The sequence below is a fragment of the Vidua chalybeata genome, chromosome 3, assembly GCF_026979565.1.
Source record: "Vidua chalybeata isolate OUT-0048 chromosome 3, bVidCha1 merged haplotype, whole genome shotgun sequence".
NCBI classification, from domain to species: domain Eukaryota; kingdom Metazoa; phylum Chordata; class Aves; order Passeriformes; family Viduidae; genus Vidua; species Vidua chalybeata.
In genome coordinates this window covers 89,454,461-89,526,549 of record NC_071532.1, presented here as the reverse complement: position 1 = coordinate 89,526,549, position 72,089 = coordinate 89,454,461, and the positions used below count along the sequence as shown (strand labels likewise).

At 37.3% G+C, this 72,089-nt stretch overlaps 1 protein-coding gene across 1 annotated transcript; it reads left to right on the top strand.

The window, feature by feature from the left end:
- The first annotated feature begins 22,118 nt into the window (after positions 1-22,118).
- FAM83B (family with sequence similarity 83 member B) lies at positions 22,119-71,432 on the top strand. The gene is made up of 5 exons (XM_053939785.1): positions 22,119-22,207; positions 26,814-27,317; positions 57,412-57,576; positions 65,961-66,085; positions 68,129-71,432. The coding sequence occupies exons 2-5, from the start codon at positions 26,868-26,870 to the stop codon at positions 70,482-70,484; spliced, it is 3,096 nt and encodes a 1,031-aa protein (XP_053795760.1). The 5' UTR covers positions 22,119-22,207; positions 26,814-26,867; the 3' UTR covers positions 70,485-71,432.
- The last annotated feature ends 657 nt before the right edge of the window (positions 71,433-72,089 follow it).

Here is a 72,089-nt window from a genome sequence, read left to right as displayed (position 1 = left end):
TACACTGTTGGAAGGTGACAAGAAGAGCAGGTAATTTATCACCATTGCATATTCTTTTTACTAATTTGGGCTACTTCAAACAAATTTTAGGCATCAACAAAATCTTTTGCTCATTCTGAGACTGCAAATAAGAACAGAACTTATCAACCTGAGCCTCTGAAGACTCATTTGCTGATATGGAGAAGGTATTTCTTTCTGAAATCTACAATGGCTGCTAAGAATTGGTAGCTTACATCACTACATGAAAACCAGATATTTATAACAAAAAAAAAAAAAAAAAAAAAAAAAAAAAAAAAAAAAGGTTACTACTGTTGCCAAACATGTAGGAAATTCAGCTGCATGTGTATTTCCATATCCTGTTTGAACTGGACCCATATCAGGCTTCAAGAATCAGGTAAAAAGTGGTAAAGGGATTGAAAGTAATAACTTTGACTGTCCTTATGTTCCACTGTCTTTACATGACTTCTTATCCTTAAGGACACGGTACAAGTGACAAGTGTAATCTTCCCTAATAAAGCTCAGTCTGCTACAAATGGCTGCTTGGAAGGGCAGGATAGAGGTTTATGAATCAGACAGACTCAGAATCAGACAACCTCAGATGAATGGCCAAGAGCAGCCAGAACAAATGAACCACTCCTCAGTTCTCATGTTTAGCAAAATTCTGCTCTTTCAGCAGCAGCTACTGGCTGGTGGCAAATAAATCTGTTTGTGTCATGCAGATTCTTCACAATTGTTTTCCTTTCTCTGAAATAGAGCTAATTTCACATTCATCCTAGGTATTCTAAGAAAACAGCAGTATTTACATTAAATTGTTTTAAATGAATATAGTAATATTGTATAAATAGCTCAAGTGCAAGGTGAATTCTCAATAAAGTACTAGAGCCTGCCCAAAGTTTTGTGGCAGCCTACATTAGAACACATGGCAAGTTGAAACATTTTTTCCTCCTGCTTGGTTTGTTCTGCATTTGCATTCCTACCTCAAATACACCAAGTGCCTAGGGCTTTCCTCTATTGATGAGGACTCTTCAGCCATTTTAAGGATTTCTGTGGTCTCTGGAGACTTCCTACTTGAGGCTAGAAGTGAGAAAGCAGATATGAATTCCTCATTCAAACCTGAGGGTTGAGAGGTAGCTAAACTATGGTGCAATTTCCTACTGTGTGAGTAAGAGAGGCTGGGCAGAATATTCAAACCCAGCCTGTGGCTGCTGCTGTAGTGTAAAGCTTACATAGGCTTAGTGCAACTGCAGTCTTCCCCAGAAATGACATATCACCTGTCAAAGAGATCATCTATTAGAAAGTAGGTCAATTTGGCTTTATTTTCACATTGGCACAGAAGACAAGGAAGTTTCATTTTCCACCTGAGTCTGATGACAGAGAGATGTCTGTTCAGGAAAAAAAAATCAAGATCGGATAGAGCTGATAGCAATTATATCCAAAGCTATTGTCGTCTGCCTGTGTAATAATATTATTTTCTTGACATTCTTCCTTTTTGTTATTTCTGTTCACCACAGTGAAGTAGAAATAATAATTTTTAAAGACTTTTTTTAAAATAGGAAAAAATTGGAAAGACATCATTGTTGGAAATTGTTTCAAGAATTTGCTTCTGCTGAAATATTAAAGTCCCAGTTGTGAAGGGAAGGGCAGGTGAGAGAAGTCAGATTTCAGCTGCCGAGATCTGAAAACATTTTCATGTTCTGAGTAAAACATGAAAATACTGACATTCAGGCAGGTTTGTTTTTTTTTTTTAACTATTGTCAAAATTCAACAAGTCTTTCAAACAGGCCTACAGTAAATATCAGGATTTTATTTTAATTTATTTTCTGGAAGAAGAGAGTTATTATTGATCATAGCTTGTAATATCTCCATGTATAAAGCATTTTGCATGTTCTCCATATAAGTAAATATTTAGACTACTGGAGGAGTTTTGTAACTTCTTATTTCTCCTCTATTTCTAAACTGAGATGGACATAAAGCATCTAAGTTAACAAGGTCAAGCATACATGTTCCAAAAAATGATTGCAGTTTTCATTAGTAGTCAGAATATTAGTTGCAGTAATTTCTGACTATTATTCAACTTGATAGGTGTAACCTGTCTGAAATTTTGCTAAAATAGGCCAACTGGTTTTCTTGTCAAGTACTGAGCATATAAAAAAGATTTACAAAGTAAAAGTAATTCTGGATGTTCATTTCTTATAACATTTTAAAGATGATTATATCACAGAGGCTGACAAACCAACATGAAGAAAAGTTTATAGTTTTCCAACCATCTGCTTTGTGTTACCCTTCCATACAAAGCACACTAACCACAAAAGTCTGGATAAACTGTCTCTGATTACTTCCCACAGGTGAGACTTATACACTCTGTGTGTGATAGGCACACCCATTTTTTTTCTCTATGAGCAGTGTCTTTAGGAGATAATTTCAGGAAAAAGCAAGTTCATAATTATTTTTAACAGAAATACAGTATTTTTGTCAGAAATGAATGAGCTGTCTTCCTTACCCACTAACATCTGAGTAGTTTCTTGAGGAATAGTTGGTTTTAAAAATAATTATATGAGTTCAGGGTATATGATCTTAAGAAACAGAGCAGACAAGTACAGGATTAAAATAAAACAAAATAAAACAAAACAAAACACCAATGTGCAGAATCAATTTGCACTTTGTTGCAGTTTTTCCAAAGTATTTGTAGTGAACTGGGAGCAGTACTGCACTAACATGTAACATGTTTTCTTTGCTTCAAAGAAGTCTTAATGTAGCATGTCAAAACACAGGATTAAAGGCCAAACTAAGTAAAGGTGTGAGACTAGTACTGTGGATTATAAAGGGAATTAGCTTGGAGATATGTGTTTGGGGACAGCAGGGACAGAGAGAGAAGAGGACCTAATAGATGAAAGCAGAAAAGATGTCTAGCAGGATAGAAGGAAGGAAGCAAAGAAGATAAAAGAAGCAGGAAAATTAAAGGATTGGGAAGAACAAAAAAAAACCAAGAGAAGAAAGATAAAAGCAGGGGCGAGGTGATGAGATACGCAAAATTCTACTCAGACACTTATAAAATTAAAAACACACCCTGATGTGTACAAAACTTACCCACACCTTCTTTTCACACACAGATCACTTACACTACCTGATAGTCCCAGAGATATGCACTCCATTTCACTAATATAAAGGCATATAAAATCCACATCCAATTAACTTTGAGTCTAAATCAGATACAACCCTCAGCTGAGCAGCAATTTATATACACACTGAACTTATTAACATGAAACATCAATTGATTATTAGCAAGGCTTTACACTGTCCTGAAGCTTGGTATGTAAATAACTACAGGTTGAAACCTCTAGTGTATGTGCTTCCCACTTTATTTCCAGTCTAGTGGTGTTACTAAGAACCTAGCTGTCATAAAAAAAAAAAAAAAAAACCAAAAAGAGTGCAGTGCTGGTACACAGCACAACACAGCACATGTAAGTGTCATCGTGTGAGATCTTTGGGTAGTTAGAGAAGTGCTCTGATAAAGTCACAGAGTGGTGTTTGGGAGGCACTGCTTTCATGTATACTCAAGGCTGCAGATATTAATGTTCAGGTTAGAGTTTTCTTTTTTGGTTGAATAGTCAAACCCATCTTGCTCTGAGGGTCAAGTGGTGGCAGGATACCAACAGGACAGAAATCACAACAGTGGACTTGGGGACTGTGGAGACACCTCACAGCATTTGCTTTCTGCATTGGGTGGATGCCTGAGAGGAGGCTGTGACGCTGTGGGAAGCCCGTGGAGAGAGGAGCTTATGCTGGAGCAGCCTGTCCTTGAAGGACTGCACCCCATGGGAGGGACCCATGCTGAAACAGTTTGAGGGGTACCAGAGCCTGTGGGATGGACTCACGTTGGAGAGTTTATCACCTGTGAGAGGGACCCCACACTGGAGTGGGTGAAGGATGCCTCTCCCTGAGCAGCCCCAGACACAACATGTGATGAACTGACCATAACCCCATTCACTGTCTCCCTGCACTGCTGGGGGAGGAGGTCACGCTGGGAAGAAAGGAGGGGTGGGGGAAGGTGTTTAAGGTCTTATTTTACTTCTTATTATCCTGCTCTGATTTTGTTAGTAATGTCTCTAATTTGAGCCTGTTTTGGCCACAATAGTATTTGGTGAGTGATGTCTCCTTATCTCAAATCATGAGCCCTTCATGATATTTTCTCTCCCCTGTCCAATTGCACAGGAGAGTGACAGAGAGGCTTTGGTGTCCAGCCAGGGTCAACCCATATACTTCCTCATGAGGGGAGACAGAAGGGCAGGCACTGAGCTCTTCTCTCTGGTAACTAGTGACAGGATCCAATTTTGGGGGAAGTCAACTACTAGAAGAAGCAGCCTTGAGCAAGAATTCACCATTCTGGCTGCATGGATGTGCAGTAAAATAGGAAAAATTGAAAGCTGATATAAATGTGTGTGGTCAATGTTGACACAAGCACATATTCATGTGGATGTACACAGTCATCTATGGAGAGAGACATACACATAGATATAATGGTTGAAAGGGGGAGTGGTAGCTGCAACTAAGCACCTAAACATTTTAATCCTAGGAGCATTTAATCAGATGCTTACAGCTCCAAGACCTCCATTTGCACCAATAGTGCATGTATGGCTTGCAGCAGGGTGATCTCACACTGCAAACATTTTTCCTGATCTATCGTATTTGTGCAATTCAATAGAGAATGAGATTGCATGAAAAGGTAATATCTCTCCCAAAAGATTTCTGCCTCATTCAAAATACCTATTTCGTGGCTCCCAGAATAAGGAAAATAAAGTGTTAATAGAGATAGTCAGCTTCTCACACTTTGATATATTTCATGGGTCTTGATCAATATGTACAGTGTATAAGTAATCTGATAAATCCTGTCACACTTGCCCTGGGTTTGCACTTCTCCCCAAGACATACACATACAGCAGTATCCTTAATGTCACTCACTACCAAATAAAATTTGGCTGACTCACTACCAAATAAAATTATCCTGCTGGATGAGTCTGCACAGGTGAGGTGAGGGTAGATGGTTAGTTGTTCCAGCCTTATGGACCCTTGGCTCATTTCCAGACATTGTGCTACAGGGAGGGCTTAAAATGGGGTCAGTCTGGTTTATGTCTTTCATGCACTGAAAACAAGTGTGTTAAAGGTGTCAGTGCTCCATACTGTTGCTATGTCTTCCCCAGCTTTAGAACTTTCTATCAATTGCAGGGGGGGTGTCTATCACATTGATTAAAAGTACTGTCAAGCTGCTACTTCCCTTCATGATGTGCATCCACTCAGTTACCACTCAGTCACACCAGTGGCAAGGGAGATAACATCACATCCTTGTTCTCTCTCCTATCCCAGATTTTTACAAGCCATTTGGCAGGCTTAGAAGTGACAGTGACTAAGTTCTGTTTAACTGGCCAGAATAAGAATTGTGGCAGTAGACACTGGGAGGAACTACTCCAGGAGCAAAAGGGCTCTTAATTTAACCATGGTCATATTCTGGTTCCATTGGACAGCCTCATTGCTTATTTGGAAGGTTTGATTATAACCATAATGTCTATTTGGAGATCAAGAAAAAATACGTGGCAGATAAGTCATCTCCAAGAAAGTACAAGATGCAGAACCATGAGATGTCTGTTTCAGAAACTGCAAAATTGGTCTAATGACTGAACACAGTGAAGAGTTTGGTTCTAGAAGGCAGAAAGGGAGTGATTTCATTCTAACATTTCTAAAAATTGCCTTAATAAAAGTTCAAAAGTGAGTTAGGACAATTTCAGACTCAGACAGCTGCTCCTCTTTGAGGAAATAATTTCTTGAAGGCTTTGTGTTACCTTTTTAGTGAATGGTTGCAGTACTAAAAAGACAAATATATCTAAAAACCATTGGCACTGTAGCCTGCACTGTCATCCTGCACGTTCAACAGGCTTCATGTAAATGCCTGACAACAGAGATTTATAGGTTTAAGTAGTGTTTTACCATCTCTCATTACCAATCTCTTCTCTGTGCTCTGTCAGAAGATTTGACTAGCATTGCATCATCTTGCTCAAGTAGTATCATGTCATTGGGTTAGTATCTGGAATAGCATGTGCATTAAAAGCTGCATAAAAGGCTAATAAATAAAATTATGCTGTCCATAGCAAAACAATGTTCACTTTAGCATGCTGTTAAAATGTTCCTGATTATGTGCCAACATTATAAGATCTGTGATTTCAGTAGAGGTCATCTACTGCTGGAATTCAGTATTTTTTTACTTTTTTTTGTAGCCTTGTTTTTGAACCAAAAGTTCAATTAGGTTTGCTAGTATCACACAGCCTAGGTATATTTTAGCTACTGTTGAGTTCTGCAATTCTCAAGTTTATTTTTAGTTGAACTTTATGGCTTTTAGATTTTAAGGGCAGTTATAGGTATATTAAGCAGACGTATATAATAAAATTGGCAGGGGGAATATTGTGATATAGAGGATTTAAAATAAAAGAACCTGACCAATAACATTTGTTTACCTGCTATATGCAATTTCTATCTAGAGTTCTATTTACCCAGGTTCTACTTTAATAACATAAGAGAATTTCATGTTTCCTCTTTCAAGTACAGATCAATTGTTATTAATGTAGATATTTGCCAATTTACTTTTGGAAAAACTAATAAAATAGGTGAAATTATATCTCAGTCAAAAGACTATAATTTCAATTTAGTAATTTTCAGCTTAAATTTATTATCAGTGTATTTAACTTTACTGAAAAATTTTGGTATTTTTTAAAATGAAGAATTCTTTGGAGGCAGCAATGTCTTCAACACATCAGTGAAGGCATTTTAAATCTTTATTACAGTCTATGTTTGACTATAAGGCTGCTCTAAAATGTTCTGTTTCTATGTAAGTCGAATTTCTTTTCCTGATTGGAGTGACTTATACAATGTCTCATAAAAAGTGTAATATGTCCTGGAAGTCCTTGTTCACAACTATATAATTGTTAGTATTTAATTAATGTTACTGAAGTTAAACTTCCTGTTGTTTGTACATGAATTATTACCCTGTTGTCTACCTGGCATTAGTGGCTGCAAGACAGAATTTCAGGTTAGGAATATATTTACACTGCTGGTTTTTCTGTGACTACAAATGTTGCTGAGCAAGGCTGAAAATCCACCAGGGAAGATGAACAAATAGTTTAGAAGTCAACAAAGACACACTACGTCACTCTGCTGCCCTGCACTGTGAGGAGCTGAGTGCCAATACCCATCTCAAACATTTCAAACTGGCTTAGGTAGGGCTTTTGAGTCTGCAGCCAGCCTCCAGAGGGTGCGTGTCAGGTCTACCCTTGGAGGACATACAAGTGATTCAGGAACTAACCCACACGTGAGCTTGGTGAAGTGACAAATGACCCCAGTGCAACAGCGACAGGCGCCCCTGAGACCACAGCTTCTCAAACAGCAGTTACGGGAGTTCAGGGTCACCAAAAGAAAAGAAGCAGAGGAAGCATTAGGCCATTTCACAGAAATTGTAAATACCTGCATACTGAAAACCAAATCAAACCAGTTATTTATATTATATGACCTAACTGCAATGAGATCAATCTGACATTGATGCTCAGATTATTAATGTTCAATTGATCTCAGCTAGTATTCCAAATAATTTATTACTTTAGTTTAATCAGTGGACTAAATGAAACAATTCCAAATAAACATATTCCATTTACATTGCCAATCTTTTGCAATCATAGTTTATAGGGACCTTATTAGAGGCAGCCGTCTCCGTAACTTTGATGAGCATCTACCTTCCTCCTTGACAGGTAATATTAAAAATTATGGATTTGTGGGGAATTACATTCTTTTTCTAAAAATATTTAATAGAGATTTTTCTTCTGGCTTATTTCATACTACTGAAAGCACAAAACTTAGAAAGCATTGATGGTCATTTAAGAGCCCAAGGAAAATGGTAGCTAGCTGTTTTCTGATTTCAGAGAAAAGCTATGCCAAGTGTTGTCTGTGCCAACTTTATATAATTCCATCAAACAGCAATGTCAACTGGGAATCACTGTCTGCCAGAAGTATTCTTTCCCTGTTCTTTACTTCATACAAATTTCACTTGTAAATTAAACCTATTTCTTAATGGATTAGAAACATCCAAACACAATTTTTAGCCTAATGCAAGAAGTGAAGGCCAAGTGCATTACTGACAATTTAAAACTGAAACAAAGTCTTTTAGCCTCACACTGTCATTGATGCATTTACTGATTTACCTTTGTAGATATATGAAATCTCACTCATTTATTATATCTAAAACAAAATGTCTTTTCACATCCCATCCAAGTGTCAGCAAAGAGAGCACTTCTTATCACTTTTATCACCATTTATAAATATGGTTCTAAACTCCCAAAGACATCTAACAGCCTTTGGACAATTTGTCCTTCAAATACTTTAGGCTTTGATTAATATCCTTAAGCTTAAACAGGCTGCCAATTTAGAGGTGTTTCTTCCATCTTAAATTGAGCTTATTTCTTGGTTTGCAGAGTTGGGCAAAATGGAATTTAAGGCTACCCAGTATTTACACAGGAGAGCACAAGCTGGGGAACAAGTGAGGCTTTGATTTCACCATTCCTAATACCAGCCATGCACAACCACATCCCTGAACAAGACAGACTCGTCCTGGGTCACACAGGGGTGCACAATCAGACTGCAGAGGATGAATGGGCAGGAAGGCACAAGACACTGTGCACCAATTTGATGCCAGCTACAGGGAGACAGATGATAACTTTGGGTGAATTAAATTCCATACATCATGGGATCTGTTTATCAAATACTAGTGTCTTTTCATTTCTATATCATCATGGTCAACTAAAGCAAAGTTTCATAAATCTCTGCTCTTAAGAACAGCCCATATTTGCATTGACTTAATTTTAAGTTAATGGGAATGTTCACCTTTCTTAGGCAGGTAATGTTTTTATATCCTTGTGACCTTGTAAGAATTGAGGAAGCAAAATAATATCAATTTTTTTTATTTTCAAAATAACAAATAGCAGCACTTCAGCACTGCAAAATCATCACAAACAAAATTTTGAATAAGTGTAGAACATTTGTGTAATATTTGAAATTCCTTTTATTTGCAGCCCTCTTTCAGTTTTTACCAGTACTGGTGTAAATCGAAGTATCTGCCCAAAGTGGGATAAAAAATAAGTTTTTTTTTAATGTGCACTGAGATTTTGAAGCATTTTCCAAAACTCCTGAATTCCCAAAGAGTTCATTTCACAATAGGAAAAGGCTATATGGATAATGGGCAAAGGCAGTGACTGAATATAGTACCAGCTGGTTATCTGCTGACACTTACACAGGCTCAGAGTTTACCCATTGGTGGAGATCATCAATTGCTGTTAATGAATTAATTTATTATTTAGTTATAAGTTAAGCAGCCAAGCAGAAAGCTTGATACTGGTGCTGAATGACCAAACCTGCTGGCAATACAAAATGCTTCAACAAGCCTGTGCTTGGCAGCTGGTGAGCTAAGCTTTCTGTCAACACATTAAGAATGTAATGGTATTGTACAGCTACAGATCTGTACAGTCTTATTTTAACTACAAAAACCTGTGCCATAGTATATCTCAGAAACCAGACACAAGTGCAGAAATTTAAAGCAGCTGACAAAGAAAGGGAAGCATTCACACAGAAGTGAAATCTTTATCATTTTACTAATGCTCACTCAAAAGGCTTGGATTGCAATAATCAGCTCAGATCTGCAGGACTGAGAACAATCGATTGCACAGCAGTGGCTCCAGTGTCTCTAAATATTTTTCCAAGTTTTATCTTGTTTACAAATTAATTTTCTTTGGCAACATGATTAAGAATAGGTCAATATTAAGTTCCAACAGTCTAATATTCCAGAAATGAACTCCAAGTTCCAGCATGTCCTATATGTCAAAAACCAGGACACAATTAGTGTTTCTGACCCTGGCAAGGCATCAAGGTAGCTCTGATGGTTGCAAAAGATTCAACAGGGAACAGTCACCAATCACACCAAATTATTCTGGTATTTTAAACAAGGTACAAGAAATAGATGTGTCATTATGTGTCTAATATATAGTATGACATTCCCTTCTATTAAAAAGACCATCTTTGAAAGAAAAGAAGGCAGCAAAGTCCTTCATCCTCCTTTTGCTGAGGTGGTATGCTGTCCTGGTAAACTGTCAAAAGCATCATGTAGTCAAGAGTATTTGGAGAAGGAACAAATAAAACTGGGATTATTTAACATAGGGACACAATGTTATTTTACGAAGATAGAAAGAAAAAGAAATTGTAAGAAAGTTTTAAGTCATTGGTAGACATGCTACATATCTACAAAATTTAATGGAAAGTGAGAGTGAAATAAAAATATGGAAAAAAGTCACAAAACACAAGTTTATCCATCCAAAAGACCTGTAAAGATGTAAAATAAACATATGGAATGGCCAGATGTAAGAATGACACACACAGATTTAATATGGCTACCAGCACAGAAATCTAAGAAAAAGAAATGTAAGGGAAATAAAGGAAAGCAAAACTGGTTAACACATGAAAGTGATAAACCATTTTTAAAGTACCACAGTAAGAAGATGCAGGGCTTCTTACTGCTTATCTTGAAAGGAAATAAAGAAGCTAATAACTGAATGAAAATAATTTAACTTAGGCTTGCATTCAGTTCCTGAATTCATGAGATAATTTTTTTATTGGTGTTTTCAGTTGCAAGGGTGTGTTGCTATCACTTTTCCTTGTAACAAAATCTTTTCTGTGAACAGATCTGCCATAGAGAAGACTGCTTCCAGGCGAATTATAAAAGCTGCAAAAAGGTATCAGTGTCCTATAGTAGGTTCTGTAGGTGTTTACATCTGAAAATAATTGAGTCTGTTCATGTGCTAACATAATTAAGGATGTCTGTCTCAAGTTTAGACTAGTTGGACAATAGTTATCAACAGATCATCTTCTTTCAGATCAGTTACTTTGTTTTCCATTAAAGGTCCCAAAACATTAAAATATAGGCATACTAATTAATTCAGAAAGGATTCTCCATTTCCTTAGCAGGAATATACTGCTTCAATTATTAAAAAAAAAAAGTTCGCTTGTTTCCACCTTTCATTGGTAGATTTCCCATTCTTTTCTGTGACTACACTTTACTACTGAGCACTTAAAATGTGCCAACAAGTATCTTATCTACCTACAGATCCTAGATTTTGGGCAGACCTTAAGAAAGTAGATGAGATTATTGCATAAGTTGGAGCCATACATAAGACATATGTAAGGAGCTTGACCTGGGACACATATTTACTAAATAAAAAACCATTGCAAGAAAACTCTCTTCAAGAGTCATTCATAAGGAATAAGAGACCTTGTTTTTGATTCCTAGAAATAAATGGATTTTCAATTATCAGAGAGTTACTTTCTAGAATGCCGGAGACCTTTTTGTATCTATCCTATGCACAGGTTCTGGTCTCGCTACTGATATGCTCAACACCAAAAATAAAGGACCTAAGTCCTACTGAGAGAAGATAACCTTGACAGGACTCTGACCAGCTGTAATAGTAGAAAGGGCCATGATTTCTGGGATTGATGGAAGACTGGGAGGCAGGAATACAGATTCTTTGTTGTGAAAAAATGGGGTAAACAGTGGCATCAGTCATGATTAGGGTAAGCAGGCACATATATTTCTGTGAGCAGCCTGCCCTGTTTGCAGAGTTAGACAAGTGAGATGGCTCCCAAACAAGGTAACTATTGCCATTAAGTTGCTGTGTGTGAGCTAATTCATCCCTCTGAAAATTGGGGCTTGTTAGTAGAGGTGTGTCACCATGCCGATATAAAGACACCACTTACCTGCCAGCACAGGAACTGTGCTTGCATTTCCTGATAGGCACAGCATCATGTGGACATTTCAGCTCGAGTGGCACTCCCTTAGTACCTCTAAAACCCACTCCACACAAATGTGTGCCCTAAAGTATCAGAGCACGATCCCCTCCAAAGCCTACAACAGACGTGAAGCATCATTTTCCTCTTCTGGCAAGGCCCATTTGCAACTCTCAGTGTACCCCACCTTTAGATACAGAGCTAATAAATCCATTTGCTGAACACCCAATCACAGTCTCCCCAGGCAGAGACACAGCTACAATACTGTTCTTCAAGTTGATCAAGGTGATGAACGCTGTGCTTTGAAGATAAAAAGGGTGATAAAACATATATTGTGCTTTGAAAAATGAAGCATGACACATCTCATGTTCAGCATCCAAAATTAGGGAATGTTTTTGACAATTCTGACCTTAATCTTTACGTGTCTCAATTTCTCAGTTATAAAATGTGTGTAATAGTGGCACTTAATTTTGTAGGAAACCATAGATTAATGAATTTTATTAAGCACTTACATGCTATGGCAAGAGCACAGCACAATCATCCATGAAGATATTAGATAATTTTTAATTTGATGCAGGATCTGCCTGTTGGATGTTGAGTAAGATCTGATATCAAATACTGGAGGAAGAAGAAATAAGGAATAACTACCCCTTTACTGAATAAGGCAGGATTTCCAAATGTGAAGAAACAATGCTGATACAATCATGTAATTAAAAGTTATCTGATAACGTGTGTACATAAGAAGGCCAGATTGAAATTTGCACAGGAAGTTTTTTTTTTTACATTCCTCACATTTAAAGCACCTCACTTTCCAATCACTGTTTTGATATGGTTTATCCCTGTAGGCATCTTTAATTATATGAAGAGTTTATTGCATAAAATAATGCAAAAGATTGAACGTTCTGATTTTCACACAGTGTTTTTATTTTTCATGTGTATTTTCTGATTTTGTAAGCATTTTTCTATCATTATAAAATAATTTACTACTTTCATTATTGTTGCTGAAATCTTGTCAGGAAGTTCAGTAGTTCATTATATAATGCATGAAGAGGTAGAATCAATTAAATCAATGGAAAAATAGAATTCTGACATTATTGAAAAAACACCTTTCATTCAAAAAAGATTCAGCTGATATCAAAAAGCTGTAAATGTGATTCTTTGTTCAATACAATACTCTTATGAATCTATGTGTACAGCAGTCCAGCTTTCTGCCTAAGAGTAAAGTGAGTCTCCAAGAGAAGGAATTTTTTGTAGGTCATTCCAGGAAGTGTGAAATTATTTTTGAGAGAAAATAATAACCATCGTGTGTTAAGCAGTTTGCATTTCAGATGCAATTCATATTTCTTCAGTCTTAAATTTTCCTGTTAAGACATACCAGGTATTTGTCTGTTAGCCTTATTTGTTTGCTTGTTTTTTAAATCCCCAACTCTTCCTGCAGAATCCTACAAAAACAAGCAGTATAAAATGTAAACAACTTTCCTTCTGCAGAAAAAGGAACAGATGGAATTGTACCTGCTGTTTCATGAACCACTGGCAAGGCTTAGCAAAACTTTGTGGGGTGATGGAGGAAATGATGAAGGATAAGATATTAGATCTGTATTGATTGTAACATGCTTTTTGTTTAAGAGTGTTAAATGCAAACTGTAATACATATGAATTCAGACTTAAATAAGTTTACCAGCACTAAAAGTCATTTAACATCAGACATTCCAACACAATCAGGGTACAATATCTGAAATATAAAGTTGTCCAATGTAAATACACAATAAATGTTCAAATAAAGAAAAATACTGATCTTAATTCATGACAATTTTTCTTGCATTAACATCTTTATTTCTTCTCTTAATAACTAATCTGAATTTGAACAAGAGCTATATTCCAAGTATGAGCACCACCATATTTTGGACAAATGTATTTAGTTCTATGCATAAATTACTTACTTTTTCTTACTAAATAAAATATCGCTTCCATCTAAATTTCTTTTTAATCCTTAATTTTCAATAAATATGCTACGTACCTCATTTTTGTGTTACATTTGCTGCCTGGATATTTTACGCTCCATGTGGAGTGTTTGTATTTTCATCTGTATTTCCATTTATTGTGATGCCAGAAATTCATTGGAGTAATCTGCTCAGTTCCACTGTGATAGCTGTTCTCAAAGTTGCCAGCATTTCTCAGCATCCTGGTTAATACATGAATTACTATCAAAAATGAATGCACTATCAAAACAGTTTCCAGTTGCCGTTATGATTAATAACACTGAACTAGAACTTTAATTTTACACTACACAGAATTAAATGTTGTGCAAATCTCCTTTCTCCCTATCTTCATATTTCCATTCTCAAAGCCAGGATCACCCTTACTGCCAGGCATTTTCAGAAATCTCTCAAGGTTTCTTCTATGAACAGTGTGACTCCTATGTGTTTGCTGACAACATGATCATCTCCATGGTGCTATTTTCTACCTGGCAATGTAGTAAGAACAATTCAGTCAAGCTCATAATCACTCAGGCACTTTTTACCACAAATATTCTTGATTATTATACATTAGTTGTTGTATCTGGCTTTCTGTGATGCCCAATATGAAATTAAATCAAATAAAACTTACAGACATTCTACAGAGCTACTTTTGCACTTTATTAGGCTATGGAGGAACATTTTGCAATAGTAACAAACTCACAGAAAAAAGGAGAATTATTTTTTTTTTCAGGAATAGCATGGTCTATTGGGAAACTACAGGATGACAAGGAAACAAGCAAAGCTCTGACAGTGAAAACTACATTGCTGAGAAGGTATATTAAAACAGTATGTATGTACACATTCAGTAAGTGAGACAACAGAGGATGCTATTAATTTGCCACTGAACTAACCCATAAGGAATACTTCTATTCTTATCATATCTCAATTACTTGTATTAGTATTTCTCACTAATCCTTTTGTGTCTCTGTGTTACTTCTGATATGGGCAGTAGTTTCCCAAAGAGACCATGAGTCCTTATAACCCTTCTTCACAAAAAAACTACTTCTACTATGAATAATAAGCAATTAATGCCTAATGTAACTGCCAATTTAGAGGTTATTGATCAAGATCTAAGTGATCAAGATCTAAGATCTTGTTTACTTGTCTTCTAGCTCCACTGTTCTTTTATTGCTTCCTACTACTAGGATATGCATAATAACAACTGGACATGACCTTGCATTTGTTGCTCTTCCTGTGGGTGTGGATATGTTGCATTCTGGTTCGTGCTGTAGGTCACCAGCCCCTGACACTTCTGAGGTCACCGGAAGCCTTCCTTACTCACTGCACTCTGTGCACCAGCCTCCTCTGCTGAGAGCTCTGCTCTCGACTCTGTTGACATTTGTGCTGTTTATTAAGAGCCTGAACCAAAGCTGACTTCATGAAGCAAGTTGAATTGGGAGCATTTTCTATGATTTCACTGCAAATCACAGTAAATAAAAACTGAAATGTCTGAAATGTAGTTGAGAGGATCAGAGCGAACCTGAGAACCTTTTGATCTGATTGTGTGGGATGTGAGAGGAGGAATTCAAAGCTTCCAGGAGTTGATCACACTTAGAGTTAGATGTGAAGGTGCAGTTAAGGGCCAAGATTTTTGTATACACAAGCACAGAGCAACAGGCACACTAGAATTTAAGAAGATTCTCTGGAGCAAGTTTAAATAACAGTTACAAGTTTGTTTGATGAGCAATTTTCAAGACAGGATTCTGAAATCCGGTGTTAGTCTTTAAAGGCCCTTGTAATAGTTGAGATCATATTGGCTACTTCATTCAGGAATTCCTTAGGCTTTGATACAAAAATGGAAGGATAGTATTTACTTCATTTGGAAAAGATTTTATGGTGGCTAACATTTTTATGATAGTCTGCCTCATTCTAGCTTGCCATACGTTTATAGTTCAGCACGACTGAACTTAAGATATTTTCTATCTTTCTTTTTGTCTGTATAAATGACTCAATATTAAAACTAATTCAATTCTTGGCGAGGGCAACTGCTAATTTCCATGTTCATAACCCAGCCCTTTTTACTCAATTACTCCTTAGTCTATGTATTTTTTGCCCTTAGTTGAACTACCTTTATTCATTTACTAACTCACTACAAGTCAGATTAAGATTACCACTTAAATGTTAATGTATTTGTTTAACCTAAATGAATTGCTAGCACATGACATCTCATAATTGGTAAACATACGATGACAACTCAAACCCACCTCTAGGCCTTCATCACACAGGTTTTCCATTTCAGGAAGCTGAAGGGAATGGAAAGAATCCATAAACATTTGAATTTATGAGTATGCTTTGTCCAAGATACTATTCAAGGACCTGATAATTTCAGATTAACAATCACATATCATAGACAACTCAAAGCATAGTTCTAAACACTGAAACACAATCTCTTGCAGCCATATCAATGTTATTGATAAAGTACAAAAACTTTTCATCTTATTTGTTCATAAACATTTGACATAGAGCTTCTCTCTGATGTCAGATAGTTCACCAATTACCAGTAAAATCTGACAGTATTTGTTTTGCTTGAAGTTTTGTAAGTGGTATCTGTGTATACTGCTATAAGGAACACACATAGCCATGACACAATTGTGGTTCCAGACCTAAGGTGGTGTTTAGAAATATTATGTATTATATCAGTTTCAGGATTTCAAGATAGACCTTAAGGACATTAACAGCTAGCTGAAGACTCACGTGTTAGGAGTGAACAGTCTCCATTGATCTTGATGTTTTAATTCCAAGGCCAATTTAAGTATCAGAGAAGTTAGCCATTCCATTACTGATAAAATCTCTAGACACAATCAGATAATACCATTATTTCATAACCTCAAGCTATTACTTCTCACTGTTTCTCAGTTGATTCTCACATGAATTGATTGGCAAACCTCCTCAGTTTACTAGAAGCAACTTCTGCAGTGCTCTTAAGTGTTTTGAATGTAAAACTGTTAAACTTTTAAACCCAAAACTTTTAGTATCATCAGGTAATATCAGTTAAAGACTGGGGATTATAATATAACACACAATAGAGATGCATAAAGAAATATTACATTTCAAAAAACTCTTTTAAGATTTTTACCATTCTAAGGATGGAATAACCTCTGTCAGAATGACAGCTGTTACAGGTAGGAAAATAAGGACAGAATCACAGTATGACAAACAATTAGGCTGGAAAGGGTTTCTGGATGTTATCTAGTTCAACCTCCTGCTTCAAGTCAGTTTAACTGAAAAATTAAATGAGAATGTTCAAGGACTTGTTCAGTCATGTTTTGAAAATCTCCACAGAGGTGGATCCCAAATGCTGTCCGGGAAGCACATCCCAGTGCTTAACCACCCCCACAGTGAAGAATTTTCCGGTGCCCAATTAGAATTTCTCTTGCTGCAACCTGTGATTCTTGCATCTTGGTGTCTCATTGTCACAGACAGCACTGCCTAAGTGCCACTACAATGTATCCCTTCCTCCCTCAACATCACAGCAAGAAACAGATTGAAACAAGAGTCTCTGTATTTTATCTGCCTGGGAATTCAGATATGTTTGGGTTTTCAGCATGCTTTGGGGATGACAATGATGGGGATCCATCATCCCCAACTCTTATATGCCTCTGAAAGAACTAAGAGATGAAGATGGAAGACCACAAACTTAACCCAATACTCTGTTTGAACCAGTTCCTGTCAAGACATGATGTTGAATTAGATGGATCTAGTATAGATACTCCGGTACTTGTATGTTGTTTCTCTTCTGTAGTTGAAACATCTCCAGTTTAACCCAGAGCAGTTGTTCACAATTTATACTTGTATTTGAAGTTTACTGTGTCTATTCCAGGTTTGGAGAAGTGTCAGTGACCATAAGCTTGTGTGCTTTCCACAACAGCATTAGATAATTTGATGAAAGATTTAAGTATTCTTAAAAATCTGAATCATAGATATTCTTAGTTTATGATGGTCACCACTACACTACTATGTTAATTCTGAGGACACCTTCATAAATGCAGAATAAATTACATTTGTTTCATTAATTGTACATGTAAATTAACAATTTCACACTGATTATAAAGCACCAGATTAATGGGAAAACATTTTCTGAGTTCATAGTGCTCATAAGTGAACTCCAGCATTTGCTGTGTACCATTCAGCCAATAAATATTCCCTAATCATAGTACATTTTTGTTTTCTGGACACATATGTGGACACTTAAGAAAACCTTGTATTTGGGGATGGAATATTTCTGGCACTTGTTTGCCACTTATGTCATTGGTAATAACTTCCTTGGCTGTAACTTCATTGGCAGTTTGGGAATCTATCCAGGAAAGAGTAAATCTGCCATTTGTAGTAGCTGCATTCAGACTTATGATGTTAGTACTTTAGAACATTAACATAACTTCCTTTGCTGTTGAGACTTCAATGTGATTTTATTACTTGATAGAGGCTGGTCTATTCCCTAGTTTATTTTTCTCTTCTACTTCTGCCAGTATTACTTTTGATGGCCAGAGGACTCCCAAAGGAACTATGAGACCTTTAATTCTCCCCAAGTTTTAGAATAAGAAAAGGTTTACAAGAAAGATGGGCTTGGGTATATAAAGTTCATGAGAACCACAAGCACCCAAGCAAACACTAGAGTAACATTGAGGACTCCAAGTAACCAGCTCTAGGAAAACTAGCTTCAGGCACTTCTGGGATTGGAAGGAGACAAAGACCTTTCCTCCTTTTGTCAACCTCACCTCCAAGCAGAGAGTTAAATACTAGGCCAAAATTGGGTCCTTGTAAGTGGCAACCCACTGCCACAGTGGTTACAGCTTTGGAAATAAACCATGTGCAAATCAAACAATGATTTGTTCCCTCTAGCCCCATCTCATTTTTCTCTTTCCATGAATTTATTTACAGGACTCACCTTTCTTCTCAATCACAAGGATCTTAGGAGCTGTGAATTCTCCTTTTGACTCAAAGATCCTTATGGCTAAGTAGCAAAAGCCTACATGAAGGGAGGGGATGTCATCCATAGGGACCTTGAGAATTTTGAGACATGGGCCAATGCAAAGTCCATGAAGTTCAACCAAAAGAAATGCAAGAGAAATGCCTACACCTGGGTCATGGCAATCCTAGGCACCACTAGAGGCTGGGCAGAGAAGGGATTGAGAGCAGCCCTGTGGAGAAGGACTTGGGGGTGATGGCTGATGAAAACTCAACAGAAGCTGGTGGCGAGTGCTCACAGCCCAGAAAGCCAAGTGTGCCCTGGGCTGCATTCAAAGCAGCGTGGCCAGCAGGGTGAGGGAGGTGATTCTACACTTCTACTCCACTCTTGTGAGACCCCACCTATAGTGCTGCATCCAAATAGAGTAGCTTATTATTACTTAATTTGAAAAAGATTTACTGAGGGTAGGATGCCTGCTTTTCCATATTAATTTGTAGTTTTCTGTCTCATTTTTCTCTCTGCTACTTTATGAAAGGTGTCAATTTTGTATCACTACCCATCAAGCTTTGTTATAAATGCAGCACAGCTCCTTTTATATTCATATCTGTAAAAGCACATTTCCTCTAATTTTAAGATTAGTGTGTGAAGTCTCCGTGCTTATGCTTTAGATGAGATGGCCATGGATTTGTAAATAGTATGACTCTTCAGGACTATATTATTTCTTCATCTGTTAAAATCTAATAAAAGTTCAACTCATAGGTATCATGAATTGTATAAACATCCACTGCTTCCAAATCAATGTTCCCTTTAGTAAATCTAAATGAAATCTTACTAAGCATGCAGTAGGAATAGAAATATAATTCATATAAGTATTTATCCTTAATAGTCATCCCTACAATAAACTTTTGGACTGGGGCCATTCCGTATGTTCTAATAATCTTTTATCTTCTGCTTGTATTCAGCTAGATTTGGCATGATGATCTGTCAATACAAAAAAAAGTTTCAAAACTGCAAATGGATGGGAGTGGCAGGGATGATCATCCATCAGCACCATCATCTCACCTGGGTACCCTAGTACCCAGGTCACTTAAGACAATCATTCTAAGATGGTGGCATCAAACATATTGTGTTGTAGATGTTGATCCTTTTCTCTCATGTAGTTTAGGAATGAGCTATGTCTAAGAACTTCTGTAGTTTTGAGACTTTATGAATCAGTTGGATTACAGTAAAACAATTCCAAACAATAGGATGCTTCAACTGATCCTGCCCAATGCTGCATTTTCAATGGCAAAAGGAAAGGCTGTTTAGGTGAATGAGGGCTGCCCAATTTCTGCAGTTCCTTCCCCTCAACTGCTGCAGTTCCACAGCTCTAGGAGTAAGGATACTGAAGCACATTCTCCTGCCTCATACATTTACAATAAAGTTTTATAGCTATTGTTCAGAATTTGTCTTACTGCCTATTAAGCTTGCTCATACCGACTGCTTCCACTGATGCCTGTGGCTGCAGGACACAGAAGTTTGCTACCTGCTAGGTAAAAACATTCTTTATTTTGGCAGCTAACAGTTTCCAAAATGCATTACCCAAGTTAGGTTTTATGAACTGTCTGGTCTAGTATAGCTACTGGAGAGTTTCAATTGATAAATTGTAAGGGAGAGGGAAAAAACCTTTTCTTGTACAGATACTAATGAGGCAAAAAAACCTAGATACTTTCCTTTATGCAGATGTCCTTATTTAGAAAGCTATTATTGGTCTCATTACAGTTTTTTGTTTATGCTAAGCCTGTACTCAACCACTTAACTTCTCTAGACGACACAGGCTTGTAAATTTTGTGTAATAAAAGTGCAACCAAATTCAGTCAAGGTCAAAAGAAGCTTTGTGACCATTCATCTACCTTCCTACCCTTTCATAAATAATTTTAGAAAATAGATCTGCTCTTTTAAAAATTTAGATAGCCTCACCTTCTTATGGATAACCACAGAAACAGGTTCTCTTTCCTGACTACCTATTTTCATGGGATAAAAAGTGCTGTATACTAACCATGAAGTTCTATGTACATTTTAAAATTTTGCTTTTAAAGTGGTTTTCACCCATTTTTCCCCATCAAAACCAGGGAAATTCTTTTTTTTTTTTTTTGAGTGTGAGAAGAGTCTAATAATTTAATCCAGATGCTCCTTTGTCTATAAAGGGTAGTCCATGAGTATGTTAACACCAACTATTTCCTCTTGTGCATTCCACTACCTGAATTAACTGCACAGGAAAAAAAACACTCCCTGATGGCCAGACTTACACACTTACATGCATATAAATATATAAATATTGCCATGCAGATATTGCATATTTTTACTGTTTCCTTCTCAGACACCATCATCAAGATGTCACAGCATAGGCCACATCACACACTATAAGCAGTATAGTTTAGGAAAATGAGTTTGTGCTTAAAGCCAGACTGGATGAGCTATTGCTAATAAAGCCTAACTGTCAGGGTTATACTGCATTGTCTTAAATGCCTGAAAAAAGAGCTGCCTGCAGTCAAGCACCAGAGTATGATCTGGACAAAGTCTACAAAAAGTCGAAAATTAAAAAGCCCCTCAGTGTGTTTGTTATACACATGGGATGTGCTGACCTGTTGGTGGTTGCAAGATGCTGCTGAAGAGATGGTGTTTTCAAAGAGGGCTCTCCAAGGTTTCTCCACGTGCATTGCCATGCGGCCTGCCCAGCCTGCTGCTGGAGAGAAGAATGAAGCAGGAAGGCCCAGGTGCATCGCTGCCAGGTCGGGGGGCTCTACCTGTGTCTCTCACTCAAGACATCAAGAGCAAAAGAGCCATTTCAAAGCAACTGAGCTATGGAAAAGGGGCTTGTCCATATATCCGACTTTAAAGGTCTCAAACGGGTGTCGCTCCCTTGCCGTGACTTGCTCCACCGGAGTTAATCTGGAAACCGTGGCTCGAGGCCGACGGGTTTATTTTTTCTTGAAGCCAACATTTACTTTGAGTTTAATCTCCCACGCACACCCCGCTCCCGGGCCCGCCGCGGGGCAGCCGGTGCCTTGGCTCGGGTCGCTCCTGCCCCGCGGGCTCCCGCGGCTGCCGGCCGGGCCGGCGGGCAGGGCAGGGCAGCGCAGGATGGGCCGGGGCGGGGGGCCCGGCGCGGCCCGGGGAAGGCGCTGCCCTTCGCTCCGCCGGAGAGGGCCGGGCTTCCCCAGTTCAGACAAGTCCTCGCCCCGCTCCCGCGGCGGCGGGTTTGGTGCGACACCGTCCTGACATGTTGTAACTGGTTTCCACACCCACCGCGCCTGAGAGCGACGGGAAGTACCTGCGATGAGCGCTGCGCCGCCGTGACTCGCCGCCGCCGCGCTCGCAGCAGCCGGGTCGAGCCGCCCCACCGCTCCGGAGGCGAGACCCCACGCGGGGCACCGGCGCAGTAAGTGGGTCTCCCCTCAGTCTCCCCCGGGAAGGGACGGGAGAGGGGCAGGGCAGGGCAGTTCCCCGTGCCGCCAGCATCCCGCTCGGCGCCGCGGGGCGTTTGAGCGGGGCGCGCGGGTCGCGGGGCGCGGGCGGCGGCGGCGGCGGGGGCGCTGCGGCCGCGGGCGGGGGCGGCGCGGGGGCCGGGCGCGGCGGGCGCCCCGCGGGCGCGCCTCCCGCGGCTCCCACGCCGCGCTCCCTCCCGGGGCCGCCGGGCCGGGGGCGCCACACGTGCGGTGTCGTCCAGCGGAGCGCCCGCTGCGCTTGTTCTGCCTGGAAAGTTAACTTTCTGGTTGAACGAACGAAGCCACCCCCGCCAAAGGAAAAAAAAAAAAAAAAAAACCGCTGCAAAACGAGCAGACAAACAAACAAGAGAAAGAGAAAAGAAGGGAAGCATCAGGAACGCTTGCGGTGTTGTTTTTCACTTGGATTTGATGCCTTTTGTATTCACAGAAAATGTAATTTCATTAATAATTAAATATTGGCCTGTCAGTGCTTAATGTAAGGTAATTATTATTTATTCTTGATACAATTCTTTAATAGAAAGGTTGGTGGAAGGCAGGTGTCATAAAACGCCTGTTTGTTCTGTTAGAGTTTGGTCATGCCAGGCCCTTAAGCCGTGAGGAGGCTCCTTGGCCGAGCCGTGGGCCAGATGTTCAGGTGGATGCCCCAAAAACCATACCTGAGAGTATGCAACAGCTTGCAACAAGCTGTTCCCGAGGTTTAAATTTCCTGGCAAGATTGCGACTTTATGCAGAAACTGTCAAAGTAATCACATTTCCATTAGAAAAGTGATAAGGACATCCTGAGGAAAGCACCATGGCCATGCCCTTGCCAAGGACCGGCTGTACAAGCCTGAGGTTAGAGCTGCTCCCTAAAGTTGCTGAATAGGAAATTTTTTAAATCCTGTGAATATTAGTATGGCAGGGAAGCTCCTTGTCTCTAGTACTAGTCTGGAACCCCTGTAGAATGTTGCATAATTTTATTTAGTGGACATTTGTCATCTGCTGCATTTTTGAAGTCTGGGATATTCTCCAAATCTTTCTATATAAAGGCATAGTTACTTCTTTCTCATAGAAAAAGGTCTTTTCTTGCTGGGTTCCTGGTAATGGCATTAGAAAGGTCTGAGCCTGTTAACAGAAAGACAAGACGATCACATCAATACAGGATTCAGAATTTGTGATCTTCAGCAGAAGATCCAGTTTTAGCAGCTCCATTTGAGTTTAAATTCAATTTAAGGCCATTAATAGCACTTACTAAAAAAGTTTTAAGTGGCTCATCCCTGTGTTCAAGTAGAGAAGGTGGTTGATATGCTGGGCTGGGATGAACAGACAAGGTTGTTTCTCAGAGGATGAACGACAACTTTCCTGGTGCTGGTAAAATTTGTGATCATATACTTAAAGTGTGATAAAGATCTGTAAGCCTCCAGAGATGGGCCTCATTCTGCACAACCTTGCTAATGTAATTGTTGACCTGAGGAGGACCTTTCAAGAATCAAGTTTATTATGCAGAAATCACAGTACATGGTTGAAGAAGACATCAAAAAGTTATTAAGAATTTTGTCCAAACCTCTAGCGTTCTATGCAGAATTGTATGGTTTCAAGGGTTCAGTTTCTGCACAGTAGCTCTTACCTTCTAAGGAGAAAAATACATCTGTAAAGACATCTAGAGCTTTTGTCAAGTACACCTGAAGCCACTGTTTTAATTTGGGAGTTCTCTTTTGTTTCATATGAATGTATCTCATGCTGATGTCCTTAATTTCAAATACCAGGATTAAAATTTTTTCATTTGTCTCAAGTGTTCTGTGATTTATTTCCATGCTGGCAAATTTTACATTTGCTTTCTTAAATTAATGTGCACTGCTTTAAGCTTCTTTTGTAAACAGCACTTGTTAATCAGACATCAACTTCAAAGATGTTCACTGTAAAATGACTGTTCTTGTTTGGAAGATGTTGCACCAGAAGTCTCACCTTTTCACGGTTACTTATATTTATACCCTGCTTTCAGCATAAGTCTGAGCGTAAGTTGCTGTATTTGACCTATTCCACACTTAATTAATTCATTATGTTCAATGAAAAGTCAAGCAATATACTGTACTATTGTGAAAAACAAATGAAAGAACCAAACCAAATAAATGCATGTGAGGCAGAACACATATGTACTAATTTCTTTATTTTTTATTTGTTCATAACATTCAATATTTAATATTGCACAATGTTACATATTAACTATAGTCCTATTCCCTTAAGCTGTTTTCAAAGGACAGAATAATAATAAGAAAAAATCAGTTCAGACAGGCTTTTGAAATAAACACATATTTCACAACTGTATGTATGTAGTCAGTGGAAAAATTTCTATTTTAGAAGTATATCCTTTCCAAAGTAGTGAGAATTTTTGAAATATCTTTCACTTGCCTTTGTAAAATCGTATTTATTCTTACATGTCGTAATAAGACTGACTTTTAAGACTGACTGTGTTACTGCAGTGACTAGAGAATGATTTGTCCTGGAGGGCCCTAAAAGAGGGGTGTGTTGGAATCTCAATGAAGTCACCTGTATTACTGTTCAGACTCTTGAGAACAACTCAGCTGAGTACCTGCATTTTGTACTCTTGGTTGTTCTTCATTCTGTATCTAAAATGTCTTGAAAACCTGGTCCAGACGATTGGGCCGGTCCTGATGTGTTTTAATTTTACAATATGTTAAGAGTTTAATCTTTGAATCTGTCTTACCTTTACTGTATGCTTAGTGCTCCTTCACCTTCCACCACAGGCTGTCTCTGCCTCTGGGAGAAGGGAAATGGTATTACTCCTGTTTTATCACATTAATTTCTTCTTGTGAGAGCAGTGTAGAATGAAGCCCTGAGTAGCTGTCAGAGGAATACATGTAGTTCTTAGTTTGGGGGAGAGCAGTAAGATCCCTTTCGTGTTCTGCTTTCCAGTTCACCACAAAGAGCTACTTTTGAAGCAGCCAGGAACACTCCTTTCCCCCAGGCTCGAAAGCAATCCTATCTGGGAAGATCTGCCCTGCTACTTGGCTGAGAGACAGGATTCAAATGGAATTATTCCATATGACATGCTGATACCAGCTTCAGATCTGGATTTTTATTTCTTGGTCTTTTTTTAACCTCAGACTTCCCAAGTTCCTTATAAATCTTGGTTTAATTGAACATTTAATTGGGTTTTGAACTATCAGTAGATATGGAGATTTTTATTTTCATTCCTTTAAGTTAATATAGCTAATTTGCATTTCCTTTTGGGAAGGTTTAAACTATTCCCAACAGAGAGTGGAAAGCAATTGCACTGTTTGCAAAAATATCTGGAAGGTCTTGATGGGAAGAGGGAATTAAGTTACATTTATACATTAAGTTACATTAAATGAAATCAGAACTCCATATGACTATTTGCTATTATACTGCTATACTATTAATTAGGCTTGTAGGGAAACCCAACGTTAACTTTCAAGCTATCAGGCTTTTTTAACTATTCTGCCTTTGTTGGATGTTCTTCCTAAATCTGCATGAAGCTTTCTCTTAAGCTTCATGCCCTAGCCCTGGAAGATGTGCTACCAGCTTTCTGTTTTACATGACTATGCTGATGCTGCTGTCATGAAACACCTTCCCCCCCTTTTTTTTTTTGTGAGTTACTGAGGGTTGCCAAGGTGTGAAGGAAGAAACATTGGGTATTTGTTCTCCCTCTTTCTTAAATCTCCAATGTGCAGCACAAAGCAACCCTCTCAGATCTTGCTAAATGAAATAAAAAAGTATAAGAATGAATTTATAAAACATCAGCAGTAAACAACTTGTTATTAATGTTTTGAAAAAAAAAAAAAAAATATTAAAGCAGCCGCTCCTTTTGGCAGAAGGAATGAGCAGGGTGGAAACTCGACATCAAATTGCTGATTCAGAGTTTGATCCCAGATGTGGGAGGATAAATCTTTCTGGAGTTCCTCATAACTCACTGAAATGAGGTAGGCTGGTCCTGCTTGGGAGCAACAAATGGGTTAGATCAGCATGGGAGAACAGATAGATAAGGAGAAGTACCTGAATGACTGTGGTTTCAAAGAAGCCAAAGGAAAGAGATGTGTTGCAGAGACAGTAATGTAGCAAAAAGTAGGAAATTTAATTGCTTTCTGAAGTGTTTCTTTGGACAGTACTCAGACAGTTGTTGCAAAGGGGGTTTTGAAACACAGCCTGTGATAGTGTATTGGAACATGCATTGGGTGTGTATTGGTGTTACTGGTATGGATATTCAGTGTACTATGAGCTCTGACACAGCTTGTAATATCAACTTACTAAAATCACTGAATTATGTGTTTGCTTTATGTAAAAGCTCTTTATCTCTTTAATATAATATTATCTATCTATTTACTATTTATCTATCTCTTCAATATTTAATTTTTGGCAATAGTAGTCCTTGAGCCTTTTCAAAATATTTTTAAACTATTGGAAAATGCTAGAAAAACTTCGAGTAACTTTACCAGAAGAGTATTTCAGTTAATAACTGTGTGTGTGCCATAGTTATCTAGAAATATTTTCATTGCTTTTTTATTTATTTTCTCTTCGCAGATACATTTCATCTGCTCATGAATGGACTCTTAAAAGACTTTACACAAAATACATATGAAAATGGAAACTTCATCTTTGCTGTCCTCCTTACATGATGAATGCAGATCAGACAACTATATTGAACCTCATTACAAGGAATGGTACCGAATAGCTATTGATGCTCTGATTGAAGGAGGTTTAGAAGCCTACAAAGAATTTCTTTCCAAAGAGAGATGTTCAGAGTTCCTAGCGGATGAGGAAATTGATTATATTTTGAACAATGTTCACAAACTTCCCCAAAACACAATTTATTCCTCTAACCATGCTATTGATGACACCTCTTCCTCGGGAACCTACTGGCCCATTGAATCAGATGTGGAAGCTCCAAATCTTGACTTAGGTTGGCCCTATCTGATGCCTGGAATTTCTGGTGGCACAAATATTGATCTGCTTTTTCATCCACCACGAGCACAGCCTTACACCATAAAGGAAACTGTTCGGAAGATGATACGAGATGCAAGAAAGGTAAACATGAAAAATAATATTGGGAAAAAAGTGGCAATAATATTAATCTAGTTGGTATTTTATTACATGGGTTTTTTTTATTTTTGTCTGGGCAGGAAAAAATTATCTGGTTGCTCACAATTCAGTAGGAAAGGTTTTCCCAGACTGAGATCAGTCCTTTGGTGTCAACATGCACCAGTGTTATTAACCTTAATTCAGAGGGATTGAGGGTTAATTGGAGGGATTAATTAATACTACCATTATGATGAATAATTACCATTTTACTGTAATGCTGACCACTGCATGAGAATTTTGTAGATAATCAGCACACCTCTTCTTTGACCTCAGTTGAATATACATTGATACAACTCTGTATAACTTCAGGATTTATACTAATGTTTCTGTCTTGCATCAGAGGGAACATGCATTGGTTTGGCATGGCAGACAGTTACAAGGAAACAACACCTTGGTGTTCATCTGACTCCTGTACCTTGAGAGTCTGGTTTTGTGATTTTGGCATGTCCTTGCAGAAATCAAACTCTGTCCTTGCAGAAATCAACTCTGAATGAAAAAAAACAAACTAGACTAAGCAACAAGGAAATAGATCTTGTTTGTGTATCTTGCCTTCATTTCTGATTAATGACTAGAAAATTTGCACATTTTTCCAAATGTACCTGTCTCCACTTAGGAGCACTTATATCTTGAGTTTCCTATAGCACACCCAGCTTACACCTTAGTGACAGAATGTTGTATGTACAAACCACTTTTGCCATCAGCGTGTCAGTTTAAAACTTTTAAGTTTTAAATTTTTAAAACAATGTCAGTTAAAAAAATCAGAAGAAGTATTAGTTTCAGAAGTATTTCTGGCAGGTATGTCACACTCACAAATTTTCCCCATGAAAAACAGTTGTGTTTTGCATGACTCTACGAGCTTTAAATTGGTGGAATGGGCTCTATCTCACATATGTCTGTAAACACTTCAGTGGCTGAAATATGTGTGTAAATGTGCAATAGAAACAGACTGAACAGAACAGGGCAGGGCAGGGAAGGACTGCGTCTTTTTACAATGTCTCTGCTATATTTAGATAAAGCATATAATTTGTTGCCATAATAGAGTTATCACTAGGCCTTTTATCCTACAGTTTATAATTTAGAATGACTGTATGCCCAAGGAAGAGTTCATTAATTCTCTCCCTCTTTATCCCTTTCTGAGTGAGATTTGATGCTTTCTGATTTGGTATGTAGTGAGACCTGATTGTAAATTGCCCAAAATACTCTTTCAACTGCAGCTCCTGACCTACCAATGTATCCACTGTAGGGGAAACAACTAAAACACTGTTAACTCTTTCGAGAAGACTAGTTCAGTTTTCCTTCAAAGTCTTGAGATGCCATGAAGTGGCATTCCCCCTTAGTTGCTCCTTTGATGCAGCTGTAGAAGAAAATGAGGTGTGCTTCTTGCTTTGCTTTGGAAGAAGGTTGAATGCATAGTATGTTGCTCCCTGATGTGCTTATGTTGCTTACACTTTATGAAGAGGATGTTTTATGTGTGTCACTGTCAAATGTAACAGCTGAAAGGTTTGTTTAGCTGATCAACACAACCTCAACAACCATAACACTTTTGATACAGTGATATAGATTGGTTGCTTCAGGGACCAGCAATTAAATCTGAGACATAGTGTTGTTCAGCCTCTTTTGTCTGCAGATGCATAGAAAAGTTTGAAATATTTCTAAGCAAGGTAAAGTATTTAAATCATGCTTACAGTAGGTAAGCACTTTGTAAACAGCCTAGTGCACTTCTCCTAAGCCACTTACAAAAATGTGGTTATATTAAACAGGGTTCTTTGTTATGTAGTAGTGGAGATGTATAGTCTTGCAACTATTCAGAGGCAATAGGATAATGTTACACATGAAAAACAGAAACCTGTAAAGAATAAATCAGGAAATCATATTCAGCCAACACAGCATTAAGCTGTGGGAAAAAATAATCTTAGGGAATTTCAGCAAACTTCTGTGTGAAAATAAACAGGCTGTTGGAGGTGGGCATGTTCATACCACTTAAATTCAAGCACCAAGACTGAGTGTCAGAGTTCAGGCATTGATTTCCCTGGGCTACCAGAGATCTTGGTGTAGTAGGAAACCAGCTCCTATAAGGGCAAGGCAGAGAATATTTCTGCACTGATTCGCTCCATGAAGGAACCTATCTGATGTTTTTTTATATGTATAAACTATCCCAAAAATTCACGAAGGAGACTGAGACACTTGAAACCTAGATGCTTGCGAATATTGGGATATATATATAAGGATAAGATGACACTATTAGTGGACTTATTCTTGACCTCTTTCATGCTTGATGCATCACAGTGTCACTCCTTAAAATGATTATTATGTATGTTAATTTTGACCTTAAGAAGATGTTGTAAACAACATTAAGCAACTTGCTTGCTGACTGATTTTTTCCTGACTAAAGAAATCATTTGTAAGGCCATGCTACACTAGAATAAAACCAGTGACTATAGAGAAGTATTGTAATAAAATCTTGTCACGTATTTCTTGAATACACAAGCAGCATAAAAATTACAGACATCACCTTCAATGTAAAATACAGGTGATGTAATAATGGAATTCTTACAGAAAAGGATCAATACTGTTAAATCCCAGAAAAATGAGCTAATAACCATTTTAAAGAGATGAATCCATGCTTGTGATATATGTTTCTGAAGGTTTGTTAGAGCAGGGAAACTGTATTGTACACAGCATGGCATTACATTGTTACCTGTATACTATAGCACTTCTGTGGGATAGATGTGGTGTTAGCAGAGTGCCTTAGGTAAAACCAAGATGTCAACAAGATGGGCTTACAGTTGGTGTAACTAGACCTCATCTCTAAATGATACAGCTTGCCAACCACCCTCCTCTGTCAACATAACCTGTGCTCACACAAGGAGGCTGTTTGGTGTGACTGTGTCAACTGGGGAGACACGAGTCTTTTTCACATGTTGATATAACCAAGCACTGCAAGGTCTGTCTGACCTTAATGATAGAGACTTTTGTAAACAAGGTTTAGCCTTATTTCTCTTATGTTTTAGAGGCTTCTACCTTTAATCATTGGCAGGTTTCCGGCTTCTCTGAGGCTTGAGGTGCTCCTACATCCTGACTCATCACAGCTGAGCTGTCTGAACAGCAACTGATAATGTTTAGCAGTTTTTACTGAGAAGATTATTCATCTGGGAAATGATATCAAGATTATTACTCATCTGTGCCAGGTTGTAGAGGGTTGACATGGTTAACATGAAAGTTCCCTCTTTTAGAACACTGTAATACAGAGACTTCAATAATGAAGTGTTCTCTCCCTCCGTGACTTTTCATAAGAGTTGCCTCAAAACCATCAGTTAGGAGTTTGTACATGTGTGCAAGAAATCGCTTTTACTATTTTCTCAGGTGTGATTGACAGGGTGAGGCAAGGCACAGAGCACCAAAGGGACCTTCTGGCAGTGTGTTTTTATTTTTTACGGTAACTAGATTCCTCTGTCAACCATGGAGACGTTCTTACACCATTTTAGAGAGAAGGCACAGTTCAGACTAACATCCAAATAAGAATCTGCTCCTCCTGGAGAGAATTAAAACCTGTTTTTTAAAGAACCATGTTGTTTAGACAACCCAAGGGTTACTAGCTTGTAGCACATGCCAGAAAACACTTGAAGAATCCTGACATACTTTTGGGATTTATGATGGAATGTATGAGGCAGCACATTATTCAAAAAATATGCAATACTTTTCACTGATTTTATTTTATTCAGATAGACTAGCAGTCATAAGCCTGGGTTCACAACGTCAGTGATATTTGTAAGAATTTTTAAAAAATATAATTGCTTAGAAACTTAACTAAAAATTTGAATGTTTAGTGTATTATTATTTGGAAAATAAAAAAAGGCAGTTGTTTTTGCTGAAATACTCATGATTGGTGTTTTTAATGAGAAAAGTTGCAAAACTTGGACCCTTGGGAAATAATGACATTAAGCATTGTGAATCAGTGTAACTTGTTATTAGTCTTGCTGGACATTGTAGGTAAGCACTTAGTCAAAAAGGTGTTCCTTTGAATTCTTGTGAGAAAGAGTTATGTACAAAATGTCTGCATTGTTTTCTAAAACAGTGGACCTCATCAAATAAAATCAGTTGATTCATTTTGCAAATATATAAAAAGGAAAATGCCTTCTTTTGTTTTTTTATTCTATTTTGTTGTGAATTGTTTCAAGCAAGAGTGAGTTGTATTACAGGAAAAATATTCATTATTAATTCGTTATTATTTGCTATTAATTATTCATTATTGTTCATTATTAATTCACTATTATGTACTGTTAATCTCATTTGGTCATGTGTATAATATAATAATAATTGTCTAGTACTGGCTCCAGTCTAGTATGAAAGAAAATCAAATTCTTACATGCTTATATGAAGAATAATGTTTCTATAAGGAGAAAACTTGTAGAATATGGATGTGTTGAGCAATCTTTTATTTCTCTTTCACCAGTACTCTTTGCCAACTATTTTAAATATAATTTGAACGCAGACTGGAACAATGATAATGAATTGTGCTTGTGGCAGGGCTTGTCTTAGCTCACTAATTGCATCAGTTCAAGCAGATGAGAGAGGGGCTGCACCTTTTTGTATGCAAAAACCAGAGCAATCTGCTGAATTCAGGGAGAAAGAATAGATAAATACAGTAGTTGTCCCACTCAGACATTTTCTGTATTATCTCTAAAGTGTTAGATAATTAGTGGATATAATTTTTTAAGATGAGAGTAACACATAGAAATACTCAGTTTCCGGCTGAAAACCTATAGGCAGCATTTTCCCTGCCAAGATATTCTGCCCCACAAGGATTTCAGCAGGTGCCTTTTGGTTCAGCTGCTGTGCTGAAGGGTGAATTCATCATTAACTTCCTCTCAACATCTGTTAAAAGACTTCCTGATGGTTGAAAACTAGCATGGCAGTCATGTGTATGGTTTCCAGGTGAAACATAGTTTTCAGTTTGTTAGATTTATTTCAGAAAGTGACATCGTGTCCCATTTTTTCTAATTGCACTGAGTACATGCCGTGTGTTGGAAGAGGACTTATCTTACTCTTGTTGCTACTGTGTGACCCAGTATCATTTTTTGTCATCACAAAGTAGTGCTGCTTACTACTTTGTAATTATTTCAGGCATTTTCTCTGCTTGGATTTGCCTTCAGAGTCTTCACATTGTTTTACCTGCCTGTCCCTTTCTCTCCCTGCTGTCCTGCTCTCCCCACGTAAGGGTAGTCCCAGAGCAGTCACAGCAGTGCCAGCAGAGATGACTGCCATTGATGGGACACATCTGCAAGCAATTTTATAATCTGGAAAACCTGGGACTTTTGTGAAATCCAGTTCTTAACGTGCTCTAAACATGAAACCCACGATTTTTCCTGGTAGTGCTCCTGTTACTTGGGGAGGATACAAAAGTGAAGAGCAAGCAGAGTGCAGAGCCTGGGGATTGATTCCAACTAATTTTTAATTAGTTGTGGTAGTTTTGTATTCACAGGTTTCTATCTTTGCAAGACTTTTGACATCTTCAATACTCTTATTAAAAGACGTAATTAAATAATTTATAAGTATTGCCATTTTTATGTCAGAACTGTGCTGATGTGTTATCAAAATACCACACCTCCATGATGAATTTAAAAATAGATTAAGGAAGATTAAAGGCCAGATATTGCAGGCAGCTGTATTTCTTTATTAATGTCTGTCTCATTCACATACATATGAGAAGTAAACATACACATATGCTTTGTAGCAGTTCCTTTCATTAAAACATTTTCTCTCTTTGACATAAATCTTTGTCAGTCAAAACAAAAGTACCATTAAGAAGTCATTTATGCTTTTTGCACATTCAGTAGATTAAAGTGTTTATCATATTCAGCAATAACTTTGTACTACATTATGCTGAAGCAGTTACAGATCAAAATATGCTATAAATACAAAACCATTGATTTAAAATAATTTTGCCCAGGCAGAATGCTTCTTTCACTGCCCAGACTAGTGTATTTGAGTTTTGTCTCTCTCCTTTTCTTACTTGTCCAAAAAATACTGGTAATGTTGAAGTGCTATTTTTGTTCATCTAAATTCCTCTCCTGAAGAGATCTCCATTTTTTCTGTTTTTTTTTTCAGCCAGGAAACAATCTTGCCTGAAGAACTATAGCTCTAATCACATTCATAAATCCATAAGCCCTTTTTCATCTTTTGCAGTTTTAGGATAGCTTTTGAACTCACGATACCTTTCCAACACAGCCAGTGATGCTCTGAGGGGGACACATTTAAGGTCATTTTTAAATTTGAATTTGTTATATATCAGAATTTGGAACTAAAATATTATAAGATCTGTGATAAAATTTTAAATGAGCATAGCTTTGTGTGCTGATACCTGCAGTACTGAAGCAGTATTTGTGTAATACAGTGTGATAGTATCTACATAGAAAGCAGGGAAGTGCTACCAAAACAAAAAAGTTCAAAATTTCCCATTCTTCTGTTTGGAAGGAGTGGGATTGCCAGTGAGTTACATGTTTTAAGTTTCCTGTTATATCAGATCTGAGTAGAAGTATCTACTTAACTTGTAACTATTTCAGAACAACTTGCTTAATGCTGTGTTATTTTCCTTGAGGAGTACTGCAAATATTCCAGCCCAGATGATAGAGGAGTCAAAGTACACTTTATTATTTGCTGCTCTAAAGTAGTGCAGACCTTGCCCTAGATAGCTGTGTAGTCATGCCTTCCATTTTAGCCTCTTGATAAAGTATCTCTATCCATTTTCCGTATCTATAACCATTTTCTAATAAAGATACAATAAAATTGCAAGAGAAGCTAAAGTCCAAATTTTCAGAAATGCTGTCAACATGCCTGAGACCTCAGAGGGCTTTTGCTCTGTAAAACCCTACTGTAAAAGCTTTGGAAGGAAGGAAGCATTGGCATCCCAGCCGTAACAGGGTGTAACTGGTGCTGAGCTTGCCACTTTACTGTAGGATCTGCAGACATCCATAAAATGACTCACCTCAGTAAAGCTGTTCAAAATAAATACTGGCAAGATCTGGCCATCGCTTGCTTGATCAACAGTTAATAATTTTTCAGTATATAATCCACTGATCAGTAAGCCAGCTGAATTTATAGTAGTGTTATTTGCATTACAAATACAGAATTATAAGCAATCAGACTATCTATCTCTGCTTTCCTTGCCCTTGTTTGTCATCTTTCCCTATATCTTAGGTGTTTGTTTTCTGAAACAGTGAACATTATTATGTTTCACTGCGTGTCTGTGTATCGTACACATTACTGCTGTCTACTCTCCCTGATTGCTGCCAGCCAGTACAGACATACCACTACTACAATATAAACAGTAGATTCAGAATTTGTATGCTCTCCTTTATCCTTAGCCAGCAAAGAGCATAACCAAAGTGTGTGTGGTTCTGTAACTCAGACTACTGAGACACACTGAGCATTAAATGAATATAAATCACTTTTTTTTTTTAAAGATACAGTTATAGCTAAAAGTATGAGAATATTATGCATTAGCAAACAGTACTCAGAGCAAGTAGGGGCTTTTTTTTTCATTTTCTTACCTCTGTAGTTTTAGTTTTTGATAAAAACTATAGTTGTACATTTGTAATTATGCAGACTAATTTCTGATGAATATTAGTACTTCCCTGATAAAAATTGCAGACTGTAGCTCTATAATGCTTACTTTTCAAATGTGTTTGTAAAAGCATGAAGCATTTCTTAGCTTCAGATAAGAAGGGTGTGACATATACAGGGTGTTCTCATACCTTATCTAGGAGCGGGTTATCTTAACCAGTTCTGTCTCTTGGTCTGGAGCCCTTGTGCTGGCTGCCCGGAAGATGTATGGTGAGAGGGAACAGAACAGATTACTCAAAAACAGGGTCCATGGTCACCCCTGCTTTCCCCAGCAAGGAGTGTGGGCATGTAGCTGCCTTCAGAAAGCTTCTTGGTGCTTCTTTTATCCAGAGATTTTTGCTAGCTGCAGCACCAGATCTCCTCAGGCCTTTTCAGTTCTGCCAGTGATCCTGCTGTCAGAGACGAAGCTGAGTGATAGGATAATATGAGAAGTTATGCACCATGTATCTCTTAGAGATGAAAAGAAAACTTTGAGATCTGCATCATCCACTAGCAATCAGGCTCAAACGGTAGCATAGGATTGTGTGTTCAGGTAGCCAAATAGGTGTGCCTTCAGTTCAAACAGCAGATATAACATCTTAGCCCTATTTTCATGCTGTTTCCTGGAGCTGCAGGCACTCTTTGCTAAGAAGGCTGCACTTCAGCTCAATAAATTCCCTTTATGGCTTAAGCACTAGGTGAAGCACTAAGACATCACCTTTGAATTCAGGTGAATCTGAGTGGCATCAGCCCACAGAAGGCATTGTAGTTAGTGTTTATCTTTAGGCTTTTGGTGCTTGATACAGAAGAAATAATATTGAGGACAAGATAAAATTACTGGCAGAGAAGAAAATTATGATTCCCAGTGGGACCTTTCTCAAGAAATGCCCACTAAGGGACTAAGTTCTTCTTAAGCTGTGCAGAACTCCCTGTTAGTGAGCTGTGCCTTCTGATTAGAGGCATCAGAGACAGCAAACAGAAGTTGCAGTGTCAAGCCAGCAGCACTGATTTGTTGAAAATGCCAGGGAGATGCTGCTTGCCAAAGCAACTAGGTTTCCATCCAGCATGACAGAGCACAGTAATATCTGAAGCTGTCTGCTGTTCTGGTAATTTCCTGTTACTGACTAATGGTGGATTAGCACAGGCATGCAATAATTGCTTGAGAAGTCACTCTTAAGGGCATGGGTTTTTTTTTTTTTTAAATAACAGACAGGACTATGTGGCTGCACAAAGTGTATTTGATAGAGATCAGTAGCCTTTGTTTGCTGAGGATGGGCCTAAAAATACAGCCATCTACAAGTCTAACTTTTACAGCAGTATGTACTCTAAGAAGTCTACAGAAAGTTTTTTTTAAAACATAACAAAAACAATGTTATTTTGCTTAAAGGATATACTTTAAAGATGAGAAGACTGAGCATAGATATGAAACTGGGAACTATGACTGATTCTTCTATTTGTTTATTTATTTGCTATCACCTTATTTCATGTTTTAGCATAACATGAGCACCAGTATCAATATCACTGTATTTTCTAATGGGTTTTATGATGCACAAAATTATTGCAGTAACATCATCATCTATTCTGTTAATGAATTCTGGATTACTGAATATCAGTAAGCCACTTGTGCCAGAAATCTCATTAGTCAGAGGATTTGATTTCTTATGCATAAGTTTAATGATGACAGTTCAGTCCAGATGTGAAGTGCCATATGATATTGCAATCACCTGCTACAGGATTTCTGTCCCAAGTAAAGGCCCTCTTCTTTGTCTTGAAGTTAGAGGAGTTAAACAGTGTCTTTGCAATGAGTTCTTGAGAGCTCAGGAAGCTCTTTATGTATGCATGCCAGAGCCTTTCAAAGCCAGAGCTCCAGGTGCTTTTTGGAGAAAGGAGAGCAAAGGAAGGAAAAGATGTGCTGGTTTTGGGTTTTGGGAAAGAGGCATGTCAGAGGAGTAGGGATCCTGCCAGTCCTTTCAGTTGATTCTTTTTAGAAATCAGTGGACCAGCTAAATACTGTTTTGACCTTCTGAGGGAGCATAACACTGGAACCTGCACCCAGGGTGAAAATGCTGACAGCTTGAGGTTACTGGAGTCTTAGACCATCATGTGGAAGGGGACAGCTTAAGAAATACACAGACGGACCAATGTTTGAATCCGCTGGGCTCCACTCTGTGGTGGTGAGCATTGATCAGAGGTAACTTCCTGAGAATCTTTATCAAAGGGGTGGGAGGCACAAAGGGCAGAAAAGTTGGGCATACTGAAGTGGTCATACTTACATACCTGACAGGAAGCCATCATACACACATTTTTGGTCATAGTTCCTCTTTCCTTTCCCTCTCTCTTTGCCCCCCTCTCCACCTCTGTCCCTTGGACAGCCCTACCTCCTCTGTCCTTTCTCCTTTCACTCTGCATCTCTGACAGAGGTGAACATTTGCTGCCTGCTCTAGACACTTGTGGCATCTTTCTGGAAAGCAATTCCAGATGGGACATCTGGAAATAATATTTCCCTCTTAGGTCAATAAAGAAATGTGGCTGCCCTGGAGGGTGCCAGTCAGCATACCTGAAGACAGTGCTTGCAGTATGGTGCTTGCGTCAGTCCCCCGTCCTCTGTCACTACCAGTAAGAACTTGTAAAGCACCACCATGATGTTAGAAACACAGCAATGCTTTTGAATTGCTACTCTAATCAATTTTATTGCCAGGTTTCTGATTTTTTATTATAAATTGAATCTCTGATATTAAATATTAGGAGGGTATCTTTTCTGAACAGGACAATGTTACTGAGGTTTTTGACAAAAATTGCAAAGTTTAGAGATTGAACAATTGTTATCAGAAATTACAGTAGGCTATTTAATTACAACTGTGACTTGTATACACAATTACTTTTCATCTCATTTTATCAAACAGTACATCTATTAAAATTTGACAATAATTCTTTTGGGGGAATATTTAGTAAAGGGCAGAGAGACAAAAAAAATAATATCTGCTCAATGAAGACACTTTTTTTTCTTCAAACAAAATTAGATCTGTAATTCTGGAAGGATTTAAATACTGTAATTTGTGTACATGAGAGGTTCTATTAACTTGACATGCATATGTTTGCAGGATTGATGCCTAGGGATATGGCCATATATCTTTTAAGGATCTGATTTTGAAGGTTTAATTAATTTCTTGCTCTTAAATCATGCCACAGTACATTTGTAGTCCAAAACGAGCTACATCTTCAGGTGGTTGCATCCACTGTGAGCACCTAAAAAAAGAATAACATGTGTCCAAGCAGACTGCTGTAATTCTTTTATTCTAAAAAAACCCTGTGTTGAATAACTGAATATCTGAAAGCCAAGCAAAGCCATGAAGCCAATGGAATGTTTTCCTTTCCCCAGATGCTATTCCATCCCTTTGCTGATCCCTGCATTCAGGCCCAGGTCCCACAGAAGTGGGGTGGGTACACAGATGAATGTTATAGAAGATAGGCTGGTCGCTTCAAAAGAAATACAAGAGTGAGACTTAATTTATCATGTTGATACATAAAGAGCAAGAACAGATTTTGCCAATATGGAATGGCTGTCAAAGAACATTTTATTCTGTAGTTTCCTTTAAACAGCCTCAACCAAAATGATTGTGTCTTCTGCTAACAAACCTTAACAGTTTATACAGGGGATACAGGCTTTATTCTGCCACATTGCACGTTTACTGAGCTTATGTACACTGCAAGGAAACTTCCATGGAAAAGTTTCTCAATTTGTACTCTTAAGGCTTTAAAAATGATTGCAGAATGTATTGCAAAAAGCATACGTGCACTTTTCCATGTATGCTGGCATGCAAGTAACAAAAAAGAAAAACCAGTAAGAAGCAAACATCTGGAATTTAGTTATTGTGGTAGAACTGTCCAGAATAGTTTATGTATTTTGTTTTTTAAATGCTCCATATTCTTAAATTAAAACAAAACAGTTACCTTGAGAAATAGACAATTACGACATGTTGATACAAAATGGTGTGTACATAGGTAGATCTACCTATTTTGGATTTTCTTAGTGGTGTTTAAAAAATTCTGGAGATCAGAATTTCATGGCCTGCTAAATTCTGTGCAGAGAACTTGCTCATACTGTCTGAGGAGGTTATTTGCTAAATTTAATTATACAAAGTAGTCCTTTGAGATATAAAGTAAAAAAAGAAAATAGTTTAATGTGTTACTGTCTAGTTCATAACCCAGCCATCTATTTTTAAGGCAGTAGATTGCACATAACAAAAACAGAGATAATTTGAAAAGGGGAAAATACCTAATTTCTGAAATATGTAATAACAGTATTTTAACATAGGCACTGAAGTTACAAAGCTGAGTACTCTATCTGAAGGGCTTATTAGAAGATAATCCTTGTCAGGCTTTTTTCTTTAGAATGTAATTAGGTTGAAAATACCACAAAAAGATAGGTGTTTAAACATTTGGGGGGATTTCCAGCTAAGCACATTTGTTGAAACGTTCTAGGGGCACAGTTATAGTTACCTGTTGTGGAAATATGATACTGAATGAGAAAAAAAAGCTGTGCATTTTAATTCCAAATACAGAAATCTTTCTGACCTGTTTTAAAGAAGTAACAATGGCACTCTTGGCTGCCTTTCATTTCACACTGATGTTCACACAGACTTTCTAGTTTTAAAAACTCAAATGGAACTTAGTCAGAGCTGCTTTTTGTCATACACTGTGTGTGTGGATTCATAATATATATAGTGCATGCAAAAAGAAACAGACATGGGGTTAAGCATAATTTTTCCTTACTTTGTAGATCTAAATCTGGGCAGTCTCTTTGATCAGTCTTGGCTGAATCTGTCTAAAGAATCTAAAATTTTCCTTAAAGAAAAGAAATCCCTGATATGGTACAAAAAAAGCTTCTTGTGGATGCCCGTTGGAAGCATTGCTGTTTAACAGTGGAGAAATTTCTGAAAATTATGCTAAATATATTCCAGTTTGGAGATTATGAAAAAAATCACTTTGACTAGAAATTAAGTTACTTCTCTAGTGAGGAGAAATTTGTAACTATGAAAAGCATTGTAACATAAAAGTTGAAAATATTCCAGTACTTTACTTTTTTTTTTTTTTTTTTTCTAATTTGGTGACTTCCACTCTCTGTCCTAAATGACAGTAAAAATACACTGGTTTATATTTTCTCTTTTTCAACAGCCATGAATAAAACAATTACAGTGTAAGTAGTAAGCATTGAACTATTCTGGATTTGTTTGTGGCTTTAAGTTGAATTTTGGCCTGAAACAGTAAAAATGCAAAGCATCCTATTTTGATCCATTTTATGCTTACAAAATATATACATTCAAGAGAAATCTCTTTACAACTTGAAAAAAAAAAGAAGTAAGAACTGACAATACATATTTTTAAATAATTTGTATTAAAAGGTTACAAAATATTTATATAAATAAATACACACACACACAGAGGAATTTCATTGAAAAGCTTGCTGTCAGCAGTGCCATAGGCTGAAATGCAGAACACCTGTGAATATGATGTATGCCAAAATTCTTTCACTGTAATTATGAACATAGGTAACTAAATTAATGCATTATGAAAATTGAGAATGGTATTTCACTTAGGACAGTTTAATTAATTTCAAAGTCATGGTTGGCTCTTGAAGGTCAGCAGGTTGTCCAGGAAGGATTTTAATGGTAATAAACTGTACACTCCTTTTTCCTTCCATTCTCAAATTTGTTCAAAACCACAAAACTGAGAAAATCCCAATTTAAATGTTTCATTTGTTTTTGAGTTGTAAAATATTCCTTGGTGTTTCCCAGAATCTGCAGTTTTTGCTTCCTTGGGATTTTTTAGGTGTGCTTTGGGGTTCTCTGTGCCTGGGAATTTGAAGTGAGTGGCTCTTTGCCTTGTATGTAGTGAGAATTCCTATGCTCCAGGTTCATTCTCCTCAAAATCCCAGGGACAGGCCTTTAGTTTTGAACTCATTCATAGAGACATGATCTCCTCCAAGACTAGCAGTCATTCTAGTATTTTAATGAATGCTATTTTTTTGTATAAAGCAGTCTTCTGTACTTCTTGATTACATACCACTGCTTGTACTGTGTTCATGTGTCCTCTTCAAGAGCCTTGTCATTGCTTTCCTTTTCAGATATGATTTTCCAAGTGATTTTACTGGTAGTTGCTCTAAAAAATAGCTGGGTAAACGTGAGCCTGTGATCAGTGTTTGGAGCCTTTAAAAACACATAGCTTGTTTGGGCTCTCCCTGTTCATCTTTGCAGCCATTTCTGGACTGTGAAATCAGCAGAGGCTGATGAAACGGAGAGATTCACAGGTCTTGATGTCAGGAGAGACTGTAATGATAATGGCATCTGACTCCCTGCACAACACAAGCCTGACAGTGTTGCATCCTCAAAGAGCTGATACTAAGAATAAATCTGACCTTAAAACAGGTGGGTGCTAGTCTTACCATCAGCACTTCTGGGTAACTAATTAATAATTGCCCAGGAGAGAAGTTTTTTTTTGGACAATCACTTTTCTCTAACTGATGGAATTTGCTTAAGGAAACCCAGGTTGCAAGCCCAAACCAAGCCTGCTTGAGCTTTCTGCCTGTGTATCTCATCACTCAACATGACAGTCAGCCAAAAGAGAAGGTGCAGAGAATTCTAAATGCAGAACTGGAGGGTGAGGTGAGGCTCAGGCTGATTTGTAGCTGCAGGGGTTGCTTTTATAGGGACCTTGGGATGCTCAGCCTCTCCACAATCCCTGGCTGTTTGTGTCTGAGAATGTGCTCACACAGCAGGGATCAGTGCACAAGGGCACTCGTGAGGAGCAGGGTGTCCTGAGCTCCTCAGAGCATCACCTTAGCGTGACCAGACTGGTTCCAGTGGCAGAGCTCATTAGCAATGGGCTGACTCAGGTGTCCCTGTGCAGGACAGCAGCGTGACATGCACATACACACGCCCTGTATGTGTTCAGTTTCCGAGATGCAATGTGTTATTCCTGCATTTATGGAATGGGTTGTGCTTTACAGAGGAAAAACTTTCTGTGTGCATTTAAGTGTTAACTTAAAAGGACTTAAAAAAGATTCTTTTCTGGTAATTCTTATGGAGTCTTTTATGACAGAGAAGTAGTAGAAATAGATTTCAGTACGTTTCTGGTTTTTTTAGTTACTCCAGAGATGATTTGGGAGGTTGTAAGTAACATTACTCTATTAAAAATATGTTTCTATGCAAATATCTTCTAGAACTGGATAAAATGGGAGTGATTTACATGTTTTTCTAGTTCCCTGCATTTATTTCCATTCAAAGGTCTTTTACATCCTTTAAAAAGTTTATTGTATGTTTTTATTTTTGCTGAATATAAAAAAATTCTGATTGACCTTATACCTAGACCTAGACCTTATACATTGGTCTAGGATTTGGAAGACTTGTATACAAATTCCTTGTAGAACACAGACTCCTCATCTATAAATATTAATATAATCTCAGAGTGATTTGTGAAGACATATATATTGGTGTACTTGTTCTAGGGGTAGGTAACACAGTTTCAAGAGCTCGCGGTGAAATCTACCTTTTTCAGGTGCTTCCAGTGGTTTAAAACTTTATCTTTTTGCATCAACTTTTTGTCTCATGTCCATGAGATTGTTTGTCTGCTTTAGAGTATCCAAACAGAAATATTTCAGTAATATCCAAATATGAAACAGAGTTGTTCGCTGCCCCATTATCTGCCCATCTTCTGATGTTACTTTTTTTCTCACAATGCATCAGTGAGAAACAAGAAAATAACTTTTTCATTGTTCACTTGAAATAGTGTTTCTAATTTAGGTTGCATTTCAGCAAATCCTCAATCATCCACAGAAGTGTCATGAAAGTCTTACCTTTGCATACATGAGTCTTGTTTCATTGCAAAAATTGTTCCCATGTCAGTGAAAATTATGTATATTGCACATCTAAGATTGAAAAAGGACTGGAGTATCTTTTAATTGCCAACTGCTAGTCACAGTAAACCAAAAATTATAATAGACTCACTGAAAAATTCCTTCTGACAGCTGTACTTCTTGAGTGAGTGCACACTGTACCAGTGTCTGAAAGCAGATTCAGAATTACAGGGAGAGACTCTGAAGAGCAGGAAAAGAAGTACATCTTTTTAAATGAGAAAGAAAAAAGGATAAAAACTGTCCTGTTACTACATCAGCAATGATCGCTCTTTTTTTCTTTTGTTGATACAGTGCTGGTTCGAAACATTTTATCTAAAGGAAATAGGCAAATAATAAAATGTTTTTTTTTCAGTCAGTGCATGTGCACATGTGTGCATTCCTCTACATGCACACGTGCACACTGTGCTACAGAAAGTGTGGATTCCATGCAGGCACACAGGCACAGGGAGCAGAGCAGTCTGGGATGGGGAGAGGCTTTCTGGCATGCACTTGGAGTAGGCAGGTTACTCAAGGGAACGTGTTTCCTGAGACCTGAGAGGTACTTTGTAAGAGCAAATATTTATTTGAAAGGCATTATTTTGCATCAAAAAGCAACACTTCACAAAGTGTTCTTGGAATAAAATGTTCACCTCTCCTCCACAAATGTATATTGCATGTTCTCACCTCCATCCTTACTTCAAACAACTGAAGTTATCTAGTATATTCAGCTATTTGCATGCTTGGCACATTTTCCAGCAGAGCCAATTTGCCAATAGAACATGGCTTAATGTAAATCCATGGGTGGTTTGGTCCGTGGTGTTTCTGCTTTTGCTCCTTATTATTAGGTTCTGCTTTTGATGGCAAAATAAGTGAATTTTCCTCTCTGCCCCTCATGTTTCCTAGCATATATACTTTTGAGGTACACAGATATTCAACACAGGAACGTTTTGTGGCTGCAGGGGATTCACTGGCACAAACAGGCAGCAAATCTTGCAAAGGAAGGTACTGAAAATACTGAAAAGCTGCAATAGGTACTCTTGAGACTGATTTTCTTCTTCCTCCATTCTTAAACTTAGGTATCTGCTGTGATGTTTTGGAGAATACCACCTTGCTCTAGTAGGAGTTTTGCATTTCTTGCAGATGTTCAGCAGGCTTCCTGATTAGATCTCTGATTATCATTACCCAAATGGAGGTTAGGTGTGTATATGTGAACTGGCATGCAATGCACATTAGGAGGAATATTTTGTAGAAAGGGGAATGCTCTCGCATACATGAAGCTGTTCAGTGGAAGTCTTCTCATAACATGCTTCTCTTTTTCTTAAAAAAACCCTATTAACTTGCCATTAACTTGGTCACTAACTCAATTGAGTATTAAGTGTTCAGTTACCTGCACAGTGGTAACTCATTTATTTGAATAATTGTTCATTTTAATGATTCTTGAAGGAGTGCTTCATTATGCATCCTATCCTTGTGAGAATGAGAAAAATGAGAGGAGCAGACCACAGTGGCCATCTGTGGCTGAGGCAAATGGAATCTGGGTCGTGGAAGGAAGTCTTGCAGCCTGGCTGTGTATCTGCTCCTTCCCAGATGTGTCCTGGAAGTGGCCTAGGGCTCTAATTTGAGAAAACATTATGAATACACTTAATAAACTTGTAACCAGCAAAAACAAACTTTTACATTTAATTGGAAAGAGTAGTAGATAGCAAAGATGGAGTATTATAAATACCTGACCAGACTTTGTCACAAAGAGCAAATAATCTTTCCTCTGATTTTACATAATTGTAGTATCAAATTGCAAGTGATGAATTAATACTTGTGTAGTCTCATGGAAGAGCTGTGCAGATCAGTGAAAGCTGATGCTAACTGCATTTTCAAAATAATAGTGTCACCAAGATAATTCTAAAGCTGTATTGCTGCTTGCTTGACAGAGATGGTTATTCAAAAGTCAGCTCACATCGAGGCAAAAGATCACTTGAGCAAAGACCTGGCAGAGACAAATAAGAAAGAAATGTTTCTTTAAATTTTTTTCACTTGTGTCTTTTAATTCCGTTTCTTGTCCCTTGACTTGCAACTCCCTCGAATACCTCACTACGTCTGCAAGATTCATGCTCTAACAAGAATTGTCAGGTTTCATTAAAAATGCTTTTAAAGGATTTAAAAATTGAAATAATTTTTATAAATACAGAATTTTTAAAGCATAGCATTGCTACTGAAATTATAATTCTTTAATAATAATTTTACTTGTAATTATTTTATTGTTTTATTTTTTAAGTGCTGCATTTGACTCAGGAATTAAATTCAGTTTAGTACCTTGTTTAGTTTCAATTCACTATTCACTCCAGTGGACTACTGGAGTGAATTGCACTACTTACCTTCTTCATTTCAGTTTGCTTCACTGGAGGTTTGAGCAGGGTTTTTATAATTGCTTCCCTACTATTTCAGACATTTTACTCCATATGTTATTGTGCATTAAAATTTGAATCTGTTTTCTTCCTGAACAGCTGCACATAATTACTTATTAACAAGATTAATCTTTTCTTATCTTTAGGACATTCTGCCGATGCTTTCAGACAAGTCTGCAATTATTTTTTTCCTTTTTCATTTAATCTATAATAAATAATCTAGCTTGCCAGGGTAATGGATTTCACCAGAGGACCTGAACATGATTTGCAGACAACAATTAATTAATTAGTTTCAAAACCTGTCTTAAACAGGTGAAATTGAAATGCAGTCTGCCTGCACACAGTCATTAGCAACATGTTGCACAAGTAGCTGTGGCTGCTCCACGAGCAGGTGGTGTAATCTGCTTCTCATGAGTGTCAGGGAAGGTTCCTGCTCAATTGGCAGCATGTTTAAAAAAGTAAATAGTTTAAATCATCTGATTAGGTTGTTTACTGGCATTCAGATGTATCTATGTGCCATATGGACTTATGCAGGCTTACATTATGTCTGTGATAAATGTTTCAGAACACTGATCTGACATAATTGCTGTTGCACTTTTTGCAACATAAATATTACTACAGGTGTTGTCCAGGCATTCTATTTTTACTTATAAATGCATTTTACTATATCATGTAGCTAAACTGGAAAAAATGTTAAAGGTGAATAGGTGGCAGAGCTAAACCCTGAAGAAACTTTTCATTATTTATCCTCTCTTATGTATACCAGAGGATTACTGGCTTTCCTTTATACTGACCCATCACTACCTGTGACCAGTAACTTTAAACAGCCTGCGTTCTTGTATTTTTCTGGTTTACTCTAACCATATTACTGCTTGAGGTGATCTCCTTAAACATATTTAGGTACATCTATAAAATTTAAAATTAGTGGCATTGAAGCAAATAGTAGTTGTAGCAGGAATCAAAAGCTTTGTTGTGAATATTGTAACAGTATAGTCATAAAATGTGGAATAAAAAGGGGAGTATTTTTGAGCTTGTATAAAATGCATGGGAACCCATTTTAATCCCACATTCAGTATCCAATATCAGGTTGCTTTCTGTCTCAAATTTAAATGATCTTGGAGTTCCTTCCTTGAAAGGGGGAAGAAGGGACAGGAAGGGAGAAAGAAAGAATTAAGAGAGTGAAGAGGTAGTGGGGAAGTAGAGGGAAGAGGGAAGTAAGGTGCAGTCACAGAAGGAAGGGAAAGGGGAACAGAAATAGGCCATAATAATCTGTAAATTATAGTGGGTTTGCTTCCCCTTCTGTGATAGCAGTATGAAAATATTTAATATCATTGAGCTTACAAGCTGCTAGAAATACATGCAATCAAAATGTTTTTATTGGACAATTACTTTACACATCTGGCCAATAGCCAGTCCTTAAGTGTTTATACCTCATGTGTCTATTACTGACCCTCAGTCACATATGAAGCTGAATACAAAAGGTGTATTTCAAAAAAGGATGAAATAAGCAATATTTGAAAAGATGTTTTCCCATTTACCCTTCCCTAAATATGTGATTAGCCTTAATTTCTTTATTAATTGATTCTTTCGTTGGTTTTCCTTTCAGAAGTCAGGCAGAGCAGCCAGCTTGGGTCATCAAGCTGTTTCTTGAATTGTGGCCATAAGCATTATTTCCCTGATACTCAAAAGTTTAATTAAAAATGACCAACAGCAAATTTATTTTGCTGTCATGCATGTGATCCATCCAGGTCTGCTAATTACAGCTGCAACAAATACTACTCTATTGCAGTAGACTGTAATGTTCCTTCTTAACCTAAAGATAAAGAAATTATGCCACTACTTTCCAGAGATTAACAGGAGCCTCTGTTGAGGCTTCCTTTGTTCACTTTGGTATTACCTTCTCTAGACCATGAACCTGGTTTTGGTCTAGATTTTCTGGTTTTTAACCAGAATTGCTTTTAGTCTCAGTTGGGGCTCTATGGACATACAACAATGTCTTCTGCAAGGACTCCCCAATTTTTTATTCCTCTTTTTTTCCCTACATTTATCTCTAAAACACATTGTCTACCAGTGTTCCTTATGCAGTCTATGTTTTGGAAGAAGTTTCGAGTGTCTATAGAGGACTAACCTTCAACAATTAATGATACAATTAGGAATTGTTTCTCAGTATCAAGGTCATTAAGTCAGTTTTATAATCAGGTCATGCTCATTGATCTGCAGCTCTTCACTGATTGGAAATCTAGTGATTGAACTTTTTTTTTTGTTTGATTTGTTTTTTTGGTTTTTTTTTTTTTTTTTTGGTTGTTGTTGTAGTTGCTGTTTTAAATTGGGCACTGCCTACAAAAATAGGTTTGTTTTCTCTTGGATGCAATGCCTTCCATGTTAGAAAATATTAGTCTTTGCATGAATTTGTGTTTACTTGATGCAACATCACCCTGGTGTAAGACTTGTGGACTTAGCAGTACACGGCCTACAAGTCTTCCTCAACTGTATGCTTTTATTTTTCCACTTGCTAAAAATGTTGATAGGCCATCCATGTGGACTGTGCCTAACATACTGCAAATAGGTATTCCAAAGTCTATCTTTCTCAATCATAAGCTGCTCTGAAACACCACATCAGGTTTGTCTACTGACTTGGATACACCAAGATTTCTTGTGCATAGAAATGCAAAAATAAGTGTTTCCTGCTTTTGAGACACTTATTTTCATCTAACTCCATTCTTTTCCATCATCTACTGTGGAGTCAGTCAGCAGTTTCCATCTCTGTGTTATATGCCTGCCTTTCTTTTTGGATTCTCTTCAGTGCAAGTTGTTCTGCTGTACCTACTTATTCTTGTGAGCAAGAGCAAGGGATTTCAGGCAGTTTACTATTAAGGTCTTAAAGATGACAAACAGTGCACAACTCTTGCATAAGCAAACCTAAAAGCAAAATTATCCTTCCTGGTCTAGAAAAGTTGGTCTGAATCATCTCTTCTTCCTATAAATATGCCTTTGAAGAAGAGAATCTTTCATTGTTTCTAAGTGACTAATTAACAAATGCCAACAAAATTCTATACTTGAAGAAATGCATTTGTTATAGATTAAAGTCCACAACCTGTAAATGTTCATTTATATTGTGGGGTTTTATACATTGTCTAACATTTTTCAATATATAAACTCTCAGGAAGAGGGGTTTAGTATTGAAAATATATACAGGACACTTGAGAAAACCCAAGTGAATCAGTGGGAAGGCAGACTGATTCAGAACATCACTCCATTCCCAATCTAAGAAGCCTCACCAAAATGTACTGTTAAAGGTGGCAAACCCCCAAAATATTCTCTAGAATTGTTATCTAGATTAGCTGAAATCTCATACATTTACTTTGACTCTTTGATAAACAGTCAATTGTTTTAATATTTCTTGAAAGAAATCACAGGAAGAACCCTTAGAAGTATTAATGTCCAATCTAGTTTACTGTGGCATGAAGAATATTTTTAAGTAGGAGTAATTTGAAAGGACAATTTTAGTGCATTTTAAAAAATGTTTTTGTCCCTTTGCCTTCCCCTTATCCCCCCCTGCATTTGAGGTATCCCTTTCCCTTGTTCTCCAGTGTGAGATAATAATTTCAGGTATTGAAAGAGTTTTTAACCTTTCAGTAGTAACTCATACTACTGAGACTTTCAAATAAAATAATTAAGACTTATCACACTGTTGTGCATTGTTTGTTTTTGTGCAGTCACTAAATATGCACATATGAATAAGTAAGTGCTTCTACTTATAAAAATTTTAAAATAAAAAGTATAACATTATAATATTAATTTAAATAGCCTAAACATTCACTAAATATTAAGGAATCCCATGAGAACCTACATATTGAAGCTGTTAATACTCTTTTAAATAAAAAAGATATTTCTGAAGCAGAAGTCTTTGAAATTCATCATAGAGAGAGCCGGAGGCTACAGAAGTACCTTTGATTTTTGTCATGAATTTCCATTGTGGTATAGCAAAGTCGGAGGCCGTCAGAAATCCTGGCATTTCCTTTCTGATTGCTTTCCTCAGAAAAAGCTTGGCAGCTTCTCAACATAACAACTGAATATGAACATTCTGAAGAGCTAAATACAAATACTAGTCTTGCTACCCAACCAGCTGCAGCCCACATGGCACTGGGAATTCAGCAGCAATATCAATGGCAAGAGAAGAAAGGACAGAGGAAGGTCCCTAATGCATTCCCTCCTTCTTGCCAAGGATTTTCTGTGCTGCCTTATGTCCTTTTCTGTAGGACCTCTGCCTGCTTCTGTTCTCAGTGACAGAACACAACTTGCTTGCTAAATACCAAAAGCATTTTAGTTGTTGATAGAAGCACTGCAATCAGGAAGGAAAGTGTTAAAATTGAGCATTGTGAATGCTTGTTGTTTTAATCATGCATGACAGATTTTTGCAGATTTAGGTAAATATTTTCTTGTGTATGGTGTGCCAGCACTGACCAGCAGCTGTTTCTTTGCAGATCCTTCATTCCAAGGATTAGGTTTATAAATGCTCTTTGGAAAGTCCCCATGAAGATTCCCTGGAATATCCCCTTTCATCTTCTCATTGCCATGACTTGCTGACACTCACATTCTGCATGTGTGGAAGTAAAGCTTCAGAGGAATTACTGCCTCTGCTGCTGGCCACAGTGACAAGGTGTCTCCTGTAATTTGGTCAGCTCACAATGAGTTCTTACGAATCCTTCAGCCAGAATAACAACTACCAAACTCATGGATAAAGATCACATTTATAGAATTAATGTAGCTCACTCCCATGAGTTTTCCAAGATAAAATTCCCAGTTGCGTGAATTTCAAGAGGTGACAGCGAAGGTGTCGCTTTAAGGTGATGTATATATGACTTGCTAGCTTGGCCTGCAATAGCTTTCTGAAAGGTAATGCAGAAGGCTTCTATACATTCACTTTTCATTTTGAAGCAGGAGGAGGAAAAGAGGATAAGTGAGGGTTAGGAGAGCTGATTCTGAGGTGGTGTAGCTGCCTGTAATAATAAAGTACCAGACTTCATCCTGTAGTTAATTAAATTGCTTTTAAAGAATGCAATAATGGGAGAACATTTCCAAGTACTCTGCATAGTTATTGTATATCGCTCTGTGTCTGTAGAGCCAAATTAAATGCATTAAATAAGATCTCAGGGGGTCAATTATGATGATAATACAAGTAGTGACAATGCAACAAGTAGTGATATTAATTTCATGAATGTTGCATAGGTATAAATCATCTCAATATTTGTTCCATTATATTGCCACAGAAATTGTCGGAGAATGGGTAATACTCAGATGGTTGATTACTATTTATATTATTGTATTAGGCTTTATTTACAGAGCAAGGCTCCCCTCATTATATTACACTTTGGCACTTTATTGCAAGACTTCTCATTTGTTACCGTATTGTGAGACTTCAACAATTCATCCAGCACAAATGGTTTCAAAGTAGACATTGTATTAAAAGGATGTGTTGAGCAAAGCATTTCAGGGCTGTCTTCAATTTTGCAAATTAATACCAAATTAATGAACTTTTGTCTTAGAAGCACTCTGGTGTGAGCAACAGAGCCAGAAAGTAAGGATAACAGATGATTTATTAGGTAGCTCTTAATATGAATTGCAGGAAACATAAACTGGATCTAAACCCTCAACCATAAAAACCAACATAGTATAATTGAGAAAAGAACCACAATAATTTGTGGGACATATTATATAGCTTACTACAGGGAATGTTGTCTGCATTGACCACCAAATTTGTCTCTTCTGATGCCAGAAACTCACCAGTCCATTTGCTGCCTGCCTCCTGTTCCTAACAGCATGGTACACAGCACTGTATCCTCCTCCTGCACTGTTGCAATTGCCTGCTCTCTGAGAAAAGCCAGACTCAGCACTGAGCCTGTGCCTCAAGGAGATTCTCCCCAAAACAGAGATCTGCAAAAAGAGGACTGGAGTAACAGAGAAATGGTCAATGAAAATAGAGTTAATAATTCTCTCAGAGATGTGGTTCTTTGTTCTTGGGGTGAGAAAGGGTGGTGACATTTAAAGCACTGCACAGCAGTATGGATTTTTGTCATGTAATGCCCAAAGTAAGCCGCATGTGGGTTACAAGAAATCAATACTCTTGCAGTGTAGAGGTCTTCAGCATTATTCCTTACTAAGTTATTGATATTGGTAGGTGTTTCTAGTAAAGCCTGCCCTAAGCAAACAGTTTTAGTAGAGGACTCCTGTATTTTTACTGTTTATAGCAAAGGAGTTGTTAAATGACACACACTGCAATATATAACCTAGAGAATCATAATTCATATTTGTGAAAGAAGTGGTAATGCTGAGATAATGAAACTGTCAAGGGTTCACAAAATAGACCTACTGAGTGCTAGCAGTAAAGGCTTTTTGTTACATTTATGCTTGAATTTCAGCACACAACACCTATTAAAAGATTGATTTTGATGTCCTAAAACTCAATGAAGATTAAAATCCACTTATTTTTTCTTGTCAAAAATGGAAGAAGTAAAGCAGAAAAGCTCCTTTATTTCTCAGCGTTCTCTTTTTATAGTCTCTGTTTGTTTTCTTTAGGCCTCCAGCGAAGTTTATAATTGCTACCAATCATGGCAAAATTTGCTTTCACTTTGACAGTGATGGGAGTGAAGATCTCTGAATCATTGAGTTGCAGCTGTTGGTCAGTTGGAAGTCTCCAGCCCAGCCTTCTGCTTAAAGCATGGCTAGTGGTAGTATCTGAACAGGTTGCCCAGGGCATTATCCAGCAGGGTCTTGAAAACCTCCAAGAATGCAAACTGGACCCCTCTGGGCAACCTACTCTACTGCTGGGGTGTCCTTGTGGGAATAAGGGGGTTTCCCTATATCCAGGCAGAACTGTTCTCATTTTGGTTTGACCATTGTCTTTTGTACTGTCACCACTGCAAAGAACCTTTGTCCCTCAAGAACTTCCCTGTAAAGTACCAGGAACTGCTGTAAGATTCCCTGAAGCCATCTTTGCTGCAGGCTGAACAACCCAGCTCCTTCATGTAGTCTGCACAGGGCAAGTGCCCTCTTGGTGGCCCTCCCTGGACGCGCTCAGGAGATGTTTAATGATAAGTGTAACTGTTGGGATTGCCAACTTCTTTCTAGATAAGCCTCTGAATAGAGTTAGTTTCTGAAAGTGAGAACCATCTAAGCAAATACAATGCACATGGATGGGCCCAACCTAGCAATAAATTACCCTGCAGCGTAATAGGTACCACAGAACTGAACACTGGCCTCCATTTTCTGTGTAATGTTATCCACTCTGTTGCCATGTCACCATGTACACAATTTCCTGTTTATCAAGGATATCCAGGATATTTCAGCTCTAGCTTTTTGTTTTAACCAACAAACAAATGTATATGTGTCTTTCATATGAACCTTGTCACTGGTACTTTTTGTAGGAGTCGGTCATTTACTGAAATTGAAGATTAAGAACTTTGAAAGAAAGAAAAGAATACTCTGTATTCTTACAGAGTGATGATAGTTTAGAGCTACTGAGCTTTAAAATGGTACTTTCCTCATCAACGTGCAAATTAAATAAATCAGCTTACTGAAAAATACTGTTTAGAATATTTGCATAAAAATAGTCCTATTCAACAAAATTATACTTTCCTGTCTATATTTACATGTTTTTAAATGCCAAAGTAGGACGTGTAGTTTCCTTTTCTGTTGCAAAGCATAGTCTTAGTGTCAAGACAGTAAGAGGGATAATAGCATGTGGCTCTACTGCTGCCTTCAGTTAAGTTTAGCATTTTGTCAGATTCATTAGGAGTCATTTTGTGCTTATTGACTTCAGCAGATTCTCCTGTTCTGTAAGGATGTCATTGAAACTAAATTTTAAGCTTAAAAACAGTCATCACTTAAAAAAAAAAGAATGGGTAGATAACTAAAAATACTAGCAGTGACAATCAAAGATTATTTTAATTTTGGGAGAAGAAAGCCAGCATAAAAACAGTTTTCTGCACTGTCTTCACTTTTAGCTGGTCGCTGAAATGTGCTCCTCTATCCAATACCCACCCAGGTGGTGGTAGTTCCCTCTTGCTGTGCATAATTTCAGTGCTATGTGATGTTATGCACAGCAAGTGTCTGCTCTACCAACTATTTTCTCCTCCCTGGAGGTGTAACATGCTTGCTTAGTTGTTCCCAAATGAGGGTCATTTTTGATCAGGTTTGGAAAGTTCTCCCAGAATTTTGGTGATTTAATCAAAAAACTGTTGTACCCATCCGGTTTTCCTGGAATAGTTGGAAGGCCATTGTATTTGCTTCAAAAGCATGAGTGGTTCCTTTTAAAAAGATCTTTGCATTGTAGAAAACAAATATGCTTTGGAAAAAAAAATGGCAGTTTGTAAGGAAACCTCCTGTATGACACTAGAGCTTTCTGCCTTTAGGAGGTTTTCTTGACTCAGGATAGTATTGTTATGCCTAAAAGAAACAGAATGTATGGAATAGGCAATTTTCTGATGTATTTCTGCAGTTTGAATTATATCAGTTTTTCTCCCTTACTGGAATCCACTGTACCCGTGTGGAAATTACCTCTGCAATTGCAAAAACAAATGTAAAAACACAGCAGTGAAATCTTTTCTTCTGAAGTGATGCAGCAAGTAACTAATCCTGTAGTCCTGCAGCTGTTGTTGCAGCTTTAATAAAAGGTAGGTACACATTATAGAATACCTCATTGAAGTAATTTCCTAATCTTGGTCTCCTTAATTAATCAAAACTTGGAACTCTGAATACCATATTTGCTTTGTCTTTTCCCATGTGCCATACTCCCTTCTGCTGCAAAGCAGGCAAGCTGGGGAAATGTACACATACCCCTATTAAAAGGATGGAAAAAAAAAGGAAGTTTATTATATTGAAAGGCCAGTCTATTTATTCCATGACCTTTATGGAATCCACTCTTTCTAAATCAAAACCTACAGTTTATGGTCAAACATCTGTTTTGGTTTATGGAAATCAGTATGCAGAAATTACCTTATCACTGTTAATGACTTTTTACATATTGTATGTGTCATATGTGTATCAAATGCATTGTTCAAATTTGTCACTTCTCCAGCAGCTGAGCCTGATCATGTTTGTGTTTAATAGATCAGTTGAGTGTTGCTAAGAGTAAATGGGCAGCCTAATGAGGACATTCAACAAGAGTCACCTCTGGTTTGTAGGAAATGCACAAATGGAGGCCCATTTGGTTGTCAGGTCATGACTGTGGCTTTGCATCTATGCACTCAGATTCTGGTAAGGACTTTTCAGACAGCATGAGCTTCAGGTTTCAAAAGATAATCTTTATTCCAACTCTGGAAGTGAAACCTACATTTTCTTGCAAGACTACTTGATGCTTTGCAGAGTTACTCCAAATTTAATAAGATAAATGGCTTAAGAATAATTCTACTAGTGACAGCAAAGAAGGTTCTCTGCTCATTCTTGAGTGAAATATCTGCACATAGTGCACATACATCCTTCTTATGTCACCAGCTTACTGGCCTGCTTGCTTATGTGTTTATTTCTCTACCTTCCTGTTCATAAAGATAGATATGGCCATTCTAGTCCATGCTGGGTTTTAGATTTTATTGCACATTCTTGTGGGGTTTATTCTGCATCTTTCCAGTTCAGCTGTCTTTGCAACCACAAAATGCTGCAAACCTGTGAATATCTTAGATATCTGCCATAGGAAAGTGTTAAAATGATTTTTGAGGGCTGTGCTGTGGGTTTTGAATATTTCATGTACTCGTATCAGTGTACACTAATGAATCCATTCAGGATTTTTCTCTTACATTTATATTGATCCTAGAATGCAATGAGCACCCATTTCTTGAAGATATGAAGAAAAGGAAAGTCTAGGAAGAAATCAGGGAGTTCAGAGGAAGGGGGAAACAGATAATGAAACAGACTATTTGAGAACAGATTATTTTTTGGTCTTTTTACCTAGCATACTTGATCTGTCTTGGCAGTTTTCTTCTCAGATGCAAGTGAAACAAGATAGATGAATATATAGGGTTGCCTTGTTCAGTTAACTCTGTGTATCTCAGAAGCAAGACAAAGCAGAAGGTGCAGTCTGAAAGTGATGAGATCCTTGGAGTCAAGATAAACATTCATGGTTTCAGTCCTTAGATAAAGAAATATATTCTGTACCGGAGAAAAACCCATTTAGGTTTTACTTTCAAAAAGTCAATAAAGAATATGAGGTACTGCATTGGCATATTACCTAAGATTTATGAAAGAATGGAATTCTTTAATGCTATTCATTTCCTCTCTGAGTGGTGGATTTGTAAAGACTTTATTGCCAGGTGACATGTAATGCAGAGGCCAAGTTCGTTCCTTTTCTCTTATTCAGGAATTGTCTTTTTACCATTTCTAATTGTTTCCATTACTTTAGTTTACTTTTAGTTTTTGTAAGTCATCTCTCATTTATTTTTCTAGTGATTTAATTATATGTTTGGCATAAATGAAACTTTTAGTTCTAAGCAGGTAGGATTCAAAAAAGGTAATTCGTACAACTGACTGGAGACATAACTTTTACTTGTGTGCAACAGCATTTACCTGTGTGAGGTAAATATTTCAGTTCTAGAATGAGTATTGAAACATAACAATTACACCTTTAAAGTTGATGTACAGATAGTTTAAAGATTAGTGAAAAAGGTAAAGCCTATTCTGGCATCTGTGAAAGGTTTTATTTGGTTTGAATTTGCACCTGAGACGTCTCGTTGGAACTTTTAATGAAAACACTAGTGGATAAAAATACCTTTAGAAGTTACACAGACACTGGTTCTTCCTCTTATTTCCTTCCACGTTTCAACAGTAGTTCTTCCCAAATTACTAATGATATGTCAACAGTACATTTCTGTATATCCCAAATACCACTAGAGGGACATTGCTTTTCCAAATCAGACATACTTGCTTTGTCCCTGTGGACTGCACGGTGTTGGTAGCTGGTGTTCAGCATGCTGATCTTCTTAAGCCAAGCTCTTATGAGCTGAGGACATTTTGTGCCAGTAAGAGTGCCTCCAGCTCTTCAGTGTCTGCTTATTAGCTACTTCAAGCTCTTGAGCCATTAGCTTTAGAGAAAATGATGAAAGACTGAGAAGCCCTGTGTACAAAAATTTTATCTGATTTTTCTTTTATGCATACTGCAATTTTATTTTGAAGGTTTTTCCACAGCACTTGTATTGCTGTTTTCCCCTCCCTTTCTCTTTTACTGGGTTTCCTTTTCCCCCATAAAACCAGTCACTACACACACCCATGTCATGGTTTAACCCCAGCCAGCAACACAGTTCCACACACCCACTTGCTCATTCACCCCCTTAGTGGTATGGAGGAGAGAATTGGAAAGGAGTAAAACCTTGTGGGTTGAGATAAGAACAGTTTAATAATTGAATAAGTAAATGTACTATAGTAAAGTACATTTTACATAGAAAGTAAAATATAATAATAATAATAATAATAATAATAATAATAATAATAATAATAATAGGATTCTATTGGTAGTTATAACAATAACTGTAAGTTAAAGGTAGAGAGAGAGGTAAAACCCAAGAAAAAAAGTGATGCAGTTGCTTACCACTCACTGACCAATACCCAGACAGTCCCTGAGCATTGATTGGCCCGTCCCAGCCAACTCCCCTCAGTTTACACACTGACCATGATGTTCTGCAGTATGGAATATGCCTTGGGCCAGTTTGGGTCAGCTGTCCTAATTGTGCTTCCTCCCGGTTTCTTATGCACCTGCTCCCTGGCAGAGCATGGAACACTGGTAAGTCTTTCACTTGGGATAACCACTATTTAGCAACAATCACATCAGTTTGTTATTAACATTATTCTTATGCTAAACCCCAACCACAGCACGGTACCATCTATTAGGAACAAAATCAACTTGATTCCAGACAACCCACAACACATCTTGCTGGACTTTGGTACTTGTGAGAAATGTCACATAGGTAGTCATTGATATCTCAAAAAGAAGATCCAGTGGTCTTGAAAGCTTTCCGGTTAAGTGGAACAACATAGAAAATAGAACATTTTATTGTGTAAAAAATATTAGCATATTAGCAGCTCAGTGAAGGCCTCAGTGAAGAATTCTATATATGACTTTATACAATACAATAATTTGTGTCTTTCCTGTTTGATTCAGGTCATTGCCATTGTTATGGATATGTTTACAGATGTGGATATTTTTAGAGAAATCGTGGAGGCATCTGCTAGAGGGATTGCAGTGTATATCCTGCTTGATGAATCAAATTTCAGTCACTTTCTGAAGATGACAGAGAAACAAGGCTGTCAAGTTCAGAGGCTCAGGGTAAGGCATCCTGTCTTCCATTGCATGAACATTCACCACTTACTCCTCCACAGCCCACTGAAAAGTGATTATTATTGAAAAAGTGGTTATTAAATACTGATTTTTCAAATTAACAACCAGGTGTAAACAGGTAAGTTCTCAGCAGAACTTTCTCTACAGATACATTTTTTTAAAGCATCTTTTTCAAGTGTCAAAACGAGATAATTTCATAGAATGTCATAACTTTCATATATAATTTATAAAATAATTTTCCATTATTGTGTATTTAGGAATGCTGCATGTTTGTAAAACTAAGCTTTTTTTTTATCCTTTCTCCTATAGTTGCCTGCAAATAAAGTCATAAGACTTAGATAAATTAATAAGTTGTGTACTTTATTTTATGATTTCTTCTTTAAGGTTCTGCATTAAAATACTTTAGGAGGCCCAAGATTCTATTTTAGTAGTGTTTTCCTGAAAATCCGTATTTCCATGTCTGTGCTTTGTCCTATTGCTTTTAAACATTAAATATGTAATTTTATCCTGTAAGAGAGATAACAAGATGACATTTACATTTTTATGAGATGTGCTGCATTGCCCAAATGTTTATCAGGGATTAGAATATAAACCATGAGCTGCACTGAACTGACATAAGTTTCATAAGTACTTCTAGGTTTACTCTACTATTGACAATACTAAAGAAGTTCCAAGGATGTTGTCGGAGTCTGCTTGCAAAGTTCTGAGCACTGCTTTAGCTCATAGTTCCATTTGAAATTCCTTGCCTCTGTAACTAGTTAAGCTACATTCATGCCAGTCAAAAGTATTATAAAAGCTCTTTTTAGCAGCACCTATTTTAAGAACCCAGTCCAGGAATCAGATAGAGATGTGGTGTATTTGTGAGGATAAAGAGGACTTTTTGGTAGATGTTTGGAGCAAACTCTATTTTATACCCTTTTTTACTCTGGAGCATTGACTTATGTCCTCAGAAGTATTCCCACTCTACTTTCCATGCTTGTTTCTTGCATAGGAGTCTGGAATTGCTCTCTGGTGGCCTAATACACAGAGTTGTGGGAACTTCTGAGGAAAAACCACCAAACTGTGGTGTTTTATAAACACTGGTAGTGATTGCCTTCATGAAGTCAGTATTTGGCAGTACTTCCATACTCTGGAACTTGAGATACCACCATTTACTGATTACTTGGGTTAATTATGCCTTAGAGGTTGCCAGAAATGATCTATGTCTATATATAGACATATATAATGAGTTTTGTCCTTCCAAAATACAGAAAATTAGGACTGTGCCTTTCAAGTGATGTCTCAAAAATGCCGTATGCATTTTCAAAATAATTCCATGCAGTTGTATCCACAGCTGTTTCAAAAGCTTACCTTCTTTGGATACAAGGTTGTCTTTTAAGGTAGTTTTATAGACTTTTAGGTATTTATACTGTGGTTGAAAATTTAATATACATAGAGTGGATTTTGTGTGGATTAGTGTGGATTGGAGGGGTTTGTATGTAGCCTCTTCAGTGACACTGTGTTTTATACATTTCTGGTTTTTGGTGGGAGAAATAAAATACATCTTTACTCTGCAAGGTTAATTTAGAATACTTTGAGTTTTATCAGAAAATAGAAAATATATGCCAAAGATCTAAGCAATAATCCTGTTGTGTGCTGAGTTTCCAGTTTAGCTTGTAATAAAGCTGTTCAAATTAATGGTCATCTCACCCATGGGCTACTCCCAGTGACTGTTGCTCTGAAAATAAGAGTTTATTACTCCTGCATATTAACTCCTATGCCTTTTTAGAGGATAAAAGGGAAATGCAGGTGACTATGAAAGAACAGCCAGTATTTTGAAGATGTTTTCTCCCTTTCCCTTTTTCACATCACTCAAGGTTCAGAAAAAAGATAAACATCTTCAAGTTTTTGTACTCTTGGCATCCGGTCTTGCCCTTCTATTCAGTGAAGGCAAGAAGAGAATAGAGCTCTATGGGTCTATTTCTTTTCCTGAAGATGTAGCACCAGCAGCATTGGTCTCTTTTTCTCTCCTTTTGAATCAGTAAAAAAACCGAGATGCAGTGATGAACAAAACTGGTTTTTTTTAATTCACATTTACAACTAAGTAGTCTTCTGTATGGAAAATAAAGAGGATTTTGTTCATAAATCTTCATTAAATGTCTGTGCAGACAGTTTTTCTCATCTGTAGTCTTGACTCCAAATTTAGGGCATGTTTTCTTCTTTATTGAAACATGTAACTGAAAAAATGGATGGACCATGTATTCCATTGTGAATTCCATATCGGAAACTATGAAATCAGGGTGTTACTAGGATTCTTTTTAGTCTTTCCTGCAGCATCTTTTCATGTAGGTTGTTTCTTACTTAATATTCATTTTGACATCATATCTATCAGTGGAGCTCAAGTAATTCCTTTCCTGTACTTTCCCATTTCTCTTTTCCAGTTTCATTAGTTTTCTGGCTGTACTACATTTGTCCTCAGTAATTAATTGTTTCTTTTTTTTTTTTTTTCTCTCTACCTGAGCTTCTTTGATTAACTTTGTCACTGGTCTGACTTGCTTGGTCAGCAATTCCTTTCATAGAAAGATGGAAAGTTGTTACAGATTCAAACTTTTTTTTTTTTACCAGGTGATTCTTCAGATGCTAATAGGTAAATTTTTTCACTTTTTTTTCTGCTACTGACAGGTATTTTTATTTGATATGAGGTGAGACAGTGGAGGTTCTATACTCTGGAGAAACCTCTTTTTTACTCTTCTGCTAATGAAGAATCATTTTGCTACAGGAAGATATTGAAAGCAATTTAGCAGGACCTGTTTATTACCTGATAATCCTCTCAATATTTTTAATGAATTGCGGGAAACGGAAAATTAAACCACTAATTGATTTTACTTTCCTTCTTTGAAATCTACTCCCAGATATGCATGTTTAAATACACAATAGGAGCTGCTCTTGAGACCTGCTTGCAGCCTGGTTTTTCTCACCAGTGTTACCAAAATCATCAAAAGTTTGCCGGTACTTCCACATCTAAGGCAAATTTGGTTATTGAATAGCCACTCACAGCATGATGTTGCATCTGTGAGAGAACTTCTGTGATAAGGACCAGACTCCAGTCACGTCTTGAGTGGTCGTTGAGTCATGTTCAAAGTCAGAATAGAAGTGAACTTGAAAACTACTTGGCATTTGTGCAGCACATATGTGGTCAATAGCTACTTTTTAAACAGACAATCTGTCACAAGTGGAATCATCCAGGGGTCAATTCTGGGCCCAATGCTGTTTAATATCCTCATAACTGATCTGGATGAGAGGATCAAGTGTACCCTGACAAAGTTTGCTGGTGATACCAGATGGAGTGAATAAGTGGGCACTTTGGAATGGAGAGCCACCCTGCAGGAGGACCTGGATTAGCTGTAAAAGTGAGCTAGCAAGGCCCTTATGAAGCTCAGCAAGCATGAGGGTAAAGTCTTGCATCTGGGAAAGCATAGTCCAGGAATGCAGCACAGGCTGGGATATGACCAGCTAGGGTTCTGCCCATAACAAGCTCAGTGTGAATGAGCAGTGTGCTGCTCCTGCAAGGAAAGCCAACAGCCTGTTGGGCTGCATCAGCAAGGGCATCACCAGCAGACATGAGCAAGTCATTGTGCCACTCTATTCAGCACTTGGAATATGTTCAGTTTTCATCTCCACTACTTAAAAAAAATATGTAGGCTGGAGAAGGTCCAGAGAAGGGCCACAAAGATGATCCAAAGACTGTGAAGCTGCCATATGAGGAAAGGCTGAGAGAACTGAGTTTTTTCAGCTTTGAGAAGAGAAAGGGAGACCTTATCACTGTGTTCTAGCAGGGAAAAAGAGGCTACAAAGTGGATGGAGACTCATTTTTTACATGAAGTCACTTGGAAAGAACAAAGAGTCTTGGGAACAAGTTACTCCTGGAGAGATTCCGAGAGGAAACTTTATCACAGTGAGAACAATCACTCTGAAAATAATAGAAATAATTTCCCTGGAGTACTGGTGGATTCCTCAGCACTGGACACTTTTAAGACTCAAGTGGGCAGGTGCTGGTCCATCTTGACCAGACTACTTTGGCAAAGAAAGGTTGGATCAGGTGATCCTTGAGGTCCCTTCCAATCTGGTATTCTATCATTCTATGACCTGTTTTGTCTTACTAGAGAAGAGAGTCACAGGACAATAAATAATTATAGTAATGAGGAACAATATGAGAAATTTGACTATTTTTCCCTTAAAACGGTTAGGCTAAATATTAGGTAGATATCCATTTTCTTCTTTGTGCATATTCTTGACAGCAAGTACAGGGCGAGTAATAGAATACTGATAAAAGCAGTACCTACAAATAAAAAGTGCTGAAATGTTTGAGACCAGTATACTCACTGTGCCTATTATCATATTGGAGAGATTTTACTAAGGAAAATAAATGTGTAGTGGTGAATAATACTTCAAAATTTTAAATCATGGTTATGCGGCACTCTCTGGAATGAAAATGTAAAGAAAATGTACATAAAAGAGGTTAGAGCTTGTTTCTTATTCATCATTGGGTATCATTTGACTGGATAGCACTGATGGCTATCTTAAAACTGTAGCCACTGGATGTTTTAAGTTCCTGAGTGTCCTGTAAACTCTTGGACAAGAGAGAAGATCCATTCCTAAATGAATGATTGCTTTACCCACAGTGATGCTGTGATGAGCACACTGCTGTTAGGAGAGCCCTATAGCCTGAGGATGAAACCAGGCAGGAGGGTGAAGCCCAGCATTTCATACCAGATGGGGCTTGTAATTCAGTATGTGTATGTTTACTGCTTCTAATCCCAAGTGGAATGCATTGTTGCATTTTATATATGGTTTGCGTGATTTGGGATTTTGGGTGATTAATAAAAGTGTGCATTCCTGGCACCTTAATTAGAGGATTTGGAGCTGGTGAAGAATGCTGGATGAACTGTGCAGGAAAAGGAAGTGTTATGTGAGAAAGGTAAACATGATCTCTGGCACTTGTCATGTCCCCATCTGGTAATGGATGACCTACCAAGGGAGGAAAAGAGTTCAGAATCAGGGAATGGGGATAGAAAAGCTACAGGAGGAAAAATGCTGAAGAGAATGTAAACAAAAAGGAGAACAGAGTGACTACAGTGACTACAATTCTCTTTAAAACCTCCCAGGAATTTAATGTAAATAATTTTATTCCTTTTTTACATATGCCTACTTAAAGTTATATTTCAATTTATGTGTACCTAAGGCAAAGCCTTTTTTTTGTGTAGTATAGTAATTTGCAAGCCATTAGACTTGGTTGTGCCTCCAGCATTGATTCCCAAATTATATCCTGTCCAATACTGATCAGACATTATCTAAGTAACATTTAATGTGTTCAACTGGCATGTCTTTAGGCCAACATTACTTGTTATGGGCACTTGAAAATGTATAAGCTGCTCTCAAGTTACCTTTTTCAAATTACAATGACATAAATATGATTAAATATGTCTGAAATACACATATAATTATGTGGTATATAGAACTGTGTAAAACAGTCATCAAAGTAAATGCAAATTTCATTACTAATTCACAAGATTTTATTAAAGTAAGGGGTTACTATTATGGTTATCTTTAGAATGGGTAAATTTTGGTATTTTCTTCTTTTCCAGGAATTACTATTTCCACAGTATTTATCTTTCAAATTAAAGTTTTTAATATAATTAGTTAAAGCTTGAATAGCTGCTGGTGAAAAAATTACTTTCTTTAGTGGGCTTGTTCAAAGTTCAATAAAATCACTTTGGAAAAGCACAAAAATTGATTTTCATCAAGAAGAAAATTTCTAATTGGAATGCAGAAAACTTAAAAGACAGAACATTAGGTTGGCAAAAGTGATTTGCAGTTAGAGATGCAAATTTATGTTAACCTGGCATTCAGTAATACAGATTGGGTTGTTATTAATCCTTTCGTAATCCTTTTCTCTTTCAGGAAAAAGACCTAAGTATCCACCTGTATTTTTGCTTTTAAAATTTTTACCTTTTAAATTTTTACAGCACTTCTGGATAATACTTATTTATCTAATGAAGAGATAAACTTTATGTTTTATATTTTCTAGACGTGTTTTACATTTGCTAGACATATAGCTCATAAACAAAAGTAATTCTTAAATGCTGTCTTTGTATATTTTAACTAAGTTGAATTTGTGTTCAAAGCTTGACAAAAATGCAAAGCAAAAACACGCCTAACGGTGAATGAAGTTTAAAGAACTTTGATAACTTGAGTTAAACCCTAATTTTCCAACTCATCAGCTTTTAAGAGTAACTCTTGCTTCTGTGGTTTGATTTTTCATTTGATAAAAGTTTCAAAGTACCAACACTGAAATATACACTGATTTAGTAAGCATGTATTATTTGGAAATGTGCTTTCATGTAATGGATATTTTCTCCTAATTTTTTAAATTTTCTGTTTGGAGAGATAAAGTTCATTGGATTGTAGTAGATATTATCCTTAAAACTCCTACAGCCTTTATCTACCAGAACTTCATATGTTTTAGGCAAATGTAGAAGTGCTCCCATAAATAATGAAGGCTTATGTCACTGATTGCAATCTCAGTCATACTTTACAGACTGGAATTTTAAATGAATTTGTAAGTTTGAACATCTCTACAGCTTCCTGAGGATGGGAAGTGAAGAAGGAGATGCTGGCCTCTTCCCCCTGGTATCCAGTGACAGGATGCATGGGAATGGTTCAACCCACTGCAGGAGGTTTAGACTGGACATCAGGAAGCATTTCTTTAGTGAGGGAGTTGTTAAACAGTGGAACAGGCTTCTTAGGGAAGTGATTGATGCCCCAAGCTCGTCAGTGCTTGAGAGGCATTTGGATAATGCCCTTGATAATTTGCTTTAACTTTTGGTCAGTCCTGAATTTGTCAGGTAGTCAGAGTTGATGATCACTGTACATCCTTTCCACCTGAAATAGACCTATCCTATCCTATCCTATCCTATCCTATCCTATCCTATCCTATCCTATCCTTTTCTATTTATTTAATCCTCCTGATTTTGCTGGAATTACGATGTACACAGTCTTTTCCATTTGCTTCATGAACAGCCCTTCCACCTATAGCTGACCTTCACAGAGCACATTTGCCATGATCTGCAGCCTGCCCTTGTGGCAGTTCTGGTGAAACGTGACATTCCTGTCTGTTCACAGGTCTTACATTCCACCATTTCCATATGTACAGAGTATGTAATAATCGTGCAGATTATTGGTTTTTACTGCCAATGCTAAATTATGGATTTTACTCCCACTGGAAAACTTAGGGTTGCTAGAAAAACTATTCCAAGGCTAGAAACTACAGTAAATATTGTGATGGTTCACCGTTATATTCCAAGCTGCTTTTATGTCTTGTGAAGTATTTTTTGTCTCATAGTTACATGAGGTAGATGCTTGTAGGTTGGTTTGCATTGAATATAAATTCTAGTTTTTCTATAAGTAATCACCTTTTGTGTAACAATTTCTGTTAAATGTATCTTTTTTTCTCTATCCCCATAAGAACTTTTTGAAAATCGTTATTAGTACAGTCCATAAGGTATAGTAACAACTTCCTTCAAATTTTCTATTTCTGTGAGCATAAAAACCCACATGACAATAGAGAGAGAAAAATTACAAGATGCTGACTTAGCTGAATCAGCTTCATCAGTAGTCTGGGATGAAAACTCACATTTTTGAGATCCAGTGTGGAAAATTTCCCAAGTGCCATTTACTGAGTTTGCATGAATAGAGCATAAAGCTTAATAGAATTCAAAATTAGCTGCTGCATTGAGTTTGTGCTACCTATGCACATTGTGTTAGTGTCTCTGAACTTAAAAATATGATTGATCTCATGGTGCAAAGCTGATAGATAAATTTTATTGGTGGTAAATCTGCAAGGGATTCTAGCACCAAGTGGTATCATTCAGTGGATGATCTCAGAGTAGGGTATATGTATTTGTAGACACAGTCTTGTTCAATTGAAATAAAAGTGATCCTGGCTCTTATAAGTTTCTCTATGATTAGCTGAGATACTTGGAAATCATATAAACATGTGTATCAGCTGATGGAAAGAATTTTTTTTACAGTAGAAAACCTCTTTCCCTTGTTGAAGATAGCTTCTGCCAGAACCTCTTTTCAGAAGTTTTGGCTATGGAAAAGTGGAATTTAATTTTCTGAGGCCTAGGGAATCTCATCAGTCTTGAAGACAAAACAGTAACTGGCCAGTTTAGGTCCCTGGTAATTAGTTTGATCAGCATTTCATTCCCTGTAGAATTTATTAATATGCAATAATTTAACTTTTTTCCTACTGTTCCTCTGAATTTTAGCCCCATGAATGCTAAACATGGACTATGGTAGACAAAGTAAAATGTTTTGATTGTCTTTTTCAGAATATGAGGGTGCGGACAGTGAAAGGACAAGATTACTATTCTAAAACAGGAGCAAAATTCCATGGAAAAATGGAACAAAAATTTATTCTTGTTGACTGTAAGAAAGTCATATATGGTTCTTACAGGTAAGATCAATCACTGAAGTGTCTGTAGCAAACCTGTTATCTCAATATTGCTGCTACAGCAAATTTTGGGGTTTTGTATTTGTGAAAATTCTTGTAGGGAATCACATGGGTAAATTTGATCATGTTTTCTGTAATTTAACAAGTTGTCATAGATACTTATTGCTAACTAGCCTAAGAGATCTTCTCTTCATTTTTCACAAATAAGAAATAAAGGATATAGGTTTTGCTACAGCTGAAGAAAAAAATCCTATTTCTCTTATGTTGTCTGAATTATTCTTGTTTAACATTCACTCCAAAGAAGTGAGTGTCAAATTTTTTTCATAAGATAGTTCCTCCATATAATAATTTTCTAAAGCTAACATTAGAGACTAATTCCATGGCTCTCTAGTATATGATGGTCAAATTAAAAATTGCCCATGTCTCTGTCTCTGTGTTTGGCTAAGTTTCTGTATTCTGTTTTCCTTTTAATTCGAGTGTATGTGAGCAAAACAGGCTGGAAGAGCCTTGCAGAGCTGGAAAAGAAACTAAGTCTAAGCAGAGACAGTCTTAACTCACACATTATTAAATATTTTCCTTCTTTTCACGCTACACTTTCTCTTTTGCCCGAGTGAGTTAGTTTCTGCCAGCATAGTGCCTGGGTGCCAGATCCACAGCCACTGCCTTTCATAGATTTCCACCACTATAAGCTTTTGAAAATCTGACCTTTTATTTCCTCCAAGACTCAGCCATCCCCAAATTCAGACTGACATGTATAAATGGTAGTGAGGTAAGTGATAAGTTCATAAATAACTCAGGGTAAGAGACTGCAGGGAGAGCCTGCATGCTTTGACATCTACACACAGTGTCATAGTCTGTGAGAATGGGAGAGGTTTTCTCATTCCAATTTGAAAAACAACACTGCTTGAACACCTTGCACCACAGTGGCTGGAATCATCCATTTCTGTAGAAATTAGGCCTTCTTGGTAAAAGAATCAAGTGATTTGTAACAGGAAAAACAAGTCTTTCTGAACACTGTCACTGAACTCAATTTAAAGTTCAGGGTTTTTTTTCAAATACTCTATGTTAAGTGTGAGAAGTAATAGGAAAAAACTTATGCAGCATGATTTGATTTAATCTTGATACACTATAACTTCCTGAAAAATACAAAACCAGCAAAAAAAACCTTAATCAGTAAGCTATTTTTATGAACAAAACTAACCTATTTTCTAACATCTCGAAGAAAAATGCAAATAAATAAATTCTTTATTTTTTCATTTTTTGAAATAGGATTTCAAAACAAATTTTTTCTTTGTTGTAACCTACAAATTGTATGTTTTTCACTCCATGATATTAGTCTTGTTGCAGCATCCCTAATGTACATGTTAATATATTTTATCTCATTTTGTAGCTGTAAATTAATTGCAGCTACTTAGCTTTGAGTATGTGTTCAGTGTTTTATAGCAGAAAAGAGAAAAAGTATTATCAAAACATTATCATTGCAATTAAAAGAAATTTTCATATCCAATGCAGTGTGCATATTAGAAAATGTAAACTTTTTTCAAATTCTAAGATGCATCTTTTTGAAAATGTTTAGTATGAAGTACATTCAAAATTGCTGAAATACTCCTGCATGTTATTTCAAATGTATTTTTTTCACAACATAATCACACTGTAACATTCTCTGACTGAAGAGTTAATACAGTGGGTATAGGTTAGTCCTGCCATAGACTTTGTAGAAGTGATTTGTTTCCTTTAGGTATTTGTACTTTACAGTTCTACATTTGTGAATCATTTTTTAGAATACTTTTATAAGGGCAACTATAAGGGTACTTATAGACTCATTCCTGCTCCCACTGAAATAAGTGGAAGATCTCCATCTGAATTTAACTGGTGTTAGATTAGACCTTCTGAATCCAAATTACGTGAACCATGCCGTCAACTTACTTATTTAGAAGGTACTTTTACAAACACAAGGTTTGTGTAAAAGCTTTCTTCTCAAGAAAGACCAGTGTAATACTTCAGCTCAAAAGAACTGTATCTAATGGTCCTTTGTTCTTCTTTCAGCTTTATGTGGTCATTTGAAAAAACCAACCTCAGTATGGTTCAAGTTATCACAGGACAGCTTGTTGAATCCTTTGATGAAGAGTTCAGGACACTGTATGCCCGTTCTTCCGTTCCCAGCTCATTTGCCCCAGAATTAGTGCGGGTAAACAGTCACAAGGCACTTTGGGATAATGATACATACCAACATTCAGTGTCTTCCTTGGCTTCAGTTTCTAGCCAAAGAAACCTTTTTGGTAGGCAAGACAATGTTCTCAAGATAGATACTGTTTGGAAGTCTCGTGGAAGATATGCAGTAAATGAAATAGATAAATATGGCTTGAGAAATCAAGCCTATAATAAGCAACCATTTAATCCAGCTTTTAATGTTCAAAATCCAATCCAGCAGTATCAACCTAGTGAAAAAAATGAGCACTGGAAGAGACATAGTTATGCTGGAGAGAAGCCAGAAAGGACACCTTACCTATTGCTCAACAGAGCTATTAACAGAGCAAACAATCTACAAAATACTTGGAAAATGCCATCTGATAGCCTTAGTATTGTTTCATCATTACGAGGAGGATATGCAAATAACTACAGTATTCCCCAGCAAAGTTTTGCTGATCAGTTCTCACGACCAAAGGTAAATCTTGCAGAGAGAAATTCAATTGTACGGAGGTCTTTTAATGGGACAGATAATCATATCCGCCATCTGCAGCAGAGGATGCCAACCCTTGAGCACACAACAAAATCATTCCTACGTAACTGGCGAATAAAGTCCTATTTGAATGACCAGTCAGATTATCCAGTAGAGTCAAATGGGTCAGCCTTGGGTGACAGATATGATAGCTATGACACAGCTGAAAATATTAAAGCTCACGCGCTGTACTCTCATTCTCGCTTGCGATCGTCACTGGTGTTTCAGCCAACTTTACCAGAACAGCAGGAAGTAAGCAGCTGTGCAAGTTCTTCAAATTCAACTATAATTGGGTCAGAAGGAAGTGCAACACCCAAAGGGACATCTAACCATGCTCCGAGTGTGGAAGATAGAACGGATAATAATTTAGAGGAGCTTGGCACAAAGTCTCCTCTTAAATCAGATGTACCAACAGGCCACAGAATTCAGATTGCAAACGACGCAAAACCTAGTGTAAATTCAAATGCAGCTGGCGACTCATCAGTGTATTTGTACACAACATTGTGCACAGACAAACATGCAGAAAATTTGAAGAACCTTCAAAATGAAAATATGCTCAAAAGGAGAAGTTTTCCCATGTTTAATTCCAAGTCCATATTGGATCCTGGTACCAACAAACATGCATCCAATTATGTTTACAGCACATTGACTAGGCACAGACTTAAGCAGCCAGTTAGTCCAAAACTTCCAGAAGACATGCTGAAGAGTGCTAAAAGTTTGCATAGTGTAGCCAACCACTCACCACAGGAGGAAAAGGACCTGAAAGGAGAGCTGAAGAACCCGACTGCTAGCAAGGCAATCTCCATGGCGGCTCTCACTGAAGCTAGCAGGGAGGACTCTAGTAAGGATTCCACATCAAAGAAAGAAAGTAAGAATTCCCCAAGTTTTCTGAAGAAAGGATCCCAGAAACTGCGGTCACTTCTTAATCTCACACCAGACAAGAAGGAAAACTTGTCAAAAAACAAAGGTCCTGCCTTTTACAGAATGTGTAGTAGTTCTGACACATTGGTTTCTGAAGATGAGAATCAAAAACCAAAGATTTCTGAAAATAAGACAGATTCTTCCCCAAGGAGAAAAAGAAATTCATCATCAAATTCTCAAGGTAGTTTGAACAGAAGTAAAGAAGATGTCACTGGGAGTCCAACAAAGTCTCCGAAGTCTCCGAAGTCACCGAAATCTCTAAAACCTCCATCTGATGAGAGCAATAAAAAGTGTCCTCTCTTGTGCCCCCTTGAAAGTAAATTCATAGAAACTGCAGGAGATCCATCTACTCCAAGATTTAATACAGAACAGATTCAGTATCAAGATGCAAAGGACATCTCCACAAATGCTACTTCTGAAAGTGCTCCTGTTTCTGCTCTCCAAAGAGCAAGTTCAGTGACACCACAGATGACAAGCTCAAAGCACCAAGAACAGCTGAGATCTCGTTTGAGTGAAAGGCGTGTTTATAGTCGCTTTGAGCCATTCTGTAAGATGGAAAATGCCAGCCAACCTACAGGAAATGCAGCCAACAGCAGTTCTCATCTATCAGATATCAAAAGCAAGACCTTAGGAAATAATTACAGCAGGAGTAATCACATGGTCAGCTACAACTCAACTGCCTACCATCCATTGCAGCCTAATGAAAACAAGCTGAGAGGATTTATGCAAAAGTTTGGGAACTTCCTACACAAAAACAAGTAATGTTATAATTTTGTTGATTATACTGAAATACAACAAGAATGGCAAAGTTGAACATAATCTTAACTGGACAAAGACTTGTGGCTAACTTTTATAGAGTTACTTGGATTTCTTCTTGGGTCTAGGACATTGGAACAAATGTACATATTTTTAAAAATAATTATTCTAGAATTGTTATACTTAAATCTTCACAGAAATTCTCTGTCTAGAAGATGTCTCAAGGAAGTTGTTTATATATAGTGTTGATATTGTAAGATTAATTTTATACATTTTCCTTGTGAAGAAAATACATTCTAGTATATTTTAAGATTAATAAACATGGGGTAAAAAAGATGGGGGATGTTTTTAAACTTCAGATAATACTGTTTCCAAAGATTTGCCCCTCAAAAATAGGATAGCACTAGGAATAGTAAATAGTATTTTTTCAGCATTTATGTACACTTTCAAATGATAAACACAAATGTTAATGCATTGCATGTTACTTATCTTTAATTTTTGGAAACCTCTTTTAGGTTTCATCTTGTTAATAATTTACCCCCTAGCATCTATTGAACTGTTTGGGCAGTAGATGGATCTGTCTTTATTGAATTTTCTGTGTAATATGATATTTTTCTGAAGTATTTGGCACGCAGATTTGAAAGTGACCTTAATCTGAGTTTTCATGGACTTGTTTACATGGTTAAACTAGTGTGAATGTAGAATGAACATTAAAAAAAACTATTTATAGAAAAGGTGCCTTGAACATAACCTACAATTAGTTTAAATTTCAATGGGTTAATTACATTTGTACAGCATGCCAGTATTCTGTAATGTCTTTGTTAAAATAGCTTTTTTATTACATTTTTCTTTTTGGTGTTTAAAAAGAAAATTTCTGTGGACCTCCATTTCTCAGGTAAGTTTTTGAGTTTCACATGCAACAGTCTGTTTTAATGTTGCCAGATATTTTTGCAACTGTGGCCTTTAAGTGTGGCCAGGTATTGTTGCTTTAATGGCAACAATGTCAGGATGACTATTACAAGCTCATGAGGAATTAGGCAGCTGAAAATGAGATTTGTAAAAATCACCACATCAAATGACAAGGCACCTTTCCTAAGACAAAGAAGTATCAGTGAAGGGTGATAGTAGAAAGTGTTAAACTTCAGTGAAGGGATTGAGGCACCTAACTGCAGTCTAAGGGACATGTTTGGTTTATCTGAGCCTCTGAATCATAAAAAATTTCTCAATAATAGGTGACTACAGGTTAGTGCGTAGAAAAACAGAGGTGTGGTGATGTGTTTGGGCAGCAGCATGGCATCCACTTCTCATCTGCAGTGCGCAGCCAGAACATTCAGCTGGCTTACCCTGTTCTGCGTGTGAAGTTCGTGTCTTAGAAGGACTCCATAACCATTTAGCTGTAAGATATTCTGTGACAGTTTTGTTCGAAAATTCAGATTTTTTTTTAATTTTCACTGCTGAAAGCTTAGAATTCTTACACAGATCTTTGTGTTTCAGGAAAGAGTTTTAAGAGAAAACTTCAGTCTTAGATCTGAAAGGTCCCACAGTGTTCTATGGAGGAGTCCACCATGAAGGTCTTGGCATCATTCTTTACAAAGAAATACTAAAAAGGCA

Coding starts and splice junctions, on each gene's coding strand:
- FAM83B (XM_053939785.1), top strand. CDS start 26,868: ATGAAAATGGAAACTTCATCTTTGCTGTCCTCCTTACATGATGAATGC. Junction 57,577..65,960: donor GTCAAGTTCAGAGGCTCAGG/GTAAGGCATCCT, acceptor TGTCTTTTTCAG/AATATGAGGGTGCGGACAGT. Junction 66,086..68,128: donor GTCATATATGGTTCTTACAG/GTAAGATCAATC, acceptor TTCTTCTTTCAG/CTTTATGTGGTCATTTGAAA.